Here is a 72,089-nt window from a genome sequence, read left to right on the forward strand (position 1 = left end):
GGAATCACCAGCACTTAAAATAATCTGCATCTTAGCTCATTCCCAGTACCATAATTGATACAATTTTTTCCAGTTGGATTACAGAATCTTTTTTTAGGTAGAATTTCATTTTGTTTTGTATCATTTAGCCTGAGAAGTATTTATTAAGTGAAATTTTTAATGATACATATTTTAAAATATATTAATATGCTCATGGATTTATTTTTAAAGATTTATTTAATTATCTGAAAGGCAGAGTAACAGAGAAAGGCAGAGGAAGAGACAGAGAAAGAGATCATCCATTTGTTTCACTCCTGAGATGACCACAATGGCAGGTTCTGGGCCACTCCAAAGCCAGGAACCAGGAATCCCATCTAGTATACACACACATAGAGACTTCAGTTGTGGTTTGTAACAGGTGACAAACTGTTAATTAATTATTCTATTACCATCTGGACCATTTGTATTATGCTATATTTTACACAGTTGAAACAAAGATTATGATTTTCTAGTTTTGTTGTTTCACGGCACAAATGTAGTTTGGAAATACATCTCTCTCATAGTACCGGGTTGAAGATGGCGGAATGGGGAGGGAGCACACCGATGGTCCAGGAAGGGAAGTTTCAAAGAGGGGTGAGAATTTGTAGTTTCAGGGAAAGGGAAGCTCTTCCGAAACTTGGGAGACAGGGTGGACCTGCGAGGAGGACACAGACACCTGAAGCACAGGACACCAGCAGGAGTGTGTATGCACCAGCGCTGGAAGCCGAGGTGAGACAGGGCACTCACCCAGCACCTCTGCAACAGCAGCCGCTGCCTCTCCCCCAACCCACCCTGGGACGGACACTGAGACACGCACGACTGAGTGGGGGAGGAAATAGAAAACGAACAGAGTGAGTAGCGCCTGCGGAAAGAGTGTGTGGTTCAGGGGGACTAATTGAGGGACTAAACAAGCTAGGAACCCTTTCTGCCTCTACCCTCCCCCAAATCGGAGCTGCAGTGGGCAGGAAGCAGCCATCTTGTTTGTTTACATTCGGGCTTAAAGGAGAGCTGCCTCTGCCTCCACATTAACCTTCGGAGGTGAAGCCCAAAGGTGGAGTGGAGCCACAGGACACTCCTCATGCAGGGGCGGGCAGTGAGGGAGGGCTGCCAAAAAATGGAATGCCAAAAAAAAAAAAAAACCCACAATAAGAATATGGAAGAACATATAAACTCGCCAATGGAGTAGGCTAAACGAACCATAACAGAGGCTGAAGAAGAAGAAATTGAAAGCATGTCAGAAAAAGAATTCCGAAAATTAATAATCAGATTACTTAGAAATAATGAGAAACAGTGTCGAGAGCTGAACGAAAAACAAGCCCGAGGATTAGAGATCCTAAAGAGAAGCCAGAATGAAATACTGGAAATGAAAAACTCAATTGACCATATAAAAAACACCATGGAATCCCTCAGAAATCGAACAGATGAAATAGAAGACCGAATATCAGAATGCAAAGACAAACTTCCAGAAATAATACAGTCAGTCAAACACAGGAAGAAGAAATTAAAAAATTAAAAAATATGGTCAGAGACCTACAAGATTCAATCAAATGGTGTAATGTTTGGATAATAGGAGTCCCTGAGGGGGTGGAAAGAGAGATTGGATTGGAAGGTGTTTTCAATGAAATAATATCAGGAGCCAGCACCGCAGCTCACTAGGCTAATCCTCCACCTTGCAGCACCGGCACACTGGGTTCTAGTCCTGGTTGGGGCATCAGATTCTGTCCCAGTTGCCCCTCTTCCAGGCCAGCTCTCTGCTGTGGCCAGGGAGTGCAGTGGAGGATGGCCCAAGTGCTTGGGCCCTGCATCCCATAGGAGACCAGGAGAAGCACCTAGCTCCTGCCATCGGATCAGCATGGTGCGCCGGCCACAGCGTGCTGGCTGTGGTGGCCATTGGAGGGTGAACCAATGGCAAAGGAAGACCTTTCTCTCTGTCTCTCTCTCTCACTGTCCACTCTGCCTGTCAAGAAAGAAAGAAAGAAAGAAAGAAAGAAAGAAAGAAAGAAAGAAAGAAAGACTAGAAAACTTCAAACAAAGGCAGCTGGATAACAACAGGCAAATTCAACAGGTAGCCAGGACTCCGTACAGGGTAGACCAGAAGAGAAATTCACCACGACACATTGTGGCAACACTCAGCTCAGTGACACACAAAGAACAAATCCTAAAATGTGCCAGAGAAAAGTGACAAATCACATACAGGGGTAAGTTAATCAGACTCACCCCAGACTTCTCATTGCAAACACTACAGGCAAGGAGATAATGGCATGATATATTTCAAGTTTTAAAAGACAAACAATGCCAACCTAGAATACTCTACCCTGCAAAGCTATCATTTATGAATGAAAGGGAAATAAAGATCTTCCAAGACAAACAGAAACTGAAAGAATTTGTATCCATGCTTCCAACCCTACAACACTTGCTCAAAGATGTGCTGCACACAGAAATACAAAAACAAAAACTTCACTACAAAAAAAGTGAATGTAGAGTAACCTACAAACAAAGTTCAAAATACATAAACAGCTTGTTTAAGGAAACATGAATGAGAAAAGACAGTACTTAACAATAATCACACTGAATGTGAATGGTCTTAATTCTACTACCAAGAGACAGAGACTAACTGTTTGGATCAAGAAAGAGAATCCATCTATACGCTGCCTTCAGGAGACACACCTTATCAGCAAAGATGCACGCAGACTGAAAGTGAAAGGATGGAAAAAGAGACTCCAAGCTAACAGAAATCAAAAAAGAGCTGGTGTGGCCAGCCTAATATCAGATAAAATAGACTTTCACATAAAAACTATTAAAAGAGACAGAGAAGGGCACTATATAATGATTAAAGGATCTACCCAACAAGAAGACATTACTATTATAAATGTATACGCACCTAATTACAGGGTGCCTGGCTACCTGAAAGAATTACTAAAGGATTTAAAGGGAGATATAGATTCAAATACAATAGTAACAGGGGACTTCAACACCCCACTCTCACCAATGGGCAGATCAACCAGTCAGAAATTCAACAAGGAAACAACAGAGTTAATTGACGCTATGGACCAAATAGACCTAATAGATATCTTCAGAACCTTCCACCCCACACCCACAGAGTTCACATATTTCTCCCCAGTACATGGAATGTTCTCTAGGATTGACCATATGCTAGGACATAAAGGGAGCCTCAACAAATTCAAAAAAATTGAAACTATACCATGCAGCTTCTCAGACCATAGTGCAGTGAAACTTGAAATCAACAACCCAAGAATTTCTACACCATATGCAAACATATGGAGAATGGACAACATGATCCTAAATGAACAGTGGGTCATCGAAGAAATTAAAAGAGAAATCAAAAGATTTCTAGAAACAAATGAAAATGATAACACAACCTATCAAAACCTGTGGGACACAGAAAAAACAGTGCTAAGAGGAAAGTTTATAGTAATTGGTGCCTACATCAAGAAGCTGGAAAGGAACCAAACAAATGAAATCTCCATGCACCTCAAGGATTTAGAAAAACAACAGCAAATCAAGCCCAAATCCAGCAGGGTAAAAGAAATACTAAAGATTAGAGAAGAAATAAACAGAATTGAAACCAAAAAAAAAAAAAAACAATACAAAAGATCAACAAAACCAGGAGCTGGTTCTTTGAAAAAATAAACAAAATCGACACACCATTTGCCCAACTAACCAAAAAAAGGAGAGAGAAGACCCAAATCTGTAAAATCAAAGATAGTAATGGAAATGCAACAACAGACACAACAGAAATAAAAAAAAATCATCAGAAACCACTACAAAGAGATGTGTGCTAACAAATTGGGGAACCTGGAAGAAATGAATAGATTCCTGGACACATACAACCTTCCTAAACTGAGCCGTGAAGATATAGAAAATCTAAACAGACCCATAACCATGGAAGAAATTGAATCAGTAATAAATGCACTACCAAAAAAGAAGAGCCCAGGACTGGATGGCTTCATGCCAAATTTTACCAGACATTTAGAGAACAACTAACCCCCATTCTTCTCAAGTTATTGAAAACAATTGGAAGGGAGGGAATCCTCCCAAATTCTTTCTACGAAGCCAATATCACCTTAATTCGTAAGCTCGGAAAAGACACAACAGAGAAAGAAAACTACAGACCTATCTCCCTGATGAACATAGATGCAAAAATACTCAACAAAATTCTGGCAAACTGAATCCAACTGCACATCAAAAAGATCATTCACCCAGACCAAGTGGGATTTATCCCTGGTATGCAGGGATGGTTCAATATTCGAAAGTCAATCAATGTAATACATCACATTAATAAATTGAGAAACAAAAATCATATGATTATCTCAATAGATGCAGAGAAAGCATTTGACAAAATACAACACCCTTTCATGATGAAAACCCTAAGCAAATTAGGGTTAGAAGGAACATTCCTCAACACAATGAAGGCAGTCTATGATAAACCAATGGCCAGCATCATATTGAATGGGGAAAAGTTGGAGGCATTTCCATTGAAAACTGGCACCAGACAGGGATGCCCACTCTCACCATTGCTATTCAATATAGTCCTAGAAGTGTTAGCCAGGGTCATCAGGCAAGAAAAAGAAATTAAAGGGATACAAATGGGGAAGGAGGAAGTGAAACTATCCCTATTTGCAGATGACATGATACTATATATAGGGGACCCGATAAACTCCTATAAGAGACTATTGGAACTCATAGAAGAGTTTGGTAAAGTAGCAGCATACAAAGTCAACACTCAGAAATCAACAGCCTTTGTATACACAGATAATGCCAGGGCCAAGCAAGAAATTCTAAGATCAATCCCATTCACGATAGCCACAAAAACAATAAAGTACCTTGGAATAAATTTAACCAAGGATGTCAAAGACCTCTATGATGAAAATTACAAAACACTAAAAAAGAAATAGAAGCTGACACAAAAAATGGAAAAACCTGCCATGCTCATGGATTGGAAGAATCAATATCATCAAAATGTCCATTCTCCCAAAAGCAATTTACAAGTTCAATAAAATACCAATCAAAATACCAAAGTCATTCTTCAAAGACCTAGAAAAAATGATGCTGAAATTCATATGGAGAAACAGGAGACCCAGAATAGCTAAAGCAATCCTTTACAATAAAAACAAGGCCAGAGGCATCACAATTCCAGACTTCAAGACATATTGCAGGGCAGTTATAATCAAAACAGCCTGGTACTGGTACAAAAACAGATGGATAGACCAATGGAACAGAATAGAAACACCAGAGATCAATCCAAATATCTATAACCAACTCATATTCGACAAAGGAGCTAAAACCAACCCCTGGAACAAGGACAGCCTCTTCAACAAATGGTGCTGGGAAAACTGGATGTCCACATGTTGAAGTATGAAGCAAGACCCCTACCTTACACCTTACTCAAAAATCCACTCAACATGGATCAAAGAACTAGAGATGCGCCACGACACCATGAAACTAATTGAGAGCATAGGGGAAACCCTGCAAGATATTGGAACAGGTGAAGAATTCCTGGAGAAGACCCCAGAGGCATGGGTAATCAAAGATAAAATAAATAAATGGGATTACCTCAAATTGAAGAGTTTCCTTACAGCAAAGGAAACTGTCAGGAAATTGAAGAGGCAACCAACAGAATGGGAGATGTTATTCGCAAACTACACAACAGATAAAGGATTAACAACTAGAATCTATAAAATGATCAAAAAATACCACAGAATCAAAACAAACAACCCAATAAAAAAATGGGCCAAGGACCTTAACAGACATTTTTCTTTTTTTTTCTTTTCTTTTTTTTTTTTTTTTTTTTTTTTGGACAGGCAGAGTGGACAGTGAGAGAGAGAGAGAGACAGAGAGAAAGGTCTTCCTTTTGCCGTTGGTTCACCCTCCAATGGCCACCATGGCCGGCACACTGTGGCCAGCGCACCGCACTGATCTGATGGCAGGAGCCAGGTGCTTATCCTGGTCTCCCATGGGGTGCAGAGCCCAAGCACTTGGGCCATCCTTCACTGCACTCCCTGGCCACAGCAGAGAGCTGGCCTGGAAGAGGGGCAACCGGGACAGAATCCGGTGCCCTGACCGGGACTAGAACCCAGTGTGCCGATGCTGCAAGGCAGAGGATTAGCCTAGTGAGCCACGGCGCCGGCCTTAACAGACATTTTTCAAAAGAGGAAATCCAAATGGCCAACAGACACATGAAAAATGCTCAGGATCCCTAGCCATCAGGGAAATGCAGATCAAAACCACAATGAGGTTTCACCTCACTCCAGTTAGATTGGCTTACATAAATCAATCAACAACAGATGCTGGTGAGGATGCAGGGAAAAAGGGACACTAATCCACTGTTGGTGGGAATGTAAACTGGTAAAGCCACTATGGAAGACAGTTTGGAGAGTCCTCAGAAACCTAAATATAGCATTACCACAGGACCCAGCCATCCCACTCCTTGGAATATACCCAGATGAAATTAAAGGGGAGAAAAAAAGAGCCATTTGCACTTCAATATTTGTTGCAGCTCAATTCACAATAGCTAAGACATGGAATCAACCTAAATGTCCATCAACGGATGACTGGATAAAGAAACTATGGGATATGTACTCTATGGAACACTATATAGCAGTAAAAAACAATGAAATCCGGGCATTTACAACAAAATGGAGGAAGCTGGAAAACATCATACTGAGTGAAATAAGCCAGTCCAAAAGGGACAAATATCATATGTCCTCCCTGATCGATGGCAACTAAACGAGCATCTAAAATGATACCCATTGGAGTGAAATGGACACTATGAGAGACAATGACATGATCAGCCCTTGTCTAGACTGTTGAGGAACAACTTACTATTTTATTCCTTTTAGTATTTTTGTTGTTGTTGTTGTTGTTGCTCTGTTTGTTCTACATAAGACCACTGGTTGAACTCCGTAATCAATGCACAATCATTCTTAGGTGTTAAAAATTAACAGAAAAGTGATCTCTGTTAAACATAGGAGTGGGAATAAGAGAGGGAGGAGATATATAGGTCGGCACATGCTCACTCGGACTTACCTCCAATGATAGAACTAGAAATGTGCCAGGGGATTTCAGCTCAATCTTACCAAGGAGGCAGGTACCAATGCCAGTGCACTTGGTAAAGTGATAAGTATAAATACACAACCAATCAAAAAGATAGGGTAAGTGTCAAAGAGATTTCACAAATAAGACCAGTGTAAGCAAATAATGAAGGACAGAATTAAAAGGGAGAGAATGATCCTGCGGGGGAAGCAGGACACACAGCAGACTCATAGAATGGCAAATGCCCAAAACAGCACTCCTGCCTCAGAATCAACCCTTGGGACATTTGGATCTGGCTAAAAGGTCCATGAGAGTCTCACAGCCATGGAAAGCCATGACATGGTGGCAAAAAGCAATCTAAATGAAAGTTCCTGGTGAACAAGACCCCAGCAGAAGGAACGGGCCATCAAGGAGGGAGGCGCCTTTCTCTGAAGGGAGGAAGGAACCTCCACTGTGATATGGCCTTGACTAAACAAGTTCAGAGTTGGTGAACTCAAGGGGCTTCCATAGCCTGGACAGCTCATGGCAGGAGTCTCGGGTAATTGCTGATGTCATAAATAAGAGTGTCAATTGTTAAATCAACAACGGGAGTCACTGGGTACAGGCTCCCCATGTAGGATCTCTGTCCTTAATGTGTTTTACTATGAAACTTAAAAACAACACTACTAGTCGAACAATGCCCTATACCTTGTGTGGTTGTGTGAGTGCAGCCTGTTGAAATCCTTGCTTAGTGTATACTAAGTTGATCTTCAGTATATGAAGGTAATTGAAAATGAAACTCGATGAAGGATGGGATGGGAGAGGGAGTAGGAGAGGGGAGGGCCGCGGGAGGGAGGGAGGGAGGTTGGGGGGGCACAACAATACAAAAGTTGCACTTTGTAAATTCACATTTATTAAATAAAAAAAAGGAAAAAAAGAAATACATCTTAAATTTTTCCCTTTCTAATTAGAACTTAATTTCTGGGCACATATAGAAAATTTTAATTCCTAATATAATATATTTTAAACACTGTTATTTAGTTATGTATTGGAAACACAAAGATACACAGAGAAACAGTGACAGAGAGATACATCATTCATCTGCTACAATCTTGAAATGCCTGTGAGCTGGCTGAGGCCAAAGCCAGGAGTCTGAGCCCAATCTGGTTCTGCCATGTTGGTGGCAGGAACCCAAGTACTTCATTCACTATCTGCTGCCTGTGAGGATGTATGTCAGCAGGATACTGTATTAAAAATGAAACTGGGACTTGAACTCAAGGAACTCGGATCTGAGATACAGGCATCCAAATGGTGTTTTAATTACAATGCAAAATGCATGACCCAGAAATATTTTAAAACATGTTTTGTTTTGTTTTTAAGATTTTATTTATTTGAGAGGTAGAGTTACAGACAGTGAGAAGGAGAGACAGAGAGAAAGGTCTTCCTTCCATTGGTTCACTCCCCAGTGGCCGCATTGGCTGGAGCTGCACTGATCCGAAGCCAGGAGCCAGGAGCTTCTTCCATGTCTCCCACATGGGTGCAGGGGCCCAAGCACTTGGGCCATCTTCTACTGCTTTCCCAGGCCATAGCAGAGAGCTTGATCAGAAGAGGAGCAGCCAGGACTACAACCGGAGCCCATGTGGGATGCCGGTGCCACAGGCAGAGGATTAATCTACTGCACCATAGCGCCAGCCCCTTAAAGTATGTGTTAATAAAAGCCTGATATAAAATCAACGGTAGGCAGCTTTATTTCTGTAATGTCCACTGACAAAGTGCTTAGCACTATATAGTGTACATTCAGAGTATTAACATATACATAAGAAATTCTACATTCATCCTGAGTTATTGCCTACCAGGGATAATAAATAGAACCTCTTTTCAATGAAAGATAAAAACATTTTACAGATTTATTTACTTATCTGAAAGTCAGAGTTACACAGTGGAAGGAGGGGCAGAGAGAGAGAGTCTTCCATCTGCTGGTTCATTTCCCAGATGGCTGCAACAGCCGGAGCCAGGAACTTCTGGGTCTCCCACATGATTGCAGGGGCCAAGGACTTGGACCATCAGAAAATGAAGTACTTCAGAACTGTCTCTAGCAAAATTATCTGTATTTATTGCAATCTTGTAGAGTAGGTGAAAGTCTAGTTCAGCTAGAAATGCCTGTATTATGCAGCTGTTAAAAAGCATTTTTTACAGATTTATTTTATTGATTTGAAAGGTAGAGTTAGAGAGAGAGAGAGAGAGAGAGAGAGAGAGAGAGATCTTCCATCTGGTGGTTCACTCCCCAAATAGCCACAATGGCCAGTGCTGGGCCAGACTGAAGCCAGAACCCAGGAACTTCATACAAGTCTCTCACGTGGGTGCAGGGGCCCAAGCACTTGGACCATCCTCTGCTGTCTTCTCAGGCACATTAGCAGGGAGCTGGATTGGAAGCAGAGCAACTAGGATTCAAACTGACAGTCATGTGGTATGCTGGTGTTGCAAGTGGCAGCTTAAATCCGCTATGCCACAACACCAGCCCCATTGAAGAAGGTTTTAAAATGGATCAGCCCTATATGAATTATTGGAAACATCTCAAAGATAAAATAAAAAAAAACACACCACGGAGTAAAGCAGTGTAAAGAATATACATTTAGGAGGCAAATAGCTCCAAAGATTTATGTTATGCTTCCATATTTTAAGTACACAGCCAGCTACTAAATTTCCCAGCCTTTCTTACATCTAAAAAGACTGTTATATCCAAGGGCATATTTGCTGAGTGATCTGGTGACTTTGGGCCAGGTCATTAAGTTAGTTTCATCTTTTCCTTCCATTCCTCCTGCAGCCACCCTGGTGAATGTGATGCTGAAGTAAACACTGAGATGCTAGACTATGGCAGACTCGTGCCCCTTAAGTCCACAGGGAAATCTGCCCATTGACCATCAGACGGCCATGCGAGTGCATAAATAAACTTTCATTGTGTGAAACTACTGAGACTTTGGGTTAAGTTACTACAGCAGCTGGCATTACCTTAACTGAGCAGTATGTTGCCACTTGAATCTATCTATGGAAAGGAATGTATCCACGTATGCTTCTGTATGCCTTGAATGTGGCTGAAGGAATTCCTAAGAAGGTGAGGATGGTGGTCTATTCTAAGGGTGGGCAGTGTTCATATTCAAATTATAACAACAAAAAAAACCAAATTATGAAAACATGCTTTTCATGGTTTGCCTTTTATACCATGTTGTTGGATTGTAACATCTTCCCAAAAAATGAAGATAAATACTTGAACTTAGCAAGAAAGGAAATGGAGCAGGGGAGATATTAAAGGTATTGAAGGGATAGAGAATTCTGGAGAGGTAAGGAGGAAAGTAAGTCAAAGACATAGGTGGGTACTTATAAGTTAGGAGATAATACTGATCCTCTAGTGTGAAAGGTAGTGGAAATAGCAATTATATCGCCCACGAATAGAAAAAAATGCAAATGAAAAAATACTGAGACAAAATATTTCATCTATCAGATGGATAAAAACCCACACAAAAGTTCAATAATATATTATGTTGTCAAGGCTGTGAGGAAATAAGCACTCTCATATATCAGTGGGAGAAAGGGTAAAAAATCTAGTAAAATCTGCCAAGCATATCTTTGATTCATCAAATCCCCTCTGGTAATCTGCCCTAGAGCAAAATCTGCACAGGTCAAAAATAATAGAATTATACAAGGTATTTATTGTAGTATTGTTGGAGGAATACAAGATTCAAAATAAGATTCCAGTGGTAAGGGACTGGTTGAATAAATTATGAGCTTTCTCTCTCTCTCTCTCTCTCTCTCTCTCTCTCTCTCACACACACACACACACACACACACACAAAATAGACCTGTATAAATGGTATGGAGAGATGTCCAGAATACATGAAAGTGGGGAGGGGGGAAACAAAGTGACATCAATGTGTTTGGTTTGTTACCTTTTGGAAGAAGAGTGGAGAAATAAAAATATATATTTGTATTTCCATATGTTTTTGTAAAGAAACTAGAAAGCAACTAATAAAACAGTTACCTGTTGGGATGAGTTTGTAGGAAATATGAAAATGGTAAGAGTGAGGGTAAGATTTTTTATTTTAAAAATGTATAATTGACTGTTTAAAATCTTTTCATTATATTATGTAACAGTTTCCATAATTATCAACACATGGTCCATCTATTTCCTCTATAACTCCATACCATACCCCTTCTCTAGATTATATTAAAATTGATCTAACGTTGTATTTGTCTTTCTGTGTCTGACTTATTTCACTTAACATAATCATTTCCAGTTCCATATGTTTTCACAAATGGCAATTTTTGGGGCTACCACTGTGGCATAGGGGGTAAAACTGCCACCTGCAGTGCAGGTATCCCATATGGGTGCAGGTTCAAGTCCTGGCTGCTCCACTTCCAATCCAGATCTCTGCTATGGCCTGGGAAAGCAGTAGATGGCCCAAGTTAACATTTTGCCATATTTGTTTTTTAGCATCCTCCCACTGTCTCTAATCCCTTTCATCCTTCCCTCCCCTCTCTCTCTGTAAATATATATGAATGTCCTGCAAAATATTTGTGGAAAATGTACATCATGAATAACATCATAAGCTTCAAAATTTTTGCACAGAAAATAAACTTGTCTTTTATTTCTGTTTTTGACAAACTTTTGAAGTACCATTATATACTGATGCTTTTTGACTAAATCTATGAAATGATACAAGCCAAATGTTGTTTTCTAGTTTTAATGTTTCTTTGTTAATTAGTTGGTGTTATGCTATGGGAAAAACTTTTCCTTCTCTCCTTTTAAAAAAACTGTATCAGTATGAACCTAGTGATTTCACATTATTTTAATGCCCTATTGTTCCCAAGGTTAGCCAGTAGAAGCCTCTTTGTTCCTCTGAATCTCCCCATTGTCATTTGATTATTTTCTTATTTTCTGGTATAATGAGATATTGCAGGCTTATTTTAAACATTTCTTGCCTTAGTCCTTCAAATATGCATTTTCTCTAAGGAATCTTAGTTTTGTTTAATGCTTGAAATCATGATCTAAGTACTGGGTATGCTTATTGTTCTCAGTTTAGGATTCTTCTTCGCCCGCTATTGACTTTTTAATCATGTGAACGTAGTGCTATTGTAAAAATCATGATTTAAAAAATTATACCTGGGGGTCAGGGTTTGCTGTGGCAAAATCTGCCTGCAGTGTTGGCATCCCATATTGAATCTGTTTTGAGTCCAGGCTGCTCCACTTTCCATCTGGCTCCCTGCTAATGTGCCTGGGAAAGCAGTGGAAGATGGCCCAAGTACTTGGGCCCCTACACCCATATGGGAGAACCAGAAGAAGCTTTAGTTTCCAGGCTTTGGCCTGGCACAGCTCCAGCCATTGCAGCCATTTGGGGATGGAAGATCTCTATCTGTCTTTTTATCTCTTCTTTGTATCTCTGCTTTTCAAATAAATAAATCTTTTTAAAACTTTATACCTGAAATCACATATAGATTATAAAGTCAAATGAATATGAAAATGTAGTATAGTGTCTGAAGAGGCAGTCTTTGGAGTTGAATGGCTTTAGGTTCAAGTTTACCACTATCACTTAGAGGTTTTGTAATTCATCTTATTCACCTGTTGATTGGTGACAAATATTTATACCTCACTGGATTGTTGTGAAGATTTTTTAAAATTTATTTATTTGAAAGTCTGAGTTACACAGAGAGAGAGAAAGAATGAGAGATAGAAAGTCTTCCATCTTCTGGTTCACTCTCCCAGATGGCTGCAACAGCCAGGGCTGGGTTGGACTGAAGCCAGGAACCAGATGCTTCTGGGTCTCCCACATGAGTGCAGGGGACCAATCACTTGAGCCATCCTCTGCTACTTTCCCAGGCAATTAGAGAGCAACTGGATCAGAAGTGGAGCAGCCAGGAGTTGAACCAGCACCCATGAGGGATGCCAGCATAGCAGGCATCAGCCTTACATTCTATGCCACAATGCCAGCCCCTGTTTTGAATAATTAATGAGATTTTAAACTAGTTACACATGATATACAGTTACATGTAACTATTGCTTTATGAATAACTATGTTTATACTTAATACATTACTGAATCTTATATTTAAGAAGTACTTATTGACTTGAATTCTAACTCCCTTAACTATGAGATATATTTGTAGTGAAAGATTTTTTTTACTGTTCCCTAATAGCATGAAAAAAATAGTCAAAAAACTCATAGAAATAGGGCCAAAAACAAATTGAAGTTGTGTTTCAGCTCCAGGGTGTTCTGAGTTGATAGAAAGTTGAGTTAACAATTCATAGATCGGACTTCTTAGCTATATATGGAAATGAAGAAACAGTCAGGAAAGTGAAGAGGCAACCGACAGAATGGGAAAAAATATTTGCAAACTATGCAACAGATAAAGGATTAATAACCAGAATCTACAAAGAGATCAAGAAACTCCACAACAACAAAACAAACAACCCACTTAAGAGATGAGCCAAGGACCTCAATAGATATTTTTCAAAAGAGGAAATCCAAATGGCCAACAGGCACATGAAAAAATATTCAGGATCATTAGCAATCAGGGAAATGCAAATCAAAACCACAATGAGGTTTCACCTCACCCCAATTAGAATGGCAAACATTCAGAAATCTACCAACAACAGATGCTGGCAAGGATGTGGGGGAAAAGGGCCACTAACCCATTGTTGCAGGGAATGCAAACTGGGAAAGCCACTATGGAAGTCAGTCTGGAGATTCCTCAGAAACCTGAATATAACCCTACCATACAACTCAGCCATCCCACTCCTGGGAATTTACCCAAAGGAAATTAAATTGGGAAACAAAAAAGCGGTCTGCATCTTAATGTTTATTGCAGCTCAATTCACAATAGCTAAGACCTGGAATCAACCTAAATTCCCATCAACAGTAGACTAGATAAAGAAATTATGGGACATGTACTCTATAGAATACTATACAGCAGTCAAAACAATGAAATCTGGTCATTTGCAACGAAATGGAGGAATCTGGAACACATCATGCTGAATGAAATAAGCCAGTTCCAAAGGGACAAACATCATATGTTCTCCCTGATCGGTGACAACTAACTGAGCACCTAAAAGGAAGCCTGTTGAAGTGAAATGGACACTTTGAGAAACAGTGACTTGATCAGCCCTTTTCCTGACTGTCGAGGAACAACTTATAATTTATCCCTTTTAGTATTTTTTTGTTCTACTTAAATCTATTGATTGATCTCTGTAATTCACACACAATTATTTTAAGGTATTGAAATTTAACTGAAAAATGATCTGTTAAATATAAGAGTGGGAATGAGAGAGGGAGGAGATGTACAATTTGGGACATGCTCAAGCTGACTTGCTCCAAATGGTAGAGTTAAAAATGTGCCAGGGGATTCCAATTCAATCCCATCAAGGTGGCATGTACCAATGCCATCTCACTAGTCCAAGTGATCAATTTCAGTTCACAACTGATCATAATGATAGGACTAAGAGTCAAAGGGATCAAGTTAAGAAGAGTAGTGTCTGTTAATACTAACTGATAGAATAAAAAAGGGAGAGAATGATCCAACATGGGAAGCAGGATACACAGCAGACTCATAGAATGGTGGATGTCCTAAACAGCACTCTGGCCTCAGAATCAGCCCTTAAGGCATTTGGATCTGGCTGAAGAGCCCATGAGAGTATTTTAGGTATGGAGAGCCAAGTCACTCTGGAAAAAAAAAAAAAAACCTAAATGAAAGATCCGTGCAAGTGATATCCCAGTGGAAAGAACAGGTCATCAAAGAAGAAGGTACCTTTCTCTGAAGGGAGGAGAGAACTTCCACTTTGACAACAACCTTGTCTAAATAAGATCAGAGCCAGCAAACTCAAAAGGCCTCCATAGCCTTGGCAACTCATGACAAGAGCCTAGGGTGATTACTGACACCATAAACAAGAGTGTCAAATTGTTAAGTCAACAGCAGGAGTCACTGTGCACTTACTCCTCATGTAGGATCTCTGTCCTTAATGTGCTGTACATTGTGATTTAATGCTATAACTGGTACTTAAACAGTATTTTTCACTTCTCTTTCTATGTGGGTGCAAACTGTTGAAATCTTTACTTAATATATACTAAACTGATCTTCTGTATATAAAGAGAATTGAAAATGAATCTTGATGTAAATGGAATGAGATAGGGAACAGGAGATGGGATGGTTGTGGGTGGGAGAGAAGTTATTGGGGGGGGGAAGCCATTGTAATCCATAAGCTGCACTTTGGAAATTTATATTTATTAAATAAAAGTTAAAAAAACAACCATTTGTTCTAGATAATTCCAAAAATTAACAAATATAGTGTTTATACTTTGGCACGTTAGAAATGGAACATTGAAGTGAAAAGCAGGGAGAACAGTAAAATAATGGATTTAACATCTCAATAAAACTAATTTTATTTATGTATTCTTATTTGGTTATATTTTCTTAGTCCCCAGTAGTCATGATATACTGTATTCAAATTATAAAAATGCCCAGTGATGGAGCTACTGTCATTATACATAGTATTCACTCCTACTCTCTGAATCAGTACCATATTGAATATATTGGCTTGAAACCAACAGATGGGGAGAGCCAGTACAGCCATGGCAGTGGATATTCACAGGCCTGGAGAGGACCTTTCCTCAGTGTGACTCTAGTTCATAAACCTTTGCCCAAGATTATTTGAATGAGCAAAAAGAATTAAGTCTGCATAAAGGGGTTACCAACATGAGCTACTTCTCTTCATATGAACTATCTTATTCTTAAGGTGGGTGAGAAAGAGAATTTTTGAAATATTGTGGAATACAGGACACATAAATAAAAACATTGTGATAGATAATTGAAAGTCTGTCTTCCACAGAGAAGTAGGTAAAACTATAGAAGGAAAAATAAGGAACTGAGGTAACAATCTATAAATACTCTTTATAAACATGTAATAGGAATTTTATATATTCTGGTGTTTTTTTAAAAAGTGAAATTAGAAGTAAGCTAAGAGTTTTCTTATATTCACTTTTCATTAAGTAGCATTTAAAAAAGCATTATTGTATGACACAAACTTGTAGAAGCGTGTGCAGTCATTCTCAGAAAACAGTGCAGAATGGTATAGGTTTGTCACTGCTCTAAACTTTTCAGTGATTGAAAATGAACATTTCAACTTAGGCATATAAAACTACAAAGCAAATTGCATTAATTCTCAGTAGTAAAATGCTTGTTAATAGAATGTTCAAGTTTTCAAGTTACATTGCTTTTCAGAATCTAAGAGTAACTGAAATTATTCCATGAAATGTAAAACAATATGTTGACTTTTATCTTTTGCTACTCATTACCTTATATATGATATCAGCCATGCTGGTATTTTTTAATGATTTTATTTATTTATTTTCAAAAATTTATTTATTTGAGAGGTAGCGTTACAGAGAGGGAGACAGAGACAGAGACAGAGAGAATGGTTTTCCATCCACTGGTTCACCCCCTAAATGGCTGCAATGTCTAGAGCTGAGGCAGTCCGAAGCCAGGAGCCAGGATGTTCTTCCAGGTCTCCAACATGGGTGCAGGGGCCCATGTACTTGGGCCATCTTCTCCTGCTTTCCCAGGCCAAGACAGAGAACTGGATGTGAAGAGGAACAGCCAGGACAGGGACCAGCACTAATATGGGATGCCAGCACTGCAGGCAAAGGCTTACACTGCTGTGCCATAATACCAACCCTGCTAGTAGTTTTAATAGTGATATGTGCAGTGCCGCAGCTCACTAGGCTAATCCTCCACCTGCAGTGCTGGCACTCCAGGTTCTAGTTCTGGTTGGGGTGCCAGATTCTATCCCAGTTGCGTTTCTTCCAGTCCAGCTCTCTGCTGTGGCCCAGGAGCCCAGGTCCTCGGGCCCTGCACCTGCATGGGAGACCAGGAGGAAACACCTGGCTCCTGGCTTCAGATCAGCACAGCGTGCTTGCCACAACGCACCAGCCGTAGTGGCCACTTGGGGGGTAAACCAATGGAAAAAGGAAGACCTTTCTCTCTGTCTCTGTCTCTCTCACTGTCTAAATCTGCCTGTCAAAAAACAAAGTGATATGTAAGAGGCAGCTTAAAGCACACTGCAGTTGCACTATTTTCTATTGCATCAATACAACACAACACTTAGTGCTCAAAGCAGACCATGCTGTTTTATTTTTTCATGCCATTTGCTCTTCCAGGAAAACCTAATTCTCCTGATTCCCGCTTTTACACCCCAGGTCTTCCTAATTGACTTTTACTCCTACTGCAAAGTAACATTCATATCACCTCTACTAGAAAGATTTTGCTGACAGCCTGCCACCATCCACACACTTTCTCCCATACCTACTGTGACTATGGAAATGCTCCAAATTTGTGCACTTATCATAGCACCTTGAACTTTCTTATTTCCTGAATCTAATCCATTCAAGTAAACTGAATAATATTTTTTTGATAACAATAGCCTGTATTGCTTTATCTTAGATGGAAGAAAGTGCAACCTATATAATAATTTGCTAAGGGTATTTGCAATACATAAAGACTTCAAAAACTAACTTCCTAGAGTGAGCAATTGGCTTGGCAGTTAAGATGCTGGTTAAAATGCCTGTATCCAGGGTCACTGCTGCGGTGTAGTAGGTAAAGCCACTGCCTGCAGCACCAGCCTCCTATATGGGCATTATTTTGAGTCCTAGCTGCTCCACTTCCATCCAGCTACATGATAATGTGCCCAGGAAAGCAGTGGAGGATAGCCCAAGTCCATGGGCCCCCCACCCACATGGGAGACCCAGAAAAAGTTCCTGGCTTCTGGATTCAGATCAACCCAGCTCTGGCCATTCTCTCTCCTTCTATAACTCTGCCTTTCAAATAAATAAACAAATCTTAAAAAAAACTTACCTGTATCCCATATAGGAGTAACTCACTTTAATTCCCAGCTCTAGATCTTCATTCCAGCCTCCTGCTAATGCAGATTCTGGAGGATGAATTCCTGCCACCCACTGAGAGATCTGGATTGAGTTCCTGGCTCCAGCTTTTGGCCTCCCAGCCGCTGCAGACATTTGAGGAGTGAACAAGGGGAGGGGAGCATGCTCTTTCTTTTCTCTCATTCTTTATTTCTGCCTTCCAAATGGGTAAATCTAAAACAAAATAACTTTTAACCCATTAATGGAAATATTTGAATGTAGTATGAAATTATGAATGCACAGTATCTGATGTGAATCTTTTAGCCTATTATTGCAAAGAGGACCAATACAATGTAAATAAACATGAAATAATACATTAAATATGAATAATGTGAAGCACTTTTGAAATATAGGAATAAGAGCCTCTGATAACCTGTTCATTTGTTAAGCCAACAAGAACCACGGTAATATTATCCAAATCAGCTTTCTGAGACCTTTGGAATTCAACCAAAGGACGACAACAATCTGAGGGGGTAGTTATTCAAGAAAAATGCTGAATCTCAATAGGAACAATAAGGTTTGTGGTGTTTTAACTTGCCTTATTTTCATATTCATTTCCTAAGCTCCATAGTAATCTTGAAATATTAGCCTTTAATTGCCTTGTAATAGCTGTGAAAATCAGCAGCCCAGCAGCTAGTGGAAAAGGCAAAATGAGGATAGAGCTTCCAAGAAGGCCCATCCTCAGAGAGCTGTTGCTCTTTAAATTGACTGACAGCTCCCTGGAAAAGCAGTGTTTACAAGGCATGTCTTTGACCTGACTCAGTGCACACTCTGTGAGAAAAACTTCACTGCTGGTCATACTTTTTGAAAACAATTAGAAGCAATTGTTTAACATTATAACTGCCCAAGACAATGATTCTAATTGAGGCCAAAAAAAGGCTGACCAAAAAATGTAAAGTGAAAATATGGGAAATGAGATAACTATAGTGGGCTTTGAAAATCTTCTAAATGTTCCCAGAGATCTAGAAGGCCACACATTTGTGCAGTTTTTTTGCAGACTGAGAAAATGAGCAGCCATAGAACTCTCACCTCTGTTTGGACTTGATGGAGTGTGCAAACAGGAAGTGGTTGCTAAGGCAGAGCTGTTTACTCTGTAGTAATAAAAGCATGTGCCAGCACACACACAGAGTTTAATAGGGTAACAAATAGTTGAAGAAATTTAAGAAAATAATAATAGGGTAATAAGTAGTTTAAGAAATTTAAGAAAATTTTTGTCTGATAATTAGCTATACACTAACAAAATTAACAGAGATTTAAGTGGTTAACATACAAAGAATATTCCAGGAAGGTTGGCTAAAATAAACAGCAGCAACAACAAGCCCTGTTAAGTGGATATAGAATGTAATTCTTAGAGTTTACACATTATACTATTCATAATGTGGGTTTTTCAAAAAATATAAAAGGAAAACAGTAAATATAAGAAGACATAACACATAAATATAGAGATAAAAAAAGCAGTTCTCAGAAAATCTTGTTAGGAAGCCCAGGTGTTATATTTACTAGACAAAGGCTTAAAGTAACTGTCTTTTTTGTGTTTTGACAGGTGGAGTTAGACAGAGAGAGAGAGACAGAGTGAAAGGTCTTCCTTCTGTTGGGTCACTCCCCAAATGGCCGCTATGGTCAGCACGCTGTGCCAATCCAAAGCCAGGAGTCAGGTGCTTCCTCCTGGTCTCCCATGCGGGTGCAGGGCCCAAGCACTTGGGCCATCCTCCACTGCACTCCCTGGCCACAGCAGAGAGCTGGCCTGGAAGAGGGGCAACCGGGACAGAATCCAGCGCCCCGACCGGGACTAGAACCCGGTGTGCCGGCGCCGCAAGGCGGAGGATTAGCCTAGTGAGCCACAGTGCTGGCCAAAATCAAGGAGAATTTATTAACCTAAAAACTCGATCAGATTTTTACTAAGTATCTGAATGTTCCTGATAGTATTTTTTAAAAAGATTTATTTACTTATTTGAAAGGCAGAGTTACAGAGAGGCAGAGGCAGAGAGAGAGAGAGAGAGGAAAGAGAGAGAGAGAGAGAGAGAGACAGAAAAAGAGAGAGAGACAGTGAGAGAGGTCTTCCATCCACTGGTTCTCTCCCCAGATGGCCACAATGGCCAGAGCTGAGCTGATCCGAAGGCAGGATCCAGGAGCTTCTTCCAGGTCTCCTACATGGGTTTAGAGGCTCAGGACTTGAACCAGTTTCTACTGCTTTTCCAGGCCATAGCAGAGAGCTGGACTGAAAATGGAGCAGCTGGGACTTGAACCAGAACCCATATGGGATGCTGGCATTGCAGGTGACGGCTTTATCTGCTACAGCACAGTGCTGGCTGTGCTTTAAAGAAAAAAAATGGCTGCTTTAAAGAAAAAAAATAAAAGAGTTGTTTTACTGCATTGCTAAAACTAGGCCTAGACAAAGGGATTTCTTCCCAGTGAGGTTTGTTTGTTGAGTGCATATGAGATGGGCTTTCTATAAAGCTAGTTGCAAGAAGGTGTTTATTCTGAGAAAGCAGCAGCACCAAGGAAATCTGTGCAAATCCTGCTGGCTTTTAGAGTCACTGGTGCAGAATGAACAAAACATGAGCAGGAGATGGATGTGGTCCAATCAAGTCAAGTCGGACTCTAGTCGAGGAAACAAGGGACTCTCTCACTTCAAGTTGAGGAGACCCGACCAATGTGTGCCATGCCCAGGTGCCTGAGAGTTCTGTCAGTGCAGATTTTTTAGCTGTGTTCACTGCTGCTATGAACACGTACTCACTATTCGGGTCATGCACACTTGATTGATATTTCTCTTTTGTAAGCCGAAAAATAAATATGCATTCAAAAATGTAGACTACCGCAAAAGCTGCACATCCTATGGGTAACCAGAACTTCACCTGGCAACAGAGCTTGTGATCCATAAATATGCAAATATTCTCCTCTGAGAATCTCTACTTGAAAAGGAGGAGGGTCAAAAATTGATAGTTTGCAGAAGTAATAGCTGGCATGAGAACTGTCCAAATTATATAGTAAAAAAGAGAAACTGTTGTTGAATAACTAATATTGACAGAATTTCAGAGCCTTAATGGACACCGTGTTTCCACTCTCCTTTGCCTGCCTAAGGTCACAGAGGACTTGTCTCCCTGTCAGCAGCTGCATTTTGAATTGCAGGACAATCTCGGGGTATTTGCATAAAATTTGAACACCTCCATTCTGAAATGTAAACATCTCATACTTGGCAGAGTCATTGATGTCTCCTTAAAGCAATTCCAACACAGCCAAGGAAAGGTTCATGTGTCTGGAGTTCTCTGCTGAAGACCTCACTGCCAAGCCCCATCTTTGGGCTTTAAAAGCTGTGGCAGGGGCCGGCGCTGTGGTATAGTGGGTAAAGCCACCACTTGCAGTGCCAGCATCCCATATGGCTGCAGGTTCCAGTCCAGGCTACTCCTCCTCCAATCCGGCTCTCTGCTATGGCCTGCGAAAGCAGTAGAAGATGGCCCACATGGGAAACCCAAAAGAAGTTCCTGGCTCCTCATTTCAGATTGGCGCAACTCTGGCCGCTGTGGCCAAATGGGGAGTTAACCAGTGGATGGAAGACCTCTCTCTCTCTCTCTCTCTCTCTCTCTCTGACTCTCTTTCTTTCTCTGTGTAACTCTTTCAAGTAAATAAATGAATCTTTTTTTTAAAAAAAGCTGTGAAAGACTAGTTACAAATACTGGCACATTTTAAGATTCCCTTAATTGATACCATCTTTAATTTACATTTACAGAAAAGGTTGTTTTTTAAATGTAATTATAATGAGCTACTTCTCAGCAATTTCCCTTTTATCTCTGTCATTTTATTATAGTTCTGACCAAGCTACTGATTTCTTTTCGCAGTAATGACAATATATTGTATATCGTAAGGTGTGTATCACTTTTAAACTTTCTTTTCTTTGAATTTAGACATATCACTTATGAGCATCTTTAGTATCTTAGCTGAAGGCAGTACTTACACTGTGAAGCTGAGTCATCAGCTTCCTCAGAGTTCTATAAGTTGTCCTGATGATGTTCATATACAAAATTTTTCAGGGCTATCTTTGTCCAATGTAGTCATTCACAAGTACCAGGTAATATACTTAGTACATTTCTTGATTGTTATGGAACTTTAAATTTCACTAGATTTAAAAGCTAACATATTTTGAGTTAATTCTAATAAGCAGCACAATCTTTGACTTATAATTTTATTGTTTTTTAAAAAATATTTCTTTTTTAATGTATTATAATAGTCTATTTTTCACTAGCTTTCCCATTATCTCATTGTCTGTTTATTATGGCTCCTACTGAATTGCTCATTTCTACTCACAGTAATCATTTTATTTCATAAAAATCCAACATGTTTTTATTACTGTCTTTAAGATTACCATCACCTGTATTTTTCTTTCATATCCCAGTGTATTCCAGACCTGCCACTGTGAATTCATGGCCATGTTGGTTAAGTGTTCATTATGAAGTCATGAACTCCATCAAAATTCTAAAAGTTGTGTTAGCAACCATCATGCACACATGTTTTCAGAGACATTTTAGACCCACATGATAGTCATTCTTTTCAGGTACTTTTTTAGGTTCTTTTCAGGTTCTTTTTTATATTTCATGAAATTCTAAACTTCCCATTAATATATGAAAGTTTCAATAGAATGAGTTAAAAATCCATCTATTTTAAAGATTTCTCTGATAAGTGTATGATCTTCATTTGATTTACATTTTGTGAAAATTATTTCATTTTCCTTTTTTAAGGTAATTGTTATCATTTCCAGTAATTTCCCTCATATTTGCTTGTCATTCTGCTATTACTTCTAGAAAATAATTGCTACTTACCCTGGTCACAGTGTATTTTATTTCATAACACCTGGATCCTCTTTTTATGTATTTATTTTGTGTGTGTGTGTTTGAGCTTATATTACCCATGTGTATCCTTGGTATCCCATTTAAAGCTAATCTAACCACTGTGAACTTGAGGCCATCTTGGTTGTATTTTTTTTTTAACTTTATTTTAGTAAATATAAATTTCCAAAGTACAGTTTATGGATTACAATGGCTCCCCCCCCCATAATTTCCCTCCCACTTGACCCCTCCCATCTCCTACTCCCTCTCCCATTCCATTCACATCAAGATTCATTTTCTTTTTTTTTTTATGAATTCTTTTGACAGGCAGAGTGGACAGTGAGAGAGAGAGACAGAGAGAAAGGTCTTCCTTTTGCTGTTGGTTCACCCTCCAATGGCCGATGCGGCTGGCGCGCTGTGGCCGGCACACCACGCTGATCTGAAGGCAGGAGCCAGGTGCTTCTCCTGGTCTCCCATGGGGTGCAGGGCCCAAGCACTTGGGCCATCCTCCACTGCACTCCCTGGCCACAGCAGAGAGCTGGCCTGGAAGAGGAGCAACCGGGACAGAATCCGGCGCCCTGCCCAGGACTAGAACCTGGTGTGCCAGCACCACAAGGTGGAGGATTAGCCTATTGAGCCACGGCACCGGCCAAGATTCATTTTCAATTATCTTTATATACAGAAGATAGATTTAGTATATATTAAGTAAAGATTTCATCTGTTTGCACCCACACAGAAACACACAGTGTAAAATACTTTTTCAGTACTAGTTATAGCATTACTTCACATTGGACAACACATTAAGGACAGATCCCACATGAGAAGTAAGTACACAGTGACTCCTGTTGTTGACTTAACAACTTGACACTCTTGTTTATGGCATCAGTAATCTCCCTAGGCTCTAGTCATGAGTTTCCAAGGCTATGGAAGCCTTTTGAGTTTGCTGACTTCAATCTTATTCCGACAGGGTTGTATTTTGTTTTTAAAGAAACTTTCATTGGCCACAAAATTGCATAAGTTCTTCTGACAATTTTCATGTATACAATTTTTCAGAGACTTCTTAGGCAAATTTGGTCATTCTCCCTTTCCAAGTATCATATTTGATGGCAATTATGGATTTTTCCAGAACTATGACATTTATATTTGATTTCTGAAAGTGTCAATAGTTTAATTCAAGTTACTGACACTTTTCCTTCATGGTTATAATAGTATTTGATGTGGATTTTTAAATTTTGTGAAAATTTTTAATGTATATTCTTTCTTAATATATTGTAATTGTTTAGTTTTCAACAATTTCATTTATATCTGTTGGTCACTCTATATTGCTCCTACAAAATTGCTCACATCTTTCAAAGTGATCATCATTTATTTATTTCATATCATCCACATGCTTTTTCATCTGTTTTATAAATTGTAGTTAATACTAATACCTGTATATTAACATCCTAGTGCAAGTCAATCTTAGCAGTAGAATCCCATGGCCATCTTGGTTGGCTTTGTTATTATGAGGTCTCCAACTCCATCACAATACTACAACTGTTCCTGGCTACCATATTATACACATATTTTTAGAAATGTCTTAGACTCATTTGATAATTCATCATTTTCAAGTTATTTTTTACTTTTTCTAGACTTTTTGGAATTTTAACTTTATCTTTGATTTTTAAAGGTTCTAATAGAATATTTCCAGATATAGACATCTTTCCCTCAAAATTTTTGTGGTACATTACAAATTTCCCCATATCTCTGGCCCCTTATCCCCTAATAATATCTAATATCCCCTAATAATATCTCATATCATTATACTTATATACTTATCACAATTAATGAACCACAGCTATGTTTATAAACTTTTTAACCCAAATTTCTTTTATCTCTTCCACCCAGCCCAGAGTCTGTCAATTAACATTCTGTGTTCAGAATAAGTTTTTCTTTTAATATTAACTTCCACATGCAAAGGAGAACAAGCAGTTTTTGTGTCTCTGAGTCTGGCTTATTTCACTCAATGTTATGTTCTTTATTTGTAGCACCCATTTTGCTACAAATGACAGGACTTCATTCTTTTTATAGTTGAATAATAGTTCATTGTGAATATATATCCCATTTTCTTTATCCATTCATCTTATTAAGCATATTTGGTTGATTCCATATTTTGGTTATTGTGAACAGTTCTGCTATAAACATGGTGGAGAAGAATCTCTTTGATACAATGAGTTTAAATATTTTGGATAATACTCAGTGTTGGGATCATTGGATCATATGGAAATTCTATTTCTAGATTTCTAGGACATCTCAATATTGTTTTCAATGGTGACTGTATAAAGCACACTCCTGATAACAGTGTACAAAATTCTACTTTTTCTATATCCTCACCAGCATATTAATGCTCTCTCCTTTTTGGATAATATTCATTGTGATAAGGGTGAAGTGATATTAATTTGCACTTCCCTGATAGCTAACATTATTGAGCATATATATGTGTGTGTGTGTGAGTGTGTGTGTTGATCATTTGCATTTATACTTTTGAGAACTGTCTATTCAGGTCCTTTGCTCATTTTTTAAATATGTATTTATTTATTTGAAAGTCTGAGTTACACAGAGAGAGGAGAGGCAGGGAGTCAGAGAGAGAGAGAGGTCCTCCATCCAATGGTTCACTCCCCAATTGGCCACAATGGCTGGAGCTGTGCCAATCTGAAGCCAGGAGCCAGAAGCTTCCTCTAGGTCTCTCACATGTGTGCAGGGGCCCAAGGACTTGGGTCATCTTCCACTGCTTTCCCATCCAATAGCAGAGAGCTGGATTGGAAATGGAGCAGCTGGGTCTCGAACTGACATCCATATAGGATGCCGGCACTTCAGGCCAGGGTGTTAACCTGCTGTGCCACAGTGCCAGCCCCTCTTTGCTCATTTTTAAACTGGATTGATTTTTGAGTTACGGATATACTCTCATATTAACCATTTGTTGGAGCTTGCAAATATTTTTTCCCAATTTTTCAGACTTCTCTTAACTCCCTGATTGCTTCTCTTGCTGTGCAGAAGCTTCTGAGTTTGATATAAATTCATTTGTCTAGTTCTGCATTTGTCAGTGTTTTGGGGGTCTTATCCAAGAAGTCATCATGTTACACAAATATCTTGGAGAGTTTCCCCCTATATTTTCTTTCAGAAAGTTCAGAGCCATAGATTAAAACCTTAAATTTAGGTTTTTGATCCACCTTGAGTTGATTTTATATATAATGAAAGGTTAATACCACACACACACACTTTAGTTTTGAAGAACTGTTTATTGAAAAGACTACCCCTTTTTAAATGTACATTCTATGGAACTTTGGTCAAAAATCAGTTGCCTGGATGCACATGAAGTGATTTCTGGACATTTTATTTTCTTCCATTGATCTATTTGACAATTTTATGTTATTACTGAAACTTTGTAATATGCTTTGAATCAGGTACTATGATACCTCGACCTTTACTGAAAAATGAAATGACACAGATTGCTAGGTACAAGATCAATATAGGGCTTGGCATTGTGGCATAGCATGTAAAGCTACTGCCTGCAAAGCCAGCATTCCAAATGGGTACCAGTTTGAGTCCTGGTACCTCCATTTCTGATCCAGCTCCCTGCTAATAGCCTGGGAAAGCTGTGGAAGATGCCCCATGTTCTTGGACCCCTGAACCCATGTGGGAGACCAGAAGTTCCTGGTTTCTGGCTGGCTGTGGCCTGGCCTAGTTTAGTTGTTGTAGCCATTTGGAGAGTGAAGCAGTAGATGGAAGATTCTCTCTCTCTCTCTCTCCTCTTTCTCTCTCTGTAACTCTGCCTTTCAAATTAATAAAGAAAAACATTAAAAATTATTTTAAATGAGACATATCTATCTATCCATCTAATCAACAGAATTGCTATGTACAAAGAAGACACAAATAGGAGGGCAGAGCCAAGATGGCGGAATAGTGAGGGTGTGCACCAATAGTCTGGGAAAATTTGGTTTAATAAAAGTGGAGTTACGGTAGCCTCAGAAAAAGAATCAGGAAAAAATTGCAGAGGAAACTCTTCTGGATCTAGTGGCTGTGACTCGGAGGACCTACTGGGAGAACAAGGTCACCCACAGTGCGGAAGCCAAGCCACGGGACCTGCAGGGTCTGCACGACAGGGCGGGAAGGGGAGTGGATGTCACACAGACACCAGCGGGGAGAGCAGGGACGCCCAGGGCTCCAAGTCCACACATCGGCGCTGGAAGGGGAGGTGAGCTCAGTAACCCGAGACATTGGTGGGGAAATGGTGGTCAGAATCTAGAGGGGAGCAGGAAAGTTCACCAGACTGACTACAGGAGAGAAGGAAAAAAGGTGGGGGGGTACTGGTACAGACGAGTTTCTCTCTCCGACAACCTTGCAAAGGTGAGCAAAAGACAAAGAGCAGGCAGCACTCTGGATATACATAACAACAGGGGAAAGCTAAGGAACTGAGTTGCTACAATTCAATAGCCTAGGAAACCCAGTGGGAGTCCAGAGGAGAAACAGAGCCTGCACAGACTCTTTGGGTAGAAGCCAGAAATCAGAAGCTAAATACCATCAATTCTGCACAGCCATGCGGTATTACTTACTTCCTGAATAAATACATAAAATAAATAAATAAATAAATAAATAAATAGAGAGAGATTTACCACACATAACCTGAGGGTGTCACCTTTGCACACCTGTAACCTGGAAGAACCAAGAAGAGCTCTCAGTCCACACCCATCTCAAGCTTCCAAGGCTCCTCCAACAGCAGGCAGTCCACTTAACACAGACATAGTATAAAATAAAAAAAAAACGCACAGTGTTGAAAGAAGAATTAATTATGCCAAGCAACAAACACAAAAATCGAGGGAACAAGATCAACGATGACACTATGATGCCTCCAAATAAACAAAACACCCCAAGCCAAGATTATGAAGATGATGAGATAGAAGAAATGCAAGATACGGATTTCAAAAAATTTATGATAAGAACATTTAGAAGTTTTCAAAAGCAAATCCTTGAACTACAGAAATCCTTATTGGACAGGTTTGAAAATCTCTCTCATGAAAATGAAATTTTAAGGAAGAATCAAAATGAAACACAGAAACTAGAAGAACAGGAAAGTGTGATAGTGAAGAGAAATCAAAATGAAATGAAGAGCTCAATAGATCAAAGGACAAACACATTAGAGAGCCTTAAAAACAGAATCGGTGAAGCAGAAGAGAGAATATAGGACTTAGAAGACAGAGCACAGGAAAACATACAGTCAAACCAAAGAAAAGAAGAGGAAATTAGAAATCCAAAAAATATTGTGGGGAATCTTCAGGATACTATTAAAAAACCAACATTCGAGTTCTAGGAGTTCCTGAAGGCATGGAGAGAGAGAAAGGATTAGAAGGCCTTTTTAGTGAGATACTAGCAGAAAATTTCCCAGGTTTGGAGAAGGACAGTGACATCCTAGTACAGGAAGCTCATAGAACCCCCAATAAACCTGACCAAAATAGATCCTCACCACGAAAAGTGGCAATTAAACTCTCCACAGTGAAACATAAAGAAAAGATCCTAAAATGTGCAAGAGAGAAACATCAGATTACTCTCAGAGGATCTCCAATCAGACTCACAGCAGACTTCTCATCAGAAACACTACAGGCTAGGAGGGAATGGCAAGACATAGCACAGGTGCTAAGAGAGAAAAATTGCCAGCCCAGAATATTATATCCTGCTAAGCTCTCATTTGTGAATGAAGGTGAAATAAAGACCTTTCATAGCAAATGGAAATTGAAAGAGTTTGCCGCCACTCATCCAGCCCTGCAAAAGATACTTAAAGATGTGCTACACTCAGAAACACAGAAACATGGCCATCAATATGAAAGAAGCTAAAGGAAGAAAAACCACCAGTAAAAGAGAATGGGAAGCACAAAGCATCTACTAGAAAATATCTCCGGGAAAATGGCAGGGCAAAGTCACTATGTATCAATAGTCACATTGAACATTAATGGTCTTAACTCTTCAGTTAAAAAACACCAATTGGCTGATAGGCTCAAGGAACACAACCCAACTATTTGTTGCCTACAAGAAACACATCTCTCTAACAAAGAGGCATGCAGACTGAAAGTGAAAGGTTGGAAAAAGATATTCCATGCCAACAGAAACCAAAAAAAAGCAGGTGTAGCCATATTAATATCAGACAAAATAAACTTTAATACAAAAACTGTTAAGAGAGACAAAGAGGGGCACTATATAATGATTAAGGGTTCAATTCAACAGGAAAATGTAACTATTATAAATGCATATGGACCTAATTACAGGACTCCGGTCTATTTAAAAGATATGTTAAGGGACTTAAAGGGAGACTTAGATTCCAATACAATAGTACTGGGGGACTTCAATACTCCACTCTCAGAAATAGACAGATCATCCGGACAGAAGATCAACAAGGAAACAGCAGATTTAATTGACACTATTGCCCAAATGGATCTAACAGATATCTACAGAACTTTCAACCCTACATCTACAGACTTCACATTCTTCTCAGCAGTGCATGGAACCTTCTCTAGGATTGATCACATACGAGGCCATAAAGCAAGTCTCAGCAAATTTAAAAGAATTAGATTCATGCCATGCAGCTTCTCAGACCATAAAGGAATGAAGCTGGAAATTAGCAACTCAGAAAACCCCAGGGAGTATGCAAACACATGGAGACTGAACAACATGCTCCTGAGTGAACACTGGGTCATTCAAGAAATCAAAAGAGAAATCAAAAACCTTCTGGAAGTAAATGAGGATAACAACACAACATATCAAAACTTATGGGATACAGCAAAAGCAGTATTGAGAGGCAAGTTTATAGCCGTAGGTGCCTATATCAAGAAATTGGAAAGGTACCAAATAAATGAGCTTTCAGCGCATCTCAAGGACCTAGAAAAACTGCAGCAAACCAAACCCAAATCTAGTAGAAGAAGAGAAATAATTAAAATCAGAGAAGAAATTAACATGATTGAATCCAAAAAAAAACATTACAAAAAATCAGCCAAACGAGGAGCTGGTTTTTTGAAAAAATAAACAAAATTGACACCCCATTGGCCCAACTAACTAAAAAAAGAAAAGACCCAAATCAATAAAATCAGAGATGAAAAAGGAAACGTAACAACAGACACCACAGAAATAAAAAGAATCATCAGAAATTACTACAAGGACTTGTATGCCAGCAAACAGGGAAACCTATCAGAAATGGATAGATTCCTGGACACATGCAATCTACCAAAATTGAACCATGAAGACATAGAAAACCTAAATAGACCCATAACTGAAACAGAAATTGAAACAGTAATAAAGGCCCTCCCAACAAAGAAAAGCCCAGGACCAGATGGATTCACTGCTGAATTCTACCAGACATTTAAAGAAGAACTAATCCCATTTCTGCTCAAACTATTCAGAACAATCAAAAAAGAGGGAATCCTCCCAAATTCTTTCTATGAAGCCAGCATCACCTTAATCCCTAAGCCAGAGAAAGATGCAGCACTGAAAGAAAATTATAGACCAATATCCCTGATGAACATAGACGCAAAAATCCTCAATAAAATTCTCGCCAATAGAATACAACAACACATCAGGAAAATCATCCACCCAGACCAAGTGGGATTATTTATCTCTGGTATGCAGGGATGGTTCAACATTTCAAATCAATCAATGTGATTCACCACATTAACAGATTGCAGAAGAAAAACCATATGATTATCTCAATAGATGCAGAGAAAGCATTCGATAAAATTCAACACCCTTTCATAATGAAAACTCTAAGCAAATTGGTATAGAAGGAACATTCCTCAATATAATCAAAGCAATTTATGAAAAACCCACGGCCAGCATCCTATTGAATGGGGAAGAGTTGGAAGCATTTCCACTGAGATCTGGCACCAGACAGGGATGCCCACTCTCACCATTGCTATTTAACATAGTTGTGGAAGTTTTAGCCAGAGCCATCAGACAAGAAAAAGAAATTAAAGGAATACAAATTGAGAAGGAAGAAGTCAAACTATCCCTCTTTGCAGATGATATGATTCTTTACTTAGAGGATCCAAAGAACTCTACCAAGAGACTATGGGAACTCATAGAGGAGTTTGGCAAAGTGGCAGGATATAAAATCAATGCACAAAAATCAACAGCCTTTGTATACACAAGCAATGCCATGGCTGAGAAAGAACTGCTAAGATCAATCCCATTCACAATAGCTACAAAAACAATCAAATACCTTGGAATAAACTTAACCAAGGACGTTAAAGATCTCTACGATGAGAATTACAAAATCTTAAAGAAAGAAATAGAAGAGGATACCAAGAAATGGAAAAATATTCCATGCTCATGGATTGGAAGAATCAACATCATCAAAATGTCCATTCTCCCAAAAGCAATTTATAGATTCAATGCAATTCCAGTCAGGATACCAAAGACCTTCTTCTCAGATCTAGAAAAAATGATGCTGAAATTCATATGGAGGCACAAGAGACCTCGAATTGCTAAAGCAATCTTGTACAACAAAAACAAAGCCAGAGGCATCACAATACCAGATTCAGGACATACTAAAGGGCAGTTGTAATCAAAACAGCATGGTTCTGGCACAGAAACAGATGGATAGACCAATGGAACAGAATAGAAACACCAGCAACCAACCCAAACTTCTACAACAAACTTACATTTGATCAAGGATCTAAAACCAATTCCTGGAGCAAGGACAGTCTATTCAATAAATGGTGCTGGGAAAATTGGATTTCCACGTGCAGAAGCATGAAGCAAGACCCCTACCTTACACCTTACACAAAAATCCACTCAACATGGATTAAAGACCTAAATCTACGACCTGACACCATCAAGTTATTAGAGAACATTGGAGAAACCCTTCAAGATATTGGCACAGGCAAAGAGTTTCTAGAAAAGACCCGGGAGGCACAGGCACTCAAAGCCAAAATCAACTATTGGGATTGCATCAAATTGAGAAGTTTCTGTACTTCAAAAGAAACAGTCAGGAGAGTGAAGAGACAACCGACAGAATGGGAAAAAATATTTGCAAACTATGCAACAGATAAAGGGTTAATAACCAGAATCTACAAAGAGATCAAGAAACTCCACAACAACAAAACAAACAACCCACTTAAGGGATGGGCTAAGGACCTCAATAGACATTTTTCAAAAGAGGAAATCCAAATGGCCAACAGGCACATGAAAAAATGTTCAAGATCACTAGCAATCAGGGAAATGCAAATCAAAACCACAATGAGGTTTCACCTCACCCCGGTTAGAATGGCTCACATACAGAAATCTACCAACAACAGATGCTGGCGAGGATGTGGGGAAAAAGGGACACTAACCCACTGTTGGTGGGAATGCAAACTGTCAAGCCACTATGGAAGTCAGTCTGGAGATTCCTCAGAAACCTGAAGATAACCCTACCGTTCGACCCAGCCATCCCACTCCTGGGAATTTACCCAAAGGAATTTAAATTGGCAAACAAAAAAGCGGTCTGCACCCTAATGTTTATTGCAGCACAATTCACAATAGCCAAGACCTGGAACCAACCTAAATGCCCATCAACGGTAGACTGGATAAAGAAATTATGGGATATGTACTCTTTAGAATACTATACCGCAGTAAGAAACAACGAAATCCAGTCATTTGCAACAAATTGGAGGAATCTGGAACACATCATGCTGAGTGAAATAAGCCAGTCCCAAAGGGACAAATACCATATGTTCTCCCTGATCGGTGACAACTGACTGAACACCAAAAAGGAAACCTGTTGAAGTGAAATGGACGCTATGAGAAACAGTGACTTGATCAGCATAGCCCTGACTGTTAATGAACAACTTAATACATTATCCCTCTCAGTATTTTTTGTCTGTTCTACTTAATATGACTGGTTTAATTCTGTAATTAATACACAGTTATTCTTATGTGTTGAAATTTAACTGAAATGTGATCCCTGTTAAACAGAAGAGTGGGAATAAGAGAGGGAAGAGATGTACAATTTGGGACATGCTCAAGCTGACTTGCCCCAAATGGTAGAGTTAGAAACATACCAGGGGACTCCAATTCAATCCCATCAAGGTGGCATGTGCCAATGCCATCTCACTGTTCCAAGTGATCAATTTCATTTCACAATTGATCATAATGAAAGGACTAAGAGTTAAAGGGATCACATAAACAAGTCTAGTACCTGCTAATACTAACCAATAGAATAAATAAAGGGGAGAGTGATCCAACATGAGAAGCGAGATACACAGCAGACTCATAGAATGGCAGATGTCCTAAACAGCACTCTGGCCTCAGAATCAGCCCTAAAGGCATTCCGGTCTGGCTGAAAAGTCCATGAGAGTATTTCAGGCATGGAAAGCCAAGACACTCTGGCAAAAAAAAAAAAAAAACCTAAATGAAAGATCTCTGTGAGTGAGATCCCAGTGGAAAGAACAGGTCTTCAAAGAAGGAGGTACCTTTCTCTGAAGGGAGGAGAGAACCTCCACTTTGACTATGACCTTGTCTAAACAAGATAAGAGTCGGAGAACTCAGAGGGCTTCCATAGCCTTGGAAACTCATGACTGGAGCATAGGGAGATTACTGATGCCATAGACAGGAGTGTCAATTTGTAAAGTCAACAACAGGAGTCACTGTGCACTTACTCCTCATGTAGGATCTCTGTCCTTAATGTGCTGTACACTGAGATTTAATGCTATAACGAGTACTCAAACAGTATATTTCACTTTGTGTTTCTATGGGGGTGCAAACTGTTGAAATCTTTACTTAATGTATATACTAAACTGATCTTCTGTAAAATAAAAAAAAAAGAAAAGAAATTAGGAATTCCCAACTTGTCTCTCACTGGGATTAAACATGACAATAGGTCTGATCTGATTTCATCATCATTTAAAAAATCATCTATTATTTTTCACTTTATGTTTCTGTGTGGGAGCAAACTGTTGAAATCTTTACTTAATGTATGCTAAACTGATCTGTATATAAAGAGAATCGAAAATGAATCTTGATGTGAATGGAAGGGGAGAGGGAGTGGGAAAGGGGAGGGTTGTGGGTGGGAGGGACGTTATGCGGGGGAAGCCATGGTAATCCATAAGCTGTACTTTGGAAATTTATATTCATTAAATAAAAAATAATAAAAAAAACCCTTCCCCACCCAAAAAAAAAGCAAAGAAGACACAAATAGGAAACAATTTTAAAGGACACAGACAGACTAGAAAATGCATACCCATACGAGAAATGAAACAAGGAAGGACTAATCTATGTAATATCTTCAAGTGTTATTTAAAAAAATATACAGTAGTACATAATTCCTATCAGTTTGTTTGACAAAGATTTTAAACGAAGTTTGAGAAAACATTGTATTTTCATCAAAATATATACAGGCATTTCTTTTTGGTGATTTTAGCTCCCACATATGAAGGAGAACCTGTGGTATTAGTCTTTCTGTGTATGTCCAGCATGTTTTTATTTTTGTTTTTGCTTTTTTGCTCAAGTTTACTTTGCTATTTTGGGTATTTTAATACATATTTTTGGATTGTTTTTCTACTTCTATAAAGAATGTCATTGGTATATTGACAGAGATTGCACGGAATGCATACTTAAGATGCTATAGATTCTTAATGACAATAAATCTTACAATCCATGAGCAAGAAATATCTTCACATTTTTATGTCCTTGATGATTTCTTTCATCAATATTTTATAAATTTTATTGTAGAGATCTTTCATTTCTTTGGTTAAATTTATTCCTAAATATTGGATTGTGTTTGTGATATTGTGAATGGGATTTCAAACCTGATGTCTCTTTCAGTGAGATCATTGTTGGTACATAAAAATCCTACTGTTTTGGTTTGCTCCCTTTGTAACTGTGATTTCACTGAACTGATTTATAAATTCTAACAGCTTTTTGCTGTAGTGCTTGGTTTTCATCCAGGTACAACATCATGAAATTTGCAAATGTTAATTTTAAAAGTTTATTTATTTGAAAGGCAATTACAGAGAGGGCAAGGCATAGAAAGAGAAATATTCCATCTATTTGTTCACTCCCCAAATGGCTGCAACAACCAGGCCTGGGTCAGTCTGAAGCCAGGAGCTAGAGATTTATCCAAGTCTCCCACATGGGTGCAGGGGCCCAAGCACTTGGTCCGTCCTCTGCTGCTTTCCCAGGTGCATCAGTAGAGAGGTGGATCATGAGTGGAGTATCCAAGAATCCAACTGGTGACCATATGGGATGCTCATGCTGCAGGCGGTGGCTTTACCCACGATGCCACAGAGCTGGCCCCAAATATGGCGATTTTGAATTACTACTTTCCAATTTTAATTACCTTATTTATTTTCCCTCCAAAATGTTCTTGCTAGTACTTCCAACAATATACTGAATAAGACTGGTGAAAAATGGACATTTTTCTCTTATTCCATATTTGAAAAGAAGTGATTTCTGCTTTATATTTTTCAGTATAAAAGTAGCTGTTGGTCTGTCTCATAAAGGCTTTATAATTTTGAGATGTGTTCTTTTTATTCTAATTTGTAGAGGTTTTTTTTTATTATAGAGATATTCGATTTTATCAACTGCTTTCTGTGTCTGTTAAAATGCTCACATGATTTTTCCCTCATTCTGTTGATGTGATTTATAAGGTTTTTTATTTCCAAATGTTGAATCACCCTTGCATCTTTAGATGAAATCAAACTTACTGTTATGTATAATCACTGGTGTAGCTTTGGATTTGGTTTACTAATGTTTTGTTGAAAACTTCTGCATTTATGTTCATTAAGCATACTGGTCTGTAGTTTTATTTTTTGTGCTGTGTCTTTGGTATTGGTATTGGTAATGCCAGCTTTCTGAAAAGTATTTTATAGTTTTCTTTTTAAAAAATATTTATTTACTTGAAAGGAAGTTACACAGAGGTAGGGGAGGGGTAAGAGAAATAGCAAAAGCAAGAGTGAGCAAGAAAGAGTCTTTCATCCATTGGTTTACTTCCCAAATGGCTGCAATGGCCAGGGCTGAGCCAATCCTAAGACAGGAGCCAGGAGCTTCTTCTGGGTTTTCCTCATGGGTGCAGGGGTCCAAGGACTTGGGTCATCTTTTACTGCTTTCCAAAGCCATTAGCAGAGAGCTGGATCTGAAGTGGAGCTGCCAGGCTTCAAATTTTCAAAGTGGCACCCACGTGGGATGCTGGCATTCAGGCCAGGGCTTTACCTGCTTCTGCCACAGTGCTGGCCCCTTACAGTTTTGTATACTCTAAAATATTTTGCAATAATTTGAAGAGTATTTGAGTTATTCCTTTTTAAATGTTTTATAGAATTTAGGGTTTTCTTTGTTGGGAAACTTTTATTAATTACTACTTCAGTAGTATTTCTTCCTATGGCCTATTTATATTTTCTATATCTTCCTTGTTTAATCTTAATATGTTACACATATTCAGGAATTTACTTGAGGCTTTTAATTTGTTAACACACAGTTCATAGCAGCTTTTTATGACCCATCATATTCTGTAGTATCAACTGTAACATCTACTTTTCTTCTCAAATTTTATTTATTGAGGTTTTTTTCTTCTTTCTTTTGTTACTCTGGATAAAGGCTTTTCTATTTTGTTTATCTTCTTAAAGAACCAGCTATTTGTTTTATATCTCTAATATTCTTTTAGTTTCAATTTCATTTATGACTGTTCTTATATTTATTTTTTCTTGTGCCCTGCTAATTTTTGCCTATGGCTTGTTTTTCTTTTTCTGTGTTTTTTTTTTTAAAGATTTATATATTTTTTTGAAAGTCAGAGTTTTTTGGTTTTTTTTTTGAAAGTCAGAGAGAAGAGGCAGAGAGAGAGGTCTTCCATTCACTGGTTCACTCCCCAATTGGCCATAACGACCAGTGCTGTGCCGATCTGACGCCAGGAGCTTCTTCCAGGTCTCCCACACAGGTGCAGGTTCCCAAGGACTTGGGCCATATTCCACTGCTTTCCCAGGCCATAGCAAAGAGCTGGATAGAGGCCGGCACCATGGCTCACTTGGCTCATCCTCCACCTGTGGCGCTGGCACCTCAGGTTCTAGTCCTGGTTGGGGCACCGGGTACTAGTCCCAGTTGCTCCTCTTCTAGTCCATCTCTCTGCTGTGGCCCGGGAGGGTAATGGAGAATGACCCAAGTGCTTGGGTCCCTGCACCCACATGGGAGACTGGGAGGAAGCATCTGGCTCCTGGCTTCAGATTGGCACAGTGCCAGTTGTGGCAGCCAATAGGGGAGTGAACCAACAGAAGGAAGACCCTTCTGTCTCTCTCTTTCACTGTCTATAACTGTCTCTATCTCTCTCTCTCTCTCTTACTGTCTAACTCTGCCTGTCCAAAAAGAAAAAAAAAAAAAGAAGAAGAAGAAGAGCTGGATAGAAAGTGGAGCAGCCGGGTCTCCAACCGGTGCCCATATGGGATGCCAGCACTTCAGGCCAGGGTGTTAAACCACTGCACCACAGTGCTGGCCACTTTTTCTGGGTTTTTGAGATGCAGCATTAGACCATTTATTTAAGATCTTTCAAATTTAAATGTAAGCACTTGTCATTATAAAATTTCCTCATAATACTGCTTTTGCTGTGTTCTATGCTTTGATATGTTGTGTTTTCATATTCATTTGTTTTAAGAAATTTTCTGACCTCTTTTTAATTTTTTAAAATGATGCATTGGTCATCATGTTGTTTAATTTTCATGTACCTGTGAACTTTCCAGTGCCCTTTTTTATTATTATTGATGTCTAGTTAGATTGATTTCAGTCTGAGAAGGTAGGCGCATGGTATGATTTCAATCTTTTGAAGTTTTTGAGACTTGATTTCTTCATTAGTAATCAGTGTCAGCATTGTCTACATGTGCCACAGGTTTCCGTTCTTCAGCCTTTTGTGGATGTTACAGTATGACTTTGAAGTGGCATGAGCTTCCATAGGTTCTTAGTCCCTAGAGTTGTCAGCCATACTGGGGTTTGTGATGTCCGTATCCACATTTCTGGTCATGCTACCCTTTTCTACCAGGCAAATATGAATATTTCTGGAGTTTGTGGCAGCAAAATTTATGGCCTTTTTACTATACTATGTGGATAAGACATTCCCCAGATCCTGATATGTTAGCCTGACTAATACCCAGAAATTTAGCATCATGAGTTCAAGTCCCAAGCTGGGAAATGTTAAGGAGACATTCCCTGAGTCCTACAGGGTGAATACAGTTTATGCTGAGGGTTGTGTATCAGCAGGTCTGGGTCTGGAGCACTGGAATGCTTATAGGCTCCATTCCCTAGGGTCTAGGTGTATTTACATGACTCTCTGAAATACAGTACACAGAGTGACAGCCCTGGAGATACGGGATACAGTGGGGTCCTTATCCAGGTCTCTCAGGTTGACTGCCAATTATTCCAGGGTTGAATTCCAGCCTGAAGCATACAAAGATAGGATTGTATCACTCCCACAGATGAGTGTTATTCCAGGGTTTATAACACAAGCAGCAGCAATCCTAGAGCTTCAGATATTGGAGAGAACTTTCCTTTGTGCCTACAAGGCATGCAAAAATGATGCACTGTCCTGCCTTCCAGCACCATGTGCTTAGAGTTTCAGAAGAGGCCTCTTTAGTTCTGGTACTCTGGAATTCTGTATGAGATGCTACTGGTTCTCACGGCCATATGAGGCCGTGAGAATTTCTCTATATTGTACAGAGCAAGCAAGTAGAGCTCCAGAGCTCCTGCAGTTGCAGAATTCACAAGGGCTGTCTCTACCATGGAAAATGCCCATGCTGTTTCTGGGGAATTCTGGTAGCAAAGGGGCTGCTTGCTTCATCCAAGGCAGGTGGAGTACAGTAGCTTCTTAAAAGTAGCTTGGGTCTGGCACTTTAGGGACAGACGAAGGCAATGTGGGTTTTGTCTTGGAAGCAAGGAAGTTGCTCAAAACTCAATCATCCCCCACAAATCTGCTTTCACTTGTAGGAAGCCTCCAAAAGGAGACACTGTATTGAATATTTTCCCATTTTGTATTAAAATTAGTATCTTGGCTGGGAAAGAAGGTTTTAAAACATAGTCTTATGTTTATATAATGAGGTAAATAAATTTTTTACTAACCACTTTTTACACAAACTTAAAGTTATCATTAAATTCTAGAATTAATTCCAAAGACTGAAATGACTACCTCCAATGAGATAGCTACAGCCTTATAGCTAATGTGTGCTCTTCCCCTCCCCCTTTTTGTTCAACAAACAGACCCACCAATCATCATTTCACTAGCTGAAAGGCACTAAATAATTTTCTTCATAGTACCACAGGGACCTAATATCTCCAAGTCAAACAGATAATTGGTTCTTGATTTTGACACCAAGAAATGAATCAGTAAGTTATCAGAGGATGACTTCATAATTGCAGAAGGGTTTTAACTTGCTTGCCTTTTTGGGAAATGAAATTATATTTTCCAATAGACATATCTATCACAGTACCTGACAGAGATGATCAATACATCATCATAAATAAAACCAGCAAGCATACCATAGTGATTATTTGCACTTTTAATGCATTTGTTAATCTTTATTGAATAGATTTATTGTCATACAATGAAGATAACTGGGTAAAAGCTCTGTCAATCATATGGAAAAACATAAAGGTCACTTTTTATAAGTAAAACTTTCAAGTTTGCACTTAAAAAGCAAACTAAACAAAAAGCACACTGGCAAGGTGGTTTTCACAGAATGACACACTATATTCAAAACTGAGAAAATGAAACAATATTGATGCCCCATTCTTAAAAATTAGTCAGATTTTTCCCCAAAAAATAAGGTAGACACTCCTAGTGCTGAGTTCTGCTGAAACTTTAAAATATATATTAAAATAAAAATACCAAAAGTAGACAGCTCCACATAAAATGAGAACACATTTCCCTAACAAAATTCAGAAAGAGTCCTGATTTCCCCACCACTGAAATCCTGTAAGTTTCATTGGGCTAATGATGCTTCACTGCCCTACTCTGTTATTAGTGGTCAACAAATGTAGATTCTGAATCTACTTTTTTTCTATCCAATTAAAGAACTACATTGGTGATGAGGCAGAAAATGAACAAATTAAATGCAAATACTTTAATTTTCAGAAATTTTGATTTTTTTCATTATTTTACCTCTCCCCAAATTGAAAGAAATATTTTTGAAATGTTTCTAATAAATTAGTATAGAAAAATTATGTTTGGTACATTAACAGAAGCTATCCATTTTCTCAAAGTATAGGAATTTCAATTATTTTATTATTTGGTTTGTGGTCATTTGTATTATCACAATTGCCATAAAAATGATAACTTCAAAATTAAGCCTACAACTAGAGATAAATAACTATATTTCTATGAATTGTCCATGAGGCAGATGTTATCCAAACATCTCTTATAGATTTCCATTATTCATTATTCCTGAAAAATCACTTCAGAGACAAAACAATTATTTGTTTCAAATTTGTGACAACATCTTAATACTTCTGATAACTATAATCAATAGCAGGTAGTAAGACTTGTTTTCCGATGTGTTATATTAATGTATTTAAGTAATTAATAATGTATTTTAAGATAATTCTATTAATGTGTAAGTTTAGTGAAGAAATCTTAATAACACCAGAGATTGCTTAAAAGTGAAAAAATATTATAATTTGAATGAAAATGGCTGATATTGAAGGTTCCCTTCCAAAAGAGAAATTCTATAAATCAATAAACTTAAAATTTGCTTTTATTACTAGGCATTTATCTTCATAAAAATATAACATTTAATTTATATCTAATAGTATAGTTCATTTGTATATTATAAGTACTACAGGATTTTTCTTAGCTTATTCTTAAAAAAAAAAAAAAAACTACAAGATAACACTTTGGCTCTCCTGAACTGAAAATAATGAAAATGTTGTTCACTATGAACTGCTTAAAAAAAGTACATAGGCTGGCGCCATGACTTACTTGGCTGATCCTCTGCCTGCAGTGCCAGTACCCTGGGTTCTAGTCCCGGTTGGGGCCCCAAGTTCTATTCCCAGTTGCTCCTCTTCCAGTCCAGCTCTCTGCTGCTGCCCAGGAAGGCAGGAGGATGGCCCAAGTGCTTGGGCCCTGCACCCGCATGGGAGACCAGGAGGAAGCACCTGGCTCCTGGCTTTGGATCAGCGCAGCATGCCAGCCATAGCAGCCATTTGGGGGGTGAACCAATGGATGGAAGACCTTTCTCTCTGTCTCTCGAGGTCTAACTCTGCCTGTCAAAAACAAATATAAACATACGACCTTGGGAACATTTTTTGAGGCACAAAATCCCTGACATGGCAACAGAAGTACATAAGGACATTCAACACACACGGGTCCTTTCTAGCATGTCACATGACAACTTGTAAGATTTTCTTGGTAATACTCAGGCAATAATCATGTTCGTGATTCAGAAAATCAGATGAGGTTGCAAGCAATGAAAATAATAGGTGATCCTAGTAGGAAGAAAAGCTTGAAGTCCTTTCCTTCTTTCCTTGAAAGCCCTAAGAAAGGGTGCCTTCTTCCACATGAGGGGCAGAAGCACTAAATCTCAAAACTAGGTGGTGGGAGGAGACCTGGAAATTTAGGGACCTCCTGCAAGCCTGCATGCTCTCTATTAAACATGGTTTATCCCCTCTGAAACTCATGGGCACAGTTAATCCAGTGATGAGAAATTCAGCAGTGAGAACAGGTGAGGCCCTGCAGGAAGTGATCAGGATAAATCCATTCATGTGTTCATGGATTAACGCCTTATCCCTAGGGGACCGCAACATAGACCACTTTGGATTGGCCCCCTCTGCACCCCTTCTGTCTGTCCGCTGGTCTCTGTGCCACCCCAGGACTCTACCAGCAAGAAGATCATCACCGGATGCTGCCCCTAGACCCTGCACCAAAACCATGAGGTCAATAATACTGCTTCCTTCTCACACACCGAGCCTGTGCTGCTGCACGATTAGCAACAAGAAAACTGACCCAGACCCCTACGCCGAGAGGCCTGCTTGAGATCTGCTGCCTCACTCAAGGAAATCGGGTCATACAGTAAGTTCAAGTTCTTCCTCACCACACAGAGATTGGAAAGCTGATGCCCCAGGGTTCAAAGAAGCTGCAGGCGGGGACTGCACACCACCCCGTGGTCCTGACGGCCACCCCACTGCATACCGGAGTCCTAGCATCCTCCTGAGGGCTCCTGCGGTGTGGGAAACACAAACAGTAGCACTGGCTGAGCCGCCTGGAGCCCCTCTCAGGAGATATACCTTGTTCAATGACTGTACTTTGTGTAGTTCTTCTTGTCAGTGTATACACTTTAGAAATTGATTACAGCAGAAAACACATACGAACATGTTTCTTTATGCCTTACTGTGGAAAGTTTGACTACAATGTGTCATGGTGAAGATCCTTTCAGGTCATGTTTCTTATGTGTTCTATGTGCTTCCTGTACTTGGCATCCTTTTCTTTCTCCAAATTGGGGGAGTTTTCTGTGATTATTTCACAAAAATAGGCCTTCTATTCCATTCTCTCTTTCTACATCTTCAGGTACTCTTAAGACCTGTAAGCTGGGTTATTTGACAGTTTTTTAAAAAGATTTATTTATTTATTTGGAAGTCTCAATTACAGAGAGAGGAGAGGCAGAGAGAGAGAGAGAGAGAGAGAGAGAGAGAGAGAGAGAAAGAGACAGATCTTCCATCTGATGGTTCACTCCCCAATTGGCCACAACAGCTGGAGCTGTACCAATCCGAAGCCAGGAGCCAGGAGCTTCTTCCAGGTCTCCCACATGGTGCAGGGGCCCAAGGACTTGGGCCATCTTCTACTGCTATGCCAGGCCATAGCAGAGAGCTGAATCAGAAGAGGAGCAGCCAAGCCCTCAAGTTGCACAAAGATGTCATTGATTCCTTGTGGAGCCTCCAAGTAACAGATCTGTCAGTTGAAGTACCTTTAACTCTCCTGTGGCTCTCACTGCCCACAAGGTCAGGAACAATATCCAGGAAAGAACTCCAACACACCATTGCATTTGAGAGTTTATGGTATGGTCACTTACATGCTCCATAGAGTACAATTGACAAATTTCTCAATTTCTATTCATGGAAAACTTGAAGCAAGTTTACTCATCAGTAAAATGTGTGAACCACTGAGAGTAGTTCTGAGTTAAAAAACTGGGGAGACATTTATCTTTGAGTCCTTTCCCCCTAAAGATAAGAATAGACCCTAGTATGTGTACAGTTTATGTGTGTGTGTGTGTCTTTTTGTGTTTTTACTATTTATAAGTATTTCCCATATTTCACACATTTGCAATATGGCAATATTTCTACAATATTAAGGGTTACATTTATTTTAAAAATATTTTGTCAGTCTACATTGTAAAAGAAAAGTGAACTCTAAATCAATTTTTTGACTTTCTCCTGTTGTTTTTCCCGATGAACTGTCCGGTAATTTTGAATTTACAAGAAAGTAATACATGCATAAGCACTTTGCTTAAGCAGAAATATCATAGAAAATAAGTGTGTGCTACATTTGAGTTTCCTTTTCAGAAAAATTTCTTCCTTAAAACAATCTCATGAAAAATCCCTTGCCAAAGTGTCACTATTTATATGGGCCCTGAAAAAAAATCACATATGACTCCTCTGCTTTCTTTTTCCATCCTTTATCTCTATTTTTATTTTTCAATAATATGATTGTGTAGGTAATGAAAAATTTATCTTCATGCCTAAGTATCTATGTAAAACTTACCTACACAAGTCTTGTGTTTGCCCATAACCTCTATCCATAAACTCCTACAATATAAAGCATATCCTAATGTGAATTCATATTCAAAATCCAATATTCTAACTTGCTGTGTTATACATGCTTGTTCTGGGGCTGGCACAGTAGTGTAGCAGGTAAAGCCACTGTCTGCAGTGCCAGCATTCCATATGGGCACCGGTTTGAGTCCCAGCTGCTCCACTTTTGATCCAGCTCTTTGTTATGGCTTGGTGTGGTGGAATGAGAGGGCCATGCCAAGGTGGCCACTGGCAAGGGAGCATCAGTTACTCAGGAATGGCTTTGAAACCCACCTGGCAACAGGCTGTGATTGAATGGCTTTGGAAACTGCCTGGCAACAGGCTGTGACTGGATGGCTTTGGAAGCTGCTGGCAGGCTGTGATTGGATGGCTTTGGAAACTGCCTGGCAGGCTGTGATTGGATGGGGCATAGACTGCCCCTTGACCATATTGGCTTGTCTTGGCTATATAAGAGGTAGTTTCAACTGAAATAAACAAGTCTGCCGGCTGCTCACCTCAAGCCTGCTTTCACTGGACTCCCGGGGTCTGTGTAGTGACTCCGCGCCTCTTGCCCCCACCACGCTGTTCCTCTCAGAAATGAATCCACTGCAACATTGTTGAGAAATCAACAGCAACAGGCACCCACATCTGCCAGTGGTTCGGATCCTGTCCAGAGAACCCCCAGGCTCAGCCACGGAGGCCCTGGGCAGCTGCACTGAGTCCCGAGGCTGCCTGGGAAGGGAGAGGAGAGAGCCAGCTGGCCCAAGGACAGAAACAGGAAAGAGGGAGTCTGGAGCTGTAGTAGGGAGAGGGAGGGGCCTGGCCCTGAGATCCCAGGGGTGCCCTCCAGTGTGGGTCTGGTGCAGTGGGGCAGATGTGGTCCTGAGGCAGGCAGAGTGGCAGGTACCTACCTTGGCTGACGCTCCTCAGGGACCACTGAGAGGGATTCTGAAAGACAGCTCGGGAGCCTCCCGGAGTTTTGTCTGCCCAGGAAGACTGAGGAAGGCCCACCTGTGGGCTGTGGTTGGGGTGGGGGAGGGCTGGGGGTAGCTGTGACTGCCACTGTGTGGGGGGGCACATAGACATCCTCCCCACATTGGGTGGGCTCAGAAATCCTCACGGGATGGAGGGCGTTGGCACCCACACAGAATCGGGGGTGCTGGCACACTCACGGATTGGAGGCCGCTGGCAACTTCACGGGTCAGGGGGCACGGGCACCCTCACAGGTCGGGGGGCACGGACATTCTCACAGTGTTGGGGGCCCAGGCACACTCACAGGGTCGGGGTGCTGGCATCTTCTCTGGTCGGTGGGCGCTGGCACTCTCACGGGTCGAGGGGCCCAGGCAACCTCAAGAGGTCGGGGGTGCAGCCACCCTCATGGGGTTGGGAGGCGCTGGCACCCTCACGGGGTTGGGAGGCGCTGGCACCCTCACGGGTTGATGTCTACTGCAGCCCCCCGCACGGGGTCGGGGTCCGCAACCATGCTCACGGCTCGGTGGCCTGGACATCCTCACTGGTCGGGGGGCTCAGGCACACTCATGGGGTTGGGGGGCGCAGACTTCCTCACAGGTCGGGGGGCGCAGGCCCCCTCACGGTCCGGGAGGCACAGAAATCCTCACAGGGTCCGGGGGCTCCGGCACATGCACGGAGTCAGGGGGCGCAGGCACCCTCACTGGTTGGGGGCGCAGACATCCGCGCGGATCTGGGAACGCAGGCACACGCACGAGGTCTGGCAGCACAGACTTCCTCACGGGTCCGGGGGTGCAGCCACCATGACGGGGTCGGGAGGTGCTGGCATCCTCACGGGGTCTGGGTCCGTAGCCATGCTCACGGTTCGGGAGCGCAAACATCCTCACGGATAGGGGGGCGCAGGCACACTCATGGGGTTGGGCGGTGCAGGCACACACACGGGTCGGGGGGCACAGACAACCTCACGGGATGGGGTCTGCAACCATCCACACGGGTCGGGGGGCGCAGGCACACGGATGGGTCGGGGGCACAGACTTCCTCACGGGTCGGGGGGCGCAGGCACACGCACAGGGTCGGGGGGGCGCGGGCTACTCACCGTGACCGGAAGGCCCCGCGGCAGCTGCGGCCGGGTCTGCTCAGCCCTGGAGGGAAGCGTGGGAGAGGCTGAGGCCCCGGAGCTGCTCTGAGGGGAAAGGGAGCCCGTGGGGGCGCGGGAGGAGGAGCCGCCGGGAACTGGGCGCACCCGACTGGATCCAGCTGGGCGGGGACAGACGCGCTTTCGGGATCAGCGTGGGGCCCCTCGAGGAAGGGCTGGGTGTGAGAGGGGCAGTGTATGGAGGACGTGAAAGGGACCCCCGAGGGGATTTCTGAAACAGAACGTCTGGGGCACATCTGGGAGGAGTCAGAAAGGGCTCGTGAACTGATGCAGTGTCCCCTGCTCTGCGCTCCGCCCACCTCCTGAGCCCTGGGTTCCGAAGGCCCCGGTTCGGGGGCGCCTGTGGAGAAAGGGGGTCCAGGGCGCGGGCCGGAGAGCGGCCTCTGGGGTCCGCAGACTAACTAGAGAAAGCTGCGCGCGCACCCAAGGGAAATCGCCCCGCCCCCAGAGTGGGCGGTGACAGCTGCACGCGCAGCTCCCATTTTGACGCCTCGGACCACGCCCTTCTTTGTTTCATCTTTCTCACTGACCAATGGGCTTGAAGTGTGGCGACCACGCCCACCCAGCCCCGCCTAGTTCTGCCCTGAACGGGCGTCTCCTGGCTCAGTCACACATCTGCGCGGTAGCTGCTGGGAGCAATTCGCATTGGTTGCCGGGATCGTGGTGATGTGGCCCCCCCTCCCCCCGACCCCTCCCCGCCCCGCGATGTCGGAGGAAACTCGACAGAGCAAACTGGCTGCGGCCAAGAAAAAGGTAAAACATCGGGTCGCGCCCCCCGGCCCAGCCCACTGCCCGTCTGATTGTCGGTCCGTGGCGGGGTCTGTGCGGCTCCTCAGACACTCGGGTCGAGCCCGAGCGCCCCTTGGCTTCCCCCACCCAAGTCCTCTCAGCCAGCACCACCCCCTCAGCACCCAGCCCCCGCCCTGGCTTGTCGCCCCTGGGTGACTTTGGGCCATTGGCTCCTGGGGCTCCTCGGCCCAGCCTCAGACCTCACCTCTGGCCTCCCGAAGCCGGACCTCCTTGGGGTCTGTGGGCTCAGTCTCCAAGGACTCGGGTCCCTACCCTGTGCCCCACCTCCCCCTGCGCAGAGCGTGGGTAGGGCAGAGTGGGATGTAGTGAGGTCAAATCCCCCTGGGGACTGGCATTACCTCCAGCTCGGGCTTTGATCTCCCGGCCCAGTCCCCTAAGTCCTCACCCCCTTTCGGCTTCCGCCTGCAAGGGGACTGGGGACTTGGGGACCCCCTTCCTCAGCTCGGACACTGACAGTGAGATGTGTCCCGTTCCCGGGGAGCTGGAAGTGTGGGCAGTGTTTCTGGGTGACCGCGGGAAAACTGGTTTGGTTTTCCCCCAGGTTTCTACTCTCCAGAGACTTTGGGGGGTGTGCGAGTTCTCAGGCTCCCATTCAATTTCCCTGACCCTGGGAGCAGAGTGCCCCACACTCAGGCTCTCTGGAGTGACAGCTGTGTGACCGTCTGTGAAACAGACCTTGGGAGACTAAACTTTATAGCCTGAACCCTCCCCAGGGGAGTTTTTGAAGCTGGGTGAGGGCACTGCCACAGAGGAGCGAGGGAGCAGCTTGGTGAGGCCATCCTGTGGCTTGGGACGGAACCTGTCAAGACATCATAATGGGCCCTTGGCTGGAATAATGCCTGGGTTCTACTCTTTCTCCTCGGTGTCCAGGGTTCCTCGGGGTGCCCCTCGAAGTTCTGTGAGGTTCTGATATGGAAGAAAGGACCCAATGTCTTGTTTCCAAACCACACAAAGTACAATTCCTGACCCCATAATGTTTAACCTTCTACCTCTACCTCTGGTTTTGCTCCCAGCAGCTGCTGATTCTTGGCAGAACCCCAGAAGTGAGAGTTGGAAGCTGATTTTAAATTCCATCATTCCCTTTTATTGAAGCCATGTTGTCAGTTCTTCAGAGGTTAACTGATCATTCCAGCCCCTTGAAGGGTTGTCAGTGGCATGAAGTCAGTGGTGGACATGAGAGTTCTTGTGAACACTGTGAAGTAGGATGTGACCGCAGGGGCTTAGGGCATTCCAGAGAATCAACTGCTTTTCCTTTCCACAGTTAAGAGAGTATCAGCGGAAGAACAGGCCTGGTGGTCCTGCAGGAGGAAAAAAGAAGAAAAACCTTAAAAACGGCAGTAGCCCTGAGACAACCACTTCTCGGGGTTGTCACTCAACTGAGGATGTGAGTCTTGGCTGGACAGGCTGCTGGGGGCTCGGGGGCTAAGGGGCAATGGGGGGTGGGGGGTTGGGGATCCAGAGGACAGTGGAAGATGGTGGAAGGGAGTGTTAGCTACTGGTCAAGGATTCTGGGTTTGAATGCTCCCTTTCCCTCTGCTAGGGATATGATGTAAGGCAAACTGTTCAAGCTTTCTGGGCCTCTCTCTCCACATCTGTGAAACAGATAGGGCTGATGTTTTACTCACAAAGTTTGAGAGTTTTTGCTGTTCTCATATTAATCCAGAATACAGGGTCTTGTAACATTCATAGTCGCTGGTATTTGCGACTTCCTCATCCCTGGCCTCAGGAAAAGCCAGGTCAGCAAGAGCAGCCTGGCCATCAGGCTGTCCCCTTAGGAAGCCCCAGGCACTGGGATTCGGCCTTGGCTCTGGGTGACCTCAGAAAAGTCACAGCCTCCCCTGAGCTTCAGTTTCAGGCTGTCAGATATTATTGGATTGGAACAGTGTCTTCTAATTGTTGAGCTGTAGCCTCCCTTGTTCAAGAGAACCCTTCTGCAGAAGTCTGGTTTTAACATGGAGAGTGGGGGTCGTGTCTGGGGGAGGGTCTGAGAGCCGTGCTGGTCAGTGACTGCGCTTCATGTGACTCTGGGGCCTGGGGACTTTTCCCTCTGTCTGGTGAGGCAGCAATGGCCAGTCTGAGAGGATGGCCTGGGGGGCCACGGTGTGGATCTCTGCTCTTCCTCAGCCTCCGTTTCCTGACTCCACCTCTTCCTTCCCCGACATCCTCGCCTCTCTCTAAGCCACGTCTCTGTGTCTTCCCCTGCCCTTGTTTTCCCCTTTTCACCGCCTCTAGATGCAGGCCATACTGAAGGTGCTGGTGTCTGACCTTAACCGTTCCGATGGGGTAGCGCTGCCCCATAGGACAAGTGGAAGGGGAGGCAGTGCCGAGACCCCCTCTCTGGCTTGCTGCCTCGCAGGTGTGCATGTCCCTGAGGCTTGTCTCGTTTGGGGGAGCCTCTGCCCCTGGCTTGTTTTATGTTGCTGCCATTAACCCTCGGCCTGCTTATGTCTGCTTCCTCCCCTGCTTGGTTAATTGCATTTTTTCCCTTCCCTCGTGTCTTTTATCATCTTGGAGAGGGTAAGGCACACCTCAAAGATTCGGTAATTTGGGAATAACTTTCAGAGCAGGTCTGTGGGGTTTTGGGCTTTGAATGCCCGGTGCGGTCAGACCAGGAGATATTTGAAAAAATACAAACTCTGTTACATTTTGCCCTCTGGGCAAGTAGACCAGATGGAAGTGAGTGATTTTTCAACTTGATGAATTCCATTTTGGTTTGAGAGTGAGAAGGTAGAATTAAGAGAAAATGAATTGGCTTTATAATCGCAAGGATGGAGGTCAGCTTTTCAGAGGAACTAACCAGCAAGGATGTGAGGCTACCCAGACAGACCAGTGCTAGGACACTCTGCCTGCCCCTCATCTCTTTGACAAATCAGATGGGACGCTCAACCGTATTCACTGGGCCCGTGGACGGCAAAGGCATTGGCTGCACAGTGGTGGAAGTAGAAGAACAAGACAGGAGACACCGTGGGGGTGACAGAGTCCTCTGAGAGGGGCAGGGGAAAGGCGGCAATAGGCCAGCTGCGTGGCTAGGTGAGGGAGGTGGGTTCCGAATGGACTTGCAGCTTGAGGAGGTGGCATTTGAGGCCAGTGTGAAGATTAAAAGTGGGTAATATTCATCCACGTGGTGAGTGGGGGAGGCAGAGGGAGCAAAGAGGTCATAGGCAGCATTGTGAGGTCATAGAACACCTTTCAGGGCTGCAGGGAGCCTGGGTTGGGGGAGGGGCAGGGCACAGGCACATGGGGCTAGGTAGGCCATAACCTGCAGATGATGTTGGCACTTCCTGTCTAACTGCCCCAGGGCCTTCAGCCAAGCCAGTGTAGCAGGGCTGATCCAGAGATGGGCCTGGGGAAAGGGACAGGTGGCTGGTCAACCATCATGGCTGCTCCCACCCAGTTAGGTCTGGCCAGGGGCCGTGACTCACTCTATGGCCTCAGAGGAGACACCAAGTGGCATAGTCTGGGCAGGGCCCAGGCACGGAGAAGTCCTGACAGCTGTGTATATGACTTCTAGGAGCTCAGTGTACTTGAGCCATCACCGTGTCTCCCTAGGTTGGCATGAGCAGGAAGCTGGAGTTAGAGCTGGAGCTAGGCATCAGGCTCGGGCACTCTGAAGCGAGGTGTAGCCTTCTCATCTGGTATCCCGACACCTAGGCTAAGCTCCCACCTTAAGACTTAGAATTGTGAATTGGTTGTTCACAAAATAATCACGATACATAGATTCAATTTTTATTTACTTATTTATGTATTTGAAAAGCAGAGTTACAGAGGAGAGAGAGAGAGAGAGAGAGAGAGAGAGAAGTGTTCCATCTGCTGTCCACTCTCCAAAGGGCTGCGCCGGCCGGAGCTAGGCTGATCGGAAGCCAGGAGCCTGGAGCTTCCTCCAGGTCTCCCACATGGGTTCAGGGGCCCAAGGACCTGGGCCGCCATCTGCTCCCTTCACAGTCTATAGCAGAGAGCTGGATCAGAAGAGGAGCAGCCGAGACTTGAACTGGTGCCCATATGGGATGCTGGCACTGCAGGCGGTGGCTTTACCTGCTAAACTACAGCACTGGCCACGGTACCTATATTTAAAATTGCTCAGAGGAGCTGGTGTTGTGGCACAGTGGGTTGAGCTACTTCCTATGATACTGGCATCCATATGAGTGCTTGAGTCCCAGCTGCTCCATTTCTGATCCACTTCCCCGCTAATGTGCCTGAGAAATCAGCACAAGGTAGCCCAAGTGCTTGGGCCCCTGCACCCATGTGGGAGATCTGATTGGTGTTTCTGACTCTTGGGCTTTGGCTTGGCCTGGCCCAGTCTGGCCCATGGTGCCCGTTTGAGGAGTGAACCAATGGATGGAAGATTCTCTCTGAGTTCCCTTTCTCTCTGTCACTCTGCCTTTCCAATAAATAAAATAAACCTAACAAGTCAAGGAAACTGCTCAGAGAAGTGCTCTCCTCACTCCCCTGTTGTTTCTGTGTCTAAAATAGAGCTCAGTGGGAACTAAGATGCTAAGAGGGACCTGGGTCCATGGCTGGGAGTGCAGCCTCTCTAAAGTCTCATGCCTGGCCCGCTGCTCTTACCTGATAGATGCAGTCACAGACGTTGTCAAGGCAACAGTGGGTTCTGAGGACAACAATCGCTGTGGGCGGTGGGTTCCAGGCCATGGTCACGGTAAAACTGCAGACTCAGCACGCCTCATCCTCATCTGTAGGCTTTGCAGCCTGGACTCTAAGGAGGCAGCCGATTGGGGTTTTCAGAGGCCAGGGCTGAAGGGTCCAGAGAGCAGCCAGCAACTGCCTGCCTCCACTCAGCTCCTCTGGCTACTGTCACTTGTTCAGCCATCTTGGCTGTGTGAGGCCATCTGGCCTGCTGACATGAGGTGGTCTCTAGAGCCAGATGCTTGGACCGAGAGTTAGGCCTGAGCCTGGGAAGAAGCTGGATGGGGCTGGCCGAGGGAGGGGGTCCCGCTGCGGGAGAAGGAGGAGAGGCTTCTCCATGGCTCCAAGTGCTAGATCCCCACATTGTTCCCTAGCAGTTTTTCTGGCAATGAGGCGCCATGACCTCCATGTGCCAAGTCAAAGAGCAGATGTCTTACCTGTGATTTCCTGGCTTCTTTTGGTAGAGTAGGTGTTTCTGGAGCTGCGGGATTGGGCTGAGAGGTATGCCCATGAGGCGGCTGTGGTTGATTTTATCTCCAGAAAGCAGGGAGGGGCTTCTTGGGCAACATTTCTCCTTGGAAAGGCCTGAATCAGAGAAATGCAGCTGATGGTTGAGGCAGAGAGGAGGGCAGGGAGAAAGGGCGGAGAGCAGGAGAGGGCAGCGGCAGAGAGCTACCTGGAGGGAGCCCCATCACCACCAGCAGCCTCGGCCCAGCAGGGGCCTAGAGTTAGGGTCACTGTGCGGCAGAGACTGGCTTTCTAGAAGAACACTGCCGTGTTCCCTGATGTTGGTGCCCGTTCCTTCTGCCTGCTGTGGCTGCCGGAGGTCAGAGCCCTTGCAGAGGTCCAGGGAGAACCAGGGCCTCGTGTCCACGGAGGTCGTAGCCCCCCCTTCCTTTGAGCTTTGGCCACCTGAAAAGATGCCACGTGTCCCCAAGCCTGGGCAAGCCATTCCCACAACCCCTGTGGTTCCCAGCATGTGTGACTGTCACTCTGACTGCTACAACATCTTCCTACCTGCCCTGCGCCCTTGTGTCCATGGCAGCGAGGCACCTCCTCTCCTGCATGGCCCCCTAACCCCCTGCTCTGTTCCCTGACAGGTGCCCAAAGACCGCGCTGCTCCTGCACCACCCTCTGCTGATGCCACCGTGTTACCTGGAGGTGTAGCGTCCCCTGGCGCTAGTCTAACTAGCATGGCACCAACTCAGGTTTGTGCCTCTGTCCTTGTGCCTGCTACCCCCGTATGCTTGCACCATCTCCCTTCCCAGAGGACTGCGCCTGCTGTGCCTTCTCTTCTCCTTTCTTCCCGCAGCTTGGTTCCCAATGCCAAGCACCCTTCCCGGCACTGGGGTGGGGGAGGCCAAGGCGGGGCTTTCTCTTGAGCTTGTGGCAGTGGCAGGTTGCTGGAAGGAGCTGGGCCCCTGCCACCCCTGGGTGGTTCTTACTGGAAATCAGGTGATCACTGTTTCTTTCTTCTCCCTCAGATCCATGATGCTGACTATGGCCCTGTCCTCATAGATGAGACCAAGTGAGTGTCTTCCTGTGCGGGCAGCAGTCCCTAAGCCATGGGAGTGAGGGCAGGCCACGGCCCAAGGACCTCTTTTGCATCAAGCCCCTGCACCCCTAACCTCTGTGTGTCTGTCCCTAGGACATTGTCCTCCACGGAGAGCCTGTGTCAACCTGCTCAGCAGCTCAATGGTCTTGTCTCCGAGGTACCCCAGACACTGGGACTCAGGAAGGGAGGAGAGAGAGGAAAGGACAGAAATGGAGGCTGGGATTCCTGAGAGATGGGGAGATCCTGGAATAGACTGACCTGCTGGGCCGTGTTGGGCAGGCTGGGTGATGGCTTCTTCTTGGAAGCCATACAGATGAAGGACATGGCCATGAGAACGGTGACAATGTATCTCAGCGCAGGAAGCATAGGGAGAGCATCACTAGGGAAGGGAGGGGGATGGTGATGAGACCCAGGAGAAGCTGGCATAGAGGGTGATGAGAGGAAGAGGCCCAGCTGGGCAGAGGAGTTGCCAGGTGTGGGGGGGGGAGGTAGTCTGAGGGTAGGCATAGAAGGTGATGAGAGGAAGAGGCCAAGCTGGGCAGAGGAGTTGCCAGGTGGAGGTGGGGTGGAGAGGTAGTCTGAGGGTAGGCATAGAGGGTGATGAGAGGAAGAGGCCAAGCTGGGCAGAGGAGTTGCCAGGTGGAGGTGGGGTAGAGAAGTAGTCCAAGGGTAGGGACTTGGCGGTAGAGGACGTAGCGTCTCCATGGGAGCTCTTGTCTGTTCTAGTCAACGTCCTACATCGGTGGAGAGGGCCTCACATCTTCCTACATGAAGGATCTGGAGGTGAGTGGCTCTGCAGGGCCAGCCCCCCCCTTCTCCCACAGCGGGGGCTGAGTGCCCCACTGCCAGCTGAGATAGCCCATGCCCCCCCACCAGCCCTAATGACTGCTCTCTCTACCTCTCCCCCAACCCTCCTGCAACTCCTCCTCTCTGCATGCGCCTCAGAGCCGGTACCAAGAGCTGGCAGTAGCCCTGGACTCCAGCTATCTAACAAACAAACAGCTCAGTAACACCATAGAGGAATTGGTAAGAGCCCAGTGGGGTCCCCTGATTCCATGCTGCCCACCCTGGGCTTCCGCTTCCCCATGGGCTCTGAAGAAAGGGGCTGGGGGCCCCCTGGTGCCGAGGGAGAGTGGGGTGCTGGGTGGGCCAGGTCTCAGCTGGAGGGACCCCAGAGCATGGAGCATGCAGCATGGCTCTCGTCCTGTCACTGCCCTCTCCGCCTCCTCTCTTCTCCAGACACCCCTGCTTGCACCCTGGCCACACTGGCCCTGGGATTGTGGCCTCTCGTTCAGCGCTGGCCACGAGCCTCATGTCCCTGCCCTGACTCAGGCCCTGACTTGAGCTTTGAGTTTGGACAAGCACCTCTCCACCCTGGGCTTGAGTTTCCCAAGGAGGTTGAAATGGCAGTTGTCAAAGGTCTCTTTTAGCTCTAAGAATCCAAGATTTCCAGGCTCCCTGGGACGTCAACCTTAGGGAGAGAAGGGATCTTACCTGTGCTTTTCATTCCTGTATCCCCGCTGTTAAGAGCAGCCCCAACCCCTATGTAACATGTGCTGAGCTGTCGAACGATGCGCACACCCCTGTAAATCCAAACCTAGTGGAAGGCCCGTCTTTTCTCACATTCCGTTTCTGGAGGCTCACCTTACTGTCCCCTAAGAAGAATCCCGATTCAGACGCGGTTCCACAGCTGTGAGCAAAAACCAGCAAAGACCCACATGCTCTTTCCTTGGGAGCCTCGGGACAGGTCCTGTGCCCATAGGGTCTGAGAACGTGCCCATCCCGCCCTGGCCCCCTGCCCACCCCCTCTTGCTCTGGGAGTGGAGTAGAGGGGACATCCTTAGTCACCTTCCCTTCTTTGACTCTCCCCACAGAAACAACAGAACCAAGAAACTATGGAGCAAGCGGAAAAAGTAATGTGATTTCTGTGTCTGCTCATGGCACGGCTGCTGTGTCTGCACCCCACCCCCTCCCCCTCCAGGGTCCCTGAGATCTGACGTAGCTTTTCTGTGTTTGCAGCACACCAAGGAGTTGACCAAAGAGCGAGATGCTCTGAAACTGCTGTTATACAAGAACAAGTAAGAAGGGGAAGGTGGCGGGAGGAGTTTGGGGGACCTTAGTACAGGTGACGAGGGGAGGGGTGCCAGGGAGCATGAGGAGGAAGTGGCTGTACAGGCTGGGACGTGTGCAGAGCCAAGCTCTGGTCCCAGCTGTGCCACCAGCTCATGCGATGGCCTCAGGCAGCTCAGGTCCTCTCTCTGGCCTGCCACGGGAGTGACCTGATTGTTGGGGACCCCTCCAACACCAAGGTTCTTGGCAGGTGCAGCAAAAGGTGGGTTGGTCACCAAAGTGGTCCACTCTGTTTGCTCATTCCTCTCACTACAGCAAAAACAATGAGGACCTGAAGCAGCAGAACTCTGAGCTCCAAGAGAGGCTTCGAGTCCTCATGACCGAAAAGAAGACCCTGCAGCTGGGCACGGAGGAGCTGCAGAAGAAGCTGGAAATGTCTGAGCTGCTGCTGCAACAAGTAAGAGGCTGCAGCCCACGGAGCCCCAGCCCTAGCCCGCGGGGGCCACCATCCCCAGGGACTGTCAGGGAGGCCCCCAGCCAAGAGATGGAAATTCTGAATCCTTATTCTGGTCCTGCCCTAGAATCCTCCAGAAATTGCTAGAATTCTGCAGAGAGAGTCCCTGCCTGGACCTACACAATCAGAATCTCAGTGATACAGCTTTTCAAAAATGTGTATTTAAGCATCTCGGTTTCCGTTGGAAAGGCAGAGGCAGGCAGACAGAGATGGAGGGAGATCTTCCATCCACTAGTTCATTTTCCAAATGCCTTCAACAGCCAGGGCTGAAGCCAGGAGATTGAAACTCAATCCAGACCTCCTGTGTGGGTGTCGGGATCCCAGGAGGCCGTCCCCTGCTGCTTCCTAAGTTGCACAGTACAGCAAGTGCACCTGCTGAGGCCTGCAGCCAGAGGTGGCTGCGTGTTTGGGTTTTGGGGGCAGCGTCGGTGCAGAGGGAGGCAGTGGCCCCTGCTCATGGCTCTTTTCCCTGTGCTCTGGGCAGCTCTGCACGCTGAGGGAGGAGAAGCGGGAGCTGGAGACCACCGTGGTCGAGCTCAAGAGCCAGATGGGTAAGCAGGGGCAGAGGTGGCCTGGGAGCCGGATGGGTGTCAGGTGCCCCGGCGAGGGGTGTTGTGGCAGAGGGAAGCAGGTCTGTGCCGGTGGATGGCAAGTCTTGTTATCTCTTTGAGCATAGGTGACCTCATCTGTAAATAGGGGTGGTGTACCCACTGTCCACCATGCACGGTCAAGCACTCTGTGTCCTGGCTTGGAAGGGTAATGACCATCTGAATATGGAAAGTTGTTAGCCAAAAAGCCAGCACCGGGGTGGGGGCAAGAAGTTGGCCTGAGGAGCTAAGGACCAAGACAGGAGCTTTTTGAAAACCCAGAGGCCAGGGCCCCTGATGGCTGCTTCCTTTCTCAGCTGAGCCTCCCACCCCAGAGTCCCCAGCTTCCCCCACGGGGCCGTCGGAGGCAGAACAGCAGCTGCAGGCGCAGGCTGAGCAGCTGCAGAAGGAGCTGGAGAGCCTGGCGGGACAGCTGCAGGCCCAGGTGCAGGACAACGCAGGCCTGAGTCGCCTGAACCAGCAGCAGGAACAGCGGCTGCTGCAGCTGGAGCGGGAGGTGGAGCTGTGGGGCAGCCAGGCCGAGGAGCGCAAGCAGAGCGACCGCGTGACCATCAGCCGCGTGCTCCTGCAGAACTGGGAGCTCAAGGAGCAGCTGGCTGAGCTGCAGGATGGCTTCGTGAGACTGGTGCGTTCGGCCTCCCTGGGCAAGGCCTCTGGCACAAAACACTTCCCTCTGGGCCTTCACTCCCCCGCCACCAAAGGGGACGGTGATGACCTAGGCAGGTGCCCTGTGAGCCAGGACCCTGCTCAAATGTCTGTCGGAGGAGAGGGGCTGAGCTTCCAGCCCTCCAGGCACTATGGGAGGCGGACACCTGGTGCTGGGATCCGGATGCAGCCGCTTTGGGTGGCAACGGATTGCTTCTCTCTGTGCAGAGCAATGACAACATGCGGCTCACCCTCTCGCTGCAGTCAGAGCAGCACATCAAGAACGAGCTGGCCAGGGAACTCGGCCAGCTGCAGGAGAAGCTGGGGGAGCTGAAGGAAACGGTAATGCTCAGCCTGACTGTGAAGGACTGGGCCATGGGGACAAGTCTCTGGGGAGGGCAGTGCTAGGCCCAGGAGGGAGGCCGCTCCAGTCTGGAGTGACAGGTGACCTCCATATCGACTGTCCTGCCTCTCTTAGGGCTGGTAGCCCCGGGATCCTCCCAGGCCTGGACATCATTGTCCCACGAGAGGCGTTTCACCCACCTTAGCTACCCTTTGCTAAGCCTCAGATTCCTGACAAAGGAACTTAGCATTTTTTCCTTACACAGGTGTTGAGGATGAGCTGAGATTGTGCATGTAAAGTATTAGGCACAAGTGTTCCCCTAAAGATGATGCCTTCCCTCTCGTGTGTGGCCTCAAATTAAAGTGATGGGAAAGAAGGGGATGAGGTGTGAGGCTGGGTGCAGGAGACGCAGGGCTCTGCGCCACTCCCCTGCAACCAGTGGAATCAGTTAGCAAGCCACCACCTGCCCTCATGCTCCCCCCACCCGCCTTGGTCTTCCGCAGATGGAGCTGAAGAGCCAGAAGGCTCAGGGTCTGCACCAACAGCGCGACCAGTGCCTGTTCCACCTGCAGCAGCACGTTGCCGCCTACAAACAGCTGCACTCTGAGAAGAAGGCGCTGCACAAGCAGCACCCTACTGTGCAGCAGCTCAGGAAGCAGCCACAGGAGATGCAGAACCCCTGGGAGCGCCCAGGCTTGGGCACCAACCACTGCATCCCCTTCTTCTACCAGGCTGACGAGCATGACGAAATTATCGTCTAAACACCAGATGCCGTCAGCCCGGAGAGCCCCAACCCCATCCTTGCCACTGCACCCCTGCTAGCCACCCTATCCCCTGCCGTTCCTTCCCAGTTCCCTTCCCTCCTTAGCCAGAACCCCTGATGGGGAGAGAAAGGCCTCTTTAGGCTGCCTCTCTGGAGGACCCCGGGGGCTCCTGGGGCCTCCTCATTTCCAGCTCCATCTTTAGAGGCCATGACCAACACAGGCAGCATTTGTGTGGCCCCCAGAACAGCCAAGAACAGGGGATGCTCAACCACTTGGGCAAGTCAGCCAGGCAGTTTTCATCGCCCCTCTTGGGGCTAAGTGTCAGCCTGGCCGGCATAATCTGGCCAGGAACATCACATGGGGGCATCAGCAGGCATGGACATGAGGGCATCAGGCGAGGAGGGCATCTGATTGAGGGTCATTGCTGGGCGGGGGCACCCAGGCAAGGGCATCGCTGGGCAGGGGTCACTTCCGGGGCAGGGGCATCATCATGGGCAAGGGTCACTTCCAGGCCAGGGGCATCATGGGTAAGGGTCACTTCTGGGCCAGGGCATCATGGGTAAGGGTATATGGGCGAGGAGGGCACAATAGGATGAGGGTCCTCTCTGGGCTCCTGGTCCCAAATTGCAGGGTGGCCTGGGCAAGCTGAGGCTAATGGGAGGCCGGGTGCTTACCACAGGTGGCGCTCATGGTAGGCCAGGCGTGGTCCAGCTCTTTACTCCGTGCCTGTGCCCCCAGGCAGGCCAGCTGGGAGGCACGGTCAACAGCCCTCAAAGGGTAGGCTGGAGCAGGCGATGCAGGGGCGCCTGTCCCCTTACTAAGAGAGGCACACCAGCCAGGCAGGGCCGAGGCAGGCTAGGCAGGCATTCAGGGGACTCCCTTTTCTTTGGAGGCACTTTGGGGCAGGGCAGTAGGCAGCATTCTGTCAGGCCCTAGGACAGTTGGGGCTAACTCTAGGCCTGATGAGGGGAAGAGGCTGCCTCCAGTGGGCCTCCCCACCCCCACCCCCACGTACATATTGTACTTGTGTATATTTTGTATATGCTGGGGGTAGGGCCTCCCCTGTATCATAGCTGAGGCTGGAGCTCGCAAATGAGGAGGAGGTCATAATAATTATTTGGGGCTGGGAAACTTGGCCCAGGAAAGAGGCAGAGATAGGGTTGTGGCACCATGGTGATGTGGCTCCTGTTATTATCTTGAAATAAAGAGATAGAGCCATACTGCTTGGCCCATGTGTAGCAGCTTTGTCACAGGGCCCAGGGTTTACTTTGCTGCGGGTGGGCACTGCACAGGGCAGCAGGGCCTGCCAGCAGTGGGCAGCCTCTGTGCTGTGCTGAGCGTTCAGTGGGGTGAAGAGGCCTCTTCCAGGCTGGTCTCCTTACACTGCAACTCCAGGGGCACTGCCACGTGTGTGTGTGTGTGTGTGTGTGTGTATTTATGAGTATTTATATTTATAGAACAGGGCAGGAGTAGGACCGCAGAGGGGCACAAATTTTCACCAAGGTCATGCCTGGAGGTGTGAGCTCACCAGACAACAGAAAGTCACAGATGAGGGGGAGGCTTAGGGGCTGAGGGGCCACTGTCAAGTCACAGAACAGCTCTCTGGACAGACTGGCAAAGGGAGGTCTCCGAGGAAGAGAAAGGATCTGGTTAGATGTCAAAGGGGGGCCTGGGGCTCTCAGGATGGGACGGCCTTGCCTGACCCAATCGGCTGGCAGTGGGAGAGAAAGCAGAGAGAACAGCAGAGAGAGAGAAGGGAGACAGGTGGTAAGGCAAGAGCAGCCAGGCCATGGCACTGGTGGGCAGGGCGGAGGTGGGAAGCAGCAGCAGGTGGGCATGTGGGTGAGCTTTCTGGAAAAGGCCATGGACAGGAAGGGGAAGAAAGATGGGAGGAGGAGCTGGAGTAGATGACCAGAATTTCCGGGGAGTCGAGGCTGGAGAGGGCCTCCCCTGCCACTCATGCCACCTCTCACTCACCTCCCAGGCAGCAGTGCCACAGTCCTGACACTGCCTGGCCCTCTCGGGCTTCCCTCCTCACTGATGGCCCTGCCTTTGGACCCACTGGCCAGGGCCAGCACTAGCCTGGGAGGCTCACGTGGCAGCCAGCAGGCCTGATGGAGAAAGACAGGAGGAAGAACCCTGCTTGAACCAGGAGCGTGCAGCTAAAACAGATGGCTGGAGGGGGTGCTGGAGGCCCCTCGGGTACTCAAAAACCCCAGGAGTCCTCTGAGGGGACCCTGAGGAGGCAGGGCGGGCAGGGGGCCACAGACTCATAAATCTAAGAGGGAGCCTCGGCTGGTCTGGAGGCTGCAGGTCATGGAGGCGAGTTTGGGCCCTCCCTGCTGGGGAAAAGCAGAAGAGGGAGAGTCAGAGGCCAGCAAAGAGTGGTAGGTGGGGCCCTAGGCCAACTCTGCGGCCCGGCCGGGCGGAACTCAGAATAGCTGACCTGTCCTGGCTACGGGGCTTCATCTGGGGCTGAGGACCCTGCCTTCAGCCAGTAGCAGGTGTGACAATGCCCAGATGGGAGGCAGGAGGCTGTGTGTCCCCGCCTCACCTGGGCTGATGGGTGCAGAGGATTCTCAGGCTTTGAGGTCATCAAGCAACCGAAGGCTTCACCCCCGGCCACTCTCAACTGCACACCCAAGGGACGAGGTGACCCCCGGCCTTTCACTCTGGCCTGTGCTGGGGCTCCCAGGCTGGGGGGCTTAGTACTCCCTGCCCCCTGCCCCCAGCAGCACAACTCAGATTGGGGCAGGTGTGGCACGCCCAGGAGGAAGTTCAAAGACCTCTGGCTGTTCCACAACAACACCCCCCAAGTTCCCAGCCCCTACACCATCAACCACAAGCTCCCTGGCCTCTCTGCCAGTGGTGTGGATCCTGTCCCGAGAACCCCCAGGCTCAGCCACGGAGGCCCTGGGCAGCAACACTGAGTCCCGAGGCTGCCTGGGAAGGAAGAGGAGAGAGCCAGCTGGCCCAAGGACAGAAACAGGAAAGAGGGAGTCTGGAGCTGCAGGGAGAGGGAGGGGCCTGGCCCTGAGATCCCAGGGGCGCCCCCCCAGTGTGGGGCTGGTGCAGTGGGGCAGATGCGGTCCTGAGGCAGGTAGAGTGGCAGGTGCCTACCTTGGCTGACTCTCCTCAGGGGGCACTGAGAGGGATTCTGAAAGACAGCTCGGGAGCCTCCTGGAGTTCTGTCTGCCCAGGAAGACTGAGGAAGGCCCAACTGTGGGCTGTGGTTGGGGTGGGGGAGGGCTGGGGGTAGCTGTGACTGCCACTGTGTGGGGGGGCATGTAGACAACCTCTCCCCATTGGGTGGGCTCAGAAATCCTCATGGGGGATGGAGGACATTGGCACCACAGGGGTTGGCGGGCACTGGCAACCTCATGGGTCGGGGGACAGAGGCACCCTCACAGGTCAGGGGGCATGGGCACCATCACAGGGTCGGTGGCCACAGCCACCCTGACCAGGTCAGGTGGCAGCCATCCTCACAGGGTCAGGGGCAGCAGCCACCCTCATGGGGTTGGTAGTTCAGGCACACTCATGGGGCTGGGGATGCTGGCACCCTCATGGCTCGGGGGGCACTGGCACCACATGTCGGGGCCCCTGCACCCTTAAGGGATCGTGTGGTATAATGAGAAGGCCATGCCAAGATGGCTGCTGGCAAGAAAGCATCAGTTACTCAGGAATTGCTTCAGAAACTCCCTGGGAAACCACCTGGCAATGGAGCCTGCCTGGCAACAGGCTGTGATTGGTCAGGGCATAAACCGCCCCTTGACTGGATTGGCTGCTTCGACTATATAAGCTGTTGTACCAACTGAAATAGACAAGTCTGCAGGCTGCTCGCCTCTCACCCACTTTCACCCAACTCCTGGGATCTGTGTGGTGACTCCGTGCCTCTTGCCCCCACCACGCTCCTCCTCTCAGAATGAATCCACAGCAACATCTGGCACCAACGTGACTGAGAGAGAGACAGTGTGTCGGACTCGGTGAGGTCCTCCCTTGATTTTGGCAAGTAGGCCCCTCGGTGTTTTGTGTGCTGTTTGGTTCTGTGAGGGTGAGCACAAAACCCCCTCCTACGCCCCTTTCCTTGTCCTTGTTCTCGGTCTAAGTGATCCCAGGGTAAGCACACATCGCCCAGAAGTGTACGCCGCTTCTCAGCTCCTCTTACTTTCAGTTCACCTGGTGAATTCACATAAGGGACTGATCATCCCAGAATTTGGAACCAAGTCATCTACCCTCCCTTGAGAGAGTTGACGCTCCGGAGACACCGTGTGAGCATATGGCCTTGACCTAACGAATCAAGGAAGTCTCCCACTAAGCACAGGACAAACGTACGACCTGATACACCACTGTCTGTCTGTCTAACGTAGGGAACCCCTGCATAATGCCATCAACCACTGAGGTGCTAGGAATTTGTTTTGTTATGGCAGCAGTGCTGTGCGTGTCTTTCCTTTGGCTAGAGTTGGCGTGCCGTTCTGCTCTTAAGCACTCAAACATGGGAAAGATACCCCCTCTCAGAAACCCACACAGATGACCAAACATAATGAATCTGTGAGTGATGAGAGCCTGTCACTCCAGGTCCCTGTCTCACAGACATCAGTTGATGACTTAGGGAGAGAGCGCTCTGACAGTGAAAATGACGTGTCAGCAGACAACGCAGCAATGCCTAGTTAGACACCCCCCAGATACCCATGGGATGAACTTAGATGACCTTGAGGCAATAACCCATGTGAGGTCATCCCATCTGCACCCAGTGAGGGTCCCCATGTTTGTGGCAGTTCCCAGGTACCCCAGGCTCTCAGAGCAGCTGCTAGACCCCATCCCACCTGCATGTTTGCCCTAAATGTAGCAGCAGATGTGGAATTCAGGCCCTGGATTCCAACACCCATAGAAAGGCTTTTGCTGACCAAGGGCCAAGGATATGCTTGTGTCTATCCAGAGAATGTGGGATAGCCCATTTGGGTACCAGCCAGAAACATCAAGCCTGCAACTGATAGTCAACCAGAACTAGCTGAACAAGACAGAGTCCACCTTGTTAGTGGATGCACCTGCTACCAATTGTCAAGCTACTGCCCTATCATCCTACCCTGAGGAACTGCCCATAGCCATATTTGTTACTGTTTTATACCCCCACTAGCTCTGGTCAGCCACTCAAATGGCCCACAGCCTGCATGCGGTTACCATTGTTCCTCATTCCTACCCCCATCTGAGCAAGCACTCCTATGGTCTCCCGTTTTGAGTGCTGGTTAGTCAATGACGGGTAAGATCCCCTGGCGGACAACCTAAGACAGGCACAGCCATGAACGGAGACCACATGGAAACGGGGTCAACAATGGTATGGCCAAGAATCATGCCTCCTGTTGCTCGAAAATAAACAAAAAGGGGAAGATGGCGGAATAGTGAGGGCACGCACCGATAGTCTGGGAAAATTTAGTTTAATAAAAGGGGAGTTACGGTAGCCGCAGAAAAAAGAACCAGGAAAATACTGCAGGGGAAACTCTTCTGGATCCAGTGGCCGTGAATCGGAGGACCTACTGGGAGAACAAGGTCGCCCACCGCGCGGAAGCCAAGCTGCGGGACCCAGCCGCGGAAGCCCCAGGGTCTGCACGCCAGTGCTCGAAGGGGAGTGCATGCCACACAGACAACAGCGGGGAGACTTGGGACGCTCAGGGCTCTGAGTCCACACATCGGCGCTGGAAGGGGAGGTGAGCTCAATAACCCGAGACATTGGTGGGGAAACGGGGGTCAGAATCTAGAGGGGGGCCGGAAAGTGCAGCAAACTCACTACCGGAAAGAAGGAAAAAAAAGCTTCGGGGTTTCTCTTCCCCCTAACCTTGCAAAGGTTGCAAGGCTGCAAGGCTTGAAGAATTCCCAAGAGACAAAGAGCAGGCCCCCTCTCTGGATTTACATATCAATGGGGGAGAGCTAAGGAACTGAGTCACTACAATTCAGTAGCCTAGGCAACCCAGTGGGAGTCCAGAGGAGCCTAAAGGGACTCTGGGACTCTGCGGGTAGAAGCCAAAGACTGAAAGCGAAATACCATCAATTCTGCACAGCCATGCCGTGCGGTGTTACTTACCCCCTGAATAAATAAAATACATAAATAAATAAAAAGAGAGAGATTTACCACGCATAACCTGAGGGTGTCACCTTCGCACACCCTTAACCAGGAAGAACCAGGCAGAGCTCTCAGGCTGCACCCATCTCAAGCCTCCAAGGCTCCTCCAATAGCAGGCAGTCCACTTAACACGGACACAGTATAAAAAAAATAAAAATAAAAAAATAAAAAAAAAAAACTCACAGTGACACAAGAAGAATTAACTATGCCGAGTAACAAACACAGAAATCGAGGGAACAAGATCAACGATGACACTATGATGCCTCCAAATAAGCAAAACACCCCAAGCCAAGAGTATGAAGATGATGAGATAGAAGAAATGCAAGATACGGATTTCAAAAAATTTATGATAAGAACATTTAGAAGTTTTCAAAAGCAAATCCTTGAACTACAGAAATCCTTAATGGACAAGATAGAAAATCTCTCTCGTGAAAATGAAATTTTAAGGAAGAGTCAAAATGAAACTCAGAAACTAGTAGAACAGGAAAGTGTGATAGTGAAGAGAAATCAAAATGAAATGAAGAGCTCAATAGATCAAATGACAAACACATTAGAAAGCCTTAAAAACAGAATGGGTGAAGCAGAAGAGAGAATATCGGACTTAGAAGATAGAGCACAGGAAAACATACAGTCAAACCAAAGAAAAGAAGAGGAAATTAGAAATCTAAAAAATATTGTTGGGAATCTACAGGATACTATTAAAAAAACCAACATTCGAGTTCTAGGAGTTCCTGAAGGCATAGAACCCCCAATAAACATGACCAAAATAGATCCTCACCACGACACGTGGTAATTAAACTTACCACAGTGAAACATAAAGAAAAGATCCTAAAATGTGCAAGAGAGAAATGTCAGATTACTCTCAGAGGATCTCCAATCAGACTCACAGCAGACTTCTCATCAGAAACACTACAGGCTAGGAGGGAATGGTGAGACATAGCACAGGTGCTAAGAGAGAAAAATTGCCAGCCCAGAATATTATATCCTGCCAAGCTCTCATTTGTGAATGAAGGTGAAATAAAGACCTTTCATAGCAAACAGAAATTGAAAGACTTTGTGGCCACTCGTCCAGCCCTGCAAAAGATACTTAAAGATGTGCTACACTCAGAAACACAGAAACACGGCCATCAATATGAAAGAAGCTAAAGGAAGAACACCTACCAGTAAAAGAGCATGGGAAGCTCAAAGCATATACTAGAAAATATTTCCGGGAAAATGGCAGGGCAAAGTCACTATGTGTCAATAGTCACATTGAACATTAATGGTCTGAATTCTCCAGTTAAAAGACACCGTTTGGCTGACTGGCTCAAAGAACACAACCCAACTATTTGTTGCCTACAAGAAACACATCTCTCTAACAAAGAGGCATGCAGACTGAAAGTGAAAGGTTGGAAAAAGATATTCCATGCCAACAGAAACAAAAAAAGCAGGTGTAGCCATATTAATATCAGACAAAATAAACTTTAATACAAAAACTGTTAGAAGAGGGCCGGCGCCGTGGCTCAATAGGCTAATCCTCCGCCTTGCGGCGCCGGCACACCGGGGTCTAGTCCCGGTCGGGGCGCCGGATTCTGTCCCGGTTGCCCCTCTTCCAGGCCAGCTCTCTGCTATGGCCAGGGAGTGCAGTGGAGGATGGCCAAGGTGCTTGGGCCCTGCACCCCATGGGAGACCAGGAAAAGCACCTGGATCCTGGCTCCTGCCATCGGATCAGCGCGGTGCGCCGGCTGCAGCGGCGGCCATTGGAGGGTGAACCAACGGCAAAAGGAAGACCTTTCTCTCTCTGTCTCTCTCTCTCACTGTCCACTCTGCCTGTCAAAAAAAAAAAAAAACTGTTAGAAGAGACAAAGAGGGACACTATATAATGATTAAGGGTTCAATTCAACAGGAAGATGTAACTATTATAAATGCATATGGACCTAATTACAGGGCACCGGTCTATTTAAAAGATATGTTAAGGGACTTAAAGGGAGATTTAGATTCCAATACAATAGTACTGGGGGACTTCAATACTCCACTCTCAGAAATAGATCATCCGGACAGAAGATCAACAAGGAAACAGCAGATTTAATTGACACTATTGCCCAAATGGATCTAACAGATATCTACAGAACTTTCAATCCTACATCTAAAGATTTTACATTCTTCTCAGCAGTGCATGGAACCTTCTCTAGGATTGATCACATACGAGGCCATAAAGCAAGTCTCAGCAAATTTAAAAGAATTAGATTCATGCCATGCAGCTTCTCAGACCATAAAGGAATGAAGCTGGAAATTAGCAACTCAGAAAACCCCAGGGAGTATGCAAACACATGGAGACTGAACAACATGCTCCTGAGTGAACACTGGGTCATTCAAGAAATCAAAAGAGGAATCAAAAACTTTCTGGAAGTAAATGAGGATAACAACACAACATATCAAAACTTATGGGATACAGCAAAAGCAGTATTGAGAGGCAAGTTTATAGCAATAGGTGCCTATATCAAGAAATTGGAAAGGTACCAAATAAATGAGCTTTCAGCGCACCTCAAGGACCTAGAAAAACTGCAGCAAACCAAACCCAAATCTAGTAGAAGAGAAATAATTAAAACCAGAGAAGAAATTAACAGGATTGAATCCAAAAAAACACTACAAAAAATCAGCCAAGCGAGAAGCTGGTTTTTTGAAAAAATAAACAAAATTGACACCCCATTGGCCCAACTAACTAAAAAAAGAAAAGACCCAAATCAATAAAATCAGAGATGAAAAAGGAAACGTAACAACAGACACCACAGAAATAAAAAGAATCATCAGAAATTACCACAAGGACCTGTATGCCAGCAAACAGGAAAACCTATCAGAAATGGATAGATTCCTGGACACATGCAATCTACCTAAATTGAACCATGAAGACATAGAAAACCTAAATAGACCCATAACTGAAACAGAAATTGAAACAGTAATAAAGGCCCTCCCAACAAAGAAAAGCCCAGGACCAGATGGATTCACTGCTGAATTCTACCAGACATTTAAAGAAGAACTAATCCCATTTCTTCTCAAACTATTCAGAACAATCGAAAAAGAGGGAATCCTCCCAAATTCTTTCTATGAAGCCAGCATCACCTTAATCCCTAAGCCAGAGAAAGATGCAGCACTGAAAGAAAATTACAGACCAATATCCCTGATGAACATAGACGCAAAAATCCTCAATAAAATTCTGGCCAATAGAGTACAACAACACATCAGGAAAATCATCCACCCAGACCAAGTGGGATTCATCCCTGGTATGCAGGGATGGTTCAACATTCGCAAATCAATCAATGTGATTCACCACATTAACAGACTGCAAAAGAAAAACCATATGATTATCTCAATTGATGCAGAGAAAGCATTTGATAAAATTCAACACCCTTTCATGATGAAAACTCTAAGCAAATTGGGTATAGAAGGAACATTCCTCAATATAATCAAAGCAATTTATAAAAAACCCACGGCCAGCATCCTATTGAATGGGGAAAAGTTGGAAGCATTTCCACTGAAATCTGGCACCAGGTAGGGATGCCCACTCTCACCACTGCTATTTAACATAGTTCTGGAAGTTTTAGCCAGAGCCATCAGACAAGAAAAAGAAATCAAAGGAATACAAATTAAGAAGGAAGAAGTCAAACTATCCCTCTTTGCAGACGATATGATTCTGTACTTAGAGGATCCAAAGAACTCTACTAAGAGATTATTGGAACTCATAGAGGAGTTTGGCAAAGTGGCAGGATATAAAATCAATGCACAAAAATCAACAGCCTTTGTATACACAAGCAATGCCATGACTGAGAAAGAACTGCTAAGATCAATCCCATTCACAATAGCTACAAAAACAATCAAATACCTTGGAATAAACTTAACCAAGGACGTTAAAGATCTCTACGATGAAAATTACAAAACCTTAAAGAAAGAAATAGAAGAGGATACCAAGAAATGGAAAAATCTTCCATGCTCATGGATTGGAAGAATCAATATCATCAAAATGTCCATTCTCCCAAAAGCAATTTATAGATTCAATGCAATACCAATCAAGATACCAAAGACATTCTTCTAAGATCTGGAAAAAATGGTGCTGAAATTTATAGGGAGGCACAAGAGACCTCGAATAGCTAAAGCAATCTTGTACAACAAAAACAAAGCCGGAGGCATCACAATACCAGATTTCAGGACATACTACAGGGCAGTTGTAATCAAAACAGCATGGTACTGGTACAGAAACAAATGGATAGACCAATGGAACAGAACTGAAACACCAGAAATCAATCCAAACATCTACAGCCAACTTATATTTGATCAAGGATCTAAAACTAATTCCTGGAGCAAGGACAGTCTATTCAATAAATGGTGCTGGGAAAACTGGATTTCCACGTGCAGAAGCATGAAGCAAGACCCCTACCTTACACCTTACACAAAAATCCACTCAACGTGGATTAAAGACCTAAATCTACGTCCTGACACCATTAAGTTATTAGAGAACATTGGAGAAACCCTTCAAGATATTGGCACAGGCAAAGAATTTCTGGAAAAGACCTGGGAGGCACAGGCAGTCAAAGCCAAAATCAACTATTGGGATTGCATCAAATTGAGAAGTTTCTGTACTGCAAAAGAAACAGTCAGGAGAGTGAACAGACAACCGACAGAATGGGAAAAAATATTTGCAAACTATGCAACAGATAAAGGGTTAATAACCAGAATCTACAAAGAGATCAAGAAACTCCACAACAACAAAACCAACAACCCACTTAAGAGATGGGCCAAGGACTTCAATAGACATTTTTCAAAAGAGGAAATCCAAATGGCCAACAGGCACAGGAAAAAATGTTCAAGATCACTAGCAATCAGGGAAATGCAAATCAAAACCACAATGAGGTTTCACCTCACCCCAGTTAGAATGGCTCACATACAGAAATCTACCAACAACAGATGCTGGCGAGGATGTGGGGAAAAAGGGACACTAACCCACTGTTGGTGGGAATGCAAACTGGTCAAGCCACTATGGAAATCAGTCTGGAGATTCCTCAGAAACCTGAAGATAACCCTACTGTACGACCCAGCCATCCCACTCCTTGGAATTTACCCAAAGGAGTTTAAAATGTAAAACAAAAATGCGGTCTGCACCCTAATGTTTATTGCAGCACAATTCACAATAGTCAAGACCTGGAACCAACCTAAATGCCCATCAACGGTAGACTGGATAAAGAAATTATGGGATATGTACTCTTTAGAATACTATACCGCAGTAAGAAACAACGAAATCCAGTCATTTGCAACAAAATGGAGGAATCTGGAACACATCATGCTGAGTGAAGTAAGCCAGTCCCAAAGGGACAAATACCATATATTCTTCCTGATCGGTGACAACTAACTGAACACCAAAAAGGAAACCTCCTGAAGTGAAATGGACACTATGAGAAACGGTGACTTGATCAGCATAACCCTGACTGTTAATGGACAACTTAATACATTATCACTCCTAGTATTTTTTTTGTCTGTTCTACTTAATATGACTGGTTTAATTCTGCAATTATCACACAGTTATTCTTAAGTGTTGAAAATTAACTGAAATATGATCCCTGTTAAACATAAGAGTGGGAATAAGAGAGGGAAGAGATGTATAATTTGGGGCATGCTCGGGCTGACTTGCCCCAATTGGTAGAGTTGGAAACATACCAGGGGATTCCAGTTCAATCCCATCAAGGTGGCATGTGCCAATGCCATCTCACTATTCCAAGTGATCGATTTCAGTTCACAATTGATCATAATGATAGGACTAAGAGTCAAAGGGAGCACATAAACAAGTCTAGTACCTGCTAACACTAACCGATAGAATAAATAAAGGGGAGAGTGATCCAACATGGGAAGTGAGATACTCAGCAGACTCATAGAATGGCGGATGTCCTAAATAGCACTCTGGCCTCAGAATCAGCCCTAAAGGCACTCGGATCTGGCTGAAAAGCCCATGAGAGTATTTCAGGCATGGAAAGCCAAGACACTCTGGCAAAAAGATCTCTGTGAGTGAGATCCCAGTGGAAAGAACAGGTCTTCTAAGAGGGAGGTGCCTTTCTCTGAAGGGAGGAGAGAACCTCCACTTTGACTATGACCTTGTCTAAACAAGATAAGAGTCGGAGAACTCAAGGGGCTTCCATAGCCTTGGAAACTCATGACTGGAGCATAGGGAGATTACTGATGCCATAAACAGGAGTGTCAATTTGTAAAGTCAACAACAGGAGTCACTGTGCACTTAATCCTCATGTAGGATCTCTGTCCTTAATGTGCTGCACATTGAGGCTTAATGCTATAACGAGTACTCAAACAGTATATTTCACTTTGTGTTTCTATGGGGGTGCAAACGGTTGAAATCTTTACTTAATGTACACTAAACTGATCTTCTGTAAAAAAAAAATTATCAACTCCCAACTTGACTCTCACTGGGATTAAACATGACAATAGGTCTGATCTGATTTCATCATCATTTAAAAAAAATCATCTATTATTTTTCACTTTATGTCTCTGTGTGGGAGCAAACTGTTGAAATCCTTACTTAAGGTATACTAAGCTGATCTTCTGTATATTAAGATAATCGAAAATGAATCTTGATGTGAATGTAAGGGGAGGGGAGAGGGAGTGGGAAAGGGGAGGGTTGTGGGTGGGAGGGATGGTATGGGGGGGGGAAGCCATTGTAATCCATGAGTCGTACTTTGGAAATTTATATTAATTAAATAAAAGATTAAAAAAAAAAGAAACCATAGCAGGGCCTAGTAAGTCTTTGTGCTGCAGATTGCCCAGTGCATTGCAAGCCTGGCCTCCTAACCACTCCTTTCCAGGTGTAACAACCCAAAATACCTCTTGGCGTTGCCAGATATTCCCTGGCAAGGGGCAGAATTGTGCTAGTTAAGAACCAGTGCTTTGTACAGAAGCTATTATGTTGCCTTTACTCTTATTTTTTTATTTTCATCTACTTGTTAAGGCAGAGCTATAGAGCAAAACACAAACACATAGGGTGAGACCTTCCATCTTCTGGTTCATCCCCCAAAAATGTCCCCAACAGCCAGGGTTGGCCTAAGTGTGGCAGGAGCCCAAGCTCTTGAGCCACCATTTGCTACCTCACAGGAAGCTTTATTAGAAGCAGAGGAGCAGGGATCCCAATCAGTACTCCTATGTAGGGTGTGGGCATCACCAGAGGTGGCTTAACCCGCTGTGCCACGGCTGCCACCCTTATTCTGACTTCTGTTGTTTTTCTTAATTTGTTACTTTGTTAAATGTGCATGTTTAAAATGTACAGTTTCTAAGACCATACTTTTTGTGAGTGTACTTCTAACTCCACTACCTCTAAAATTGAAATGGCCCTGACCTCGCAAAGACCAGGTTGGTCACGCCTGGGCTTCTCGCTGTGGCAGTATTGACTGTCTCTCCACTAACATTCCCAGTGGAATCTCCTTCCCAAATGAAAGACTGGAGCATCCTTACCTTTCTCATGTGTTTCTGCCTTGTATGCAGATATTTCTTCCAAGAAAATCCAATGAGAAATTAACCTCTAGTACCCACTATTTACTCAGCAGAAGCCTATGTTTTATGACATATGACTTGCTTTGAATGCATTATCTATTTTAACTATCATGAAAGTCTAATGCTCACTAATATTATTTATATGTTTTGAAAGAGAAAAAAAAAAGCAGAAGCTTAGAAAAGCTAAAAAGTTACCCAGAGCCACACTGCTGAAGTTGCAGTTCCATTAAAGCAAAATTTTAGAAACAGTTTACCCCCAAACTGAGAAATGTTTACATTAATTATAAAATGTAACTTGGACCCTTTAGGTAGACTGTCAATAACTGTATTTATAATTATGAGGTAATACTGATAGAAATTCCATTGAAAATTATAAACTTGCCAATACCCTGTGATATTTACATACCTTGTATGAAGACCTGGAAGAAATATACCAAGAGATGAGTGTAAACTATATTGGAGTAGGATGCTTGGGACAGTTTTCTCTTTTTTTCTTTTTTAAACCTTTTCTGAATTTCTAAATGGATTATAATATATTTCTATTTATGTTAAAATGAAATGTGTACAAGAGGTATAGTTAACATTCAGGCCAAAGTTCCTTTTTCTCTAAAATAGCTAAGAAATGTGGACATATGTGTGGCCTCAACAGTCTGTCAGAGTTGCTTTGCTGGGCCTTTGGGCAGAGGGCCGGCACACCTGCTTCAAGGACACTTCCCTGGCTTGCCGGCCAGAATATTCACTGAAGAGAAGCGGGCAGTTGGTCTGCTCCTTTTGTTTGTTATTTTGTTTTAATTCCAATG

At 44.4% G+C, this 72,089-nt stretch overlaps 1 protein-coding gene, 1 long non-coding RNA gene and 1 pseudogene across 8 annotated transcripts; 1 reads left to right on the plus strand and 2 right to left on the minus strand.

The window, feature by feature from the left end:
* Positions 1-15,566: 15,566 nt before the first annotated feature.
* On the minus strand, positions 15,567-23,034 carry LOC127485347 (inducible T-cell costimulator pseudogene; annotated as a pseudogene).
* A 14,877-nt stretch (positions 23,035-37,911) lies between these two features.
* On the minus strand, positions 37,912-46,254 carry LOC138844572 (uncharacterized). 6 transcript variants are annotated; one of them, XR_011380512.1, is made up of 4 exons: positions 46,003-46,254; positions 44,094-45,689; positions 41,886-42,011; positions 37,912-41,058 (listed from the first exon to the last, which is right to left on the minus strand). It is a non-coding gene; the product is annotated as an uncharacterized lncRNA (long non-coding RNA). The 6 variants fall into 6 exon arrangements; XR_011380513.1 differs by lacking the exon at positions 41,886-42,011 and having other exon boundaries at positions 46,003-46,251; XR_011380509.1 differs by having other exon boundaries at positions 37,912-42,011; positions 46,003-46,251.
* Positions 46,255-46,300: 46 nt separating this feature from the next.
* LOC127486486 (golgin subfamily A member 2) lies at positions 46,301-59,102 on the plus strand. 2 transcript variants are annotated; one of them, XM_070053443.1, is made up of 14 exons: positions 46,301-46,456; positions 47,775-47,897; positions 52,255-52,362; positions 52,639-52,682; positions 52,803-52,866; positions 53,436-53,492; positions 53,655-53,735; positions 54,584-54,622; positions 54,729-54,787; positions 55,095-55,236; positions 55,778-55,844; positions 56,198-56,526; positions 56,775-56,888; positions 57,393-59,102. In XM_070053443.1, exons 1-14 carry the CDS (start codon positions 46,370-46,372, stop codon positions 57,648-57,650), a joined length of 1,572 nt encoding a protein of 523 aa, XP_069909544.1. In that variant the 5' UTR covers positions 46,301-46,369; the 3' UTR covers positions 57,651-59,102. The 2 variants fall into 2 exon arrangements, with proteins under 2 accessions (XP_069909544.1, XP_069909545.1); XM_070053444.1 differs by lacking the exon at positions 46,301-46,456 and adding an exon at positions 46,487-47,556 and having other exon boundaries at positions 57,393-59,096.
* The last annotated feature ends 12,987 nt before the right edge of the window (positions 59,103-72,089 follow it).

This window comes from Oryctolagus cuniculus, chromosome 12 (genome assembly GCF_964237555.1).
Source record: "Oryctolagus cuniculus chromosome 12, mOryCun1.1, whole genome shotgun sequence".
Classification (NCBI taxonomy): Eukaryota; Metazoa; Chordata; class Mammalia; order Lagomorpha; family Leporidae; genus Oryctolagus; species Oryctolagus cuniculus.

Bases quoted from the DNA above. Each gene is read 5' to 3' on its own strand.
- LOC127486486 (XM_070053443.1), top strand. From the start codon at position 46,370: ATGTGGCCCCCCCTCCCCCCGACCCCTCCCCGCCCCGCGATGTCGGAG. The intron at 52,683-52,802 runs GTGAGTGTCTTC...GTCTGTCCCTAG, and splicing joins GTCCTCATAGATGAGACCAA to GACATTGTCCTCCACGGAGA. The intron at 53,493-53,654 runs GTGAGTGGCTCT...CATGCGCCTCAG, and splicing joins CCTACATGAAGGATCTGGAG to AGCCGGTACCAAGAGCTGGC.